Here is a 72089-nt window from a genome sequence, read left to right on the forward strand (position 1 = left end):
GGGATCCTGATGAGATGGAGCCCCAAAGATTGTGTGAGTAACATTCCCCCCTAAATAAAGGTAATCCCTAGCTAACCCTGCCAGTACATCTGTCCCTGTCTCACAGTCACATAGTTCACAGTCCCAAATTAGTCGAATGTTAAATCCACCATTCGTATAAATTGGAGGTCAACTAATTTAGCCAACCAATTCCTTTTTCCAATTTTTTTTCACTGCCTCCGTTGTCGTAGTTCCTGTCCCACCTCCCCTGCGCTGTTATTGGTGCAAAAAACGTGCCAGGGAAGGTGGGAGGAGATACGAATTTTTACTGTGTTTGCCTCGTGGTATTTGATTGTAATCGAATACTTCGAACGGCCTGATATTTGATTGAATATGTATTCGATCGAACGGTGTTCGCTCATCTCTAGTTTTCACCACTAGTGACATTCTACTAAGTCCTTTATCATTAGAGAAGATCAGATCCAGCAGAGCTCCCCCTCTAGTTGGATATTCTCCAACTGGACCATAAAATTGTCCTACAAGTTGAGGATTTTCTGTCAATATCCGTGTAGGTAAAATCTCCCATCAAGACCACCGTACATGCCTGTGCCGCCCACTCAGTTTCCTTAAACAACTGACCCTCTAACCCAGACCTGGGCAAAGCCCAGCCTCCGGGCCATATCCGGCCCTCTGACTGATTCAGTCCGGCCCGCACAGCTTGACTGGGGGGGGGAGCGTGTCTAGGGGGGGTGCCTTAGTGCCGGCAGGACAGTGCAGGAAGATGGAGACATGCGAGTGTGTGTCATAAGGTACTGACAGGGAGTGTGAGATGCAGGGGGGAGTGTGTGTGTGTGTCTGTATGTGTCTGTCTGTCTATATGTGTCTGTCTGTCTATATGTGTCTGTCTATATGTATTTGTCTGTCTGTCTGTCTGTCTGTGTCTATCTGTGTGTGTGTCTCAGTAACCTAGGGGCAGAGATGGAAGGGAAATGTTATACTAGATCAGAGATGGCAGATGGAGGAGGGACATGAAACTGGGGGAGAGATGGAGGGGGGGACATGAAATGGGGAAAATTAAGGGAGATATGAAACTGAGGGAGACATGGAGGGGGGAATATGAAACTGGGGGTAGATGAAGAGGGCACTTAAACTGGGGGGACATTACAATGGGTACAACTGGAGGGGGCATTAAACCATGGAGGTAGGTGGAGGGGGACCTGTCTGCCTCTAGTTTTAATGCCCCCCTCTAGTTGCCCCCAGCTTCATGTCCCGCTCCAGCTGTCAATTTATTGCCCCCCTCCAACTACCCCCACTGTTTAATGTCCCCCTCCAGCTGTCCCAGCTTCATGTCCCCACTAGTTTCCAACAGTTTAAACTGGGGCACCAGGAGAGGGGCTTAATACTGTGGGGCAGTTGGAAGGGAACATTACAATGTGGGGGCATATAATGTACGGGTGACTGTAGGAGGATTATACATTGTGGGGGCACATGGAAAGATGATTGGGAATGGGCGGAGTCAACGTAGAAGTGGGTGGAGATAAATTTGCCATAGCACGGCCTTCTAGCATAGTTTCAATTTTTTAATGCGGCCCCATGGGAAAATTAATTGCCCACCCCTGCTCTAACCCCTCGGTCATATTGGGGGTTCTACAGAATATACCAAAAAGTATTTTATCAGCGGTCACATCCTTCTACAGTTCCATCCACAAGGATTCCAATTCTCACAATCATCACCCAAATTTGCGTCTTTAACCCTCCCTTTCATACCACTTCTGACATACATTCAGACTCCACACTTCTTGCTTTTAGTTCCGTCTTTGAGAAAGAGCGTAAACCCCAGAATGTTTACGGCCAAGTCATGTGAGGAATCTAGTCACGCCTCAGCCACACCAACTATATCAATGTTTTAATTTTCTCATAATATTACCCTTGAGGGTTCAATAATACTTTGTTTCCTGGTTCCTTGGTTTGAAAGAAATGCCACTGAGATGATAATATCCCTAGTACTCTAGGGGTTTGATATTAACATCTATGATGGGCCAGTGGTCTGAAAATATCATCCCTGGTAGTCTAGTGGTTCGAATAATATCCTGGTTGATCTAATGGTCTCATAATAACTTGTTCGGTGGTCCTTTGGTTTGATATAATACACCTGGTGTTCTAGTGGGTTGACAGTAATATCCTTGGTTATCCAGTGCTCTAATAATACACAGTCCAGTCATATTAATGTGACCAGTGGCTACTTTTGACGTCAACGTTAAATAACCAGTTGCAGAAGGCACGTGTCATCAGCCATCTGGGTGCACTCATCATTGTGGAAGGCATGATGGATCAACACAAGTATGTATCTATCCTTGCAGACCATGTTCACCCCTACATGCAAATTGTTTTCCCTTAGGATGATGGCATATGACATATGACAATGCGATGTGTCATAAAGCTTGCAGTGTACGTGCGTGGTTCGAGGAGCACCAGGATGAGTTTACCGTACTCCCTTGGCCACCCATTGTGACATTTGGACTGTAGATCAGCCTGGAAGTGTGAAATGCTCTGCAGCAAAAAAGAATGTTATTTCTTTGTTTATTTTTTTTTAAATTGTGAAAAGTTTCTTCAGAGGGTCATTTATTATTCAACCCCTCAAACCACCAGAATTCTGTTTGGTTCCCCTAAAGTATTAAGAAGTAGTTCAGGCACAAAGAACAATGAGCTTCACATGTTTGGATTAATTATCTCTTTTTCCAGCCTTTTATGACTATTTAAGACCCTCCCCAAACTTGTGAACAGCACTCATACATGGACAACATGGGAAAGACAAAGGAGCATTCCAAGGCCATCAGAGACAAGATCGTGGAGGGTCACAAGGCTGACACGGGGTACAAAACCCTTTCCAAGGAGTTGGGCCTACCTGTCTCCACTGTTGGGAGCATCATCCGGAAGTGGAAGGCTTATGGAACTACTGTTAGCCTTCCATGGCCTGGACAGCCTTTGAAAGTTTCCTCCCGTGCCGAGGCCAAGCTTGTCCGAAGAGTCAAGGCTAACCCAAGGACAACAAGGAAGGAGCTCCAGGAAGATCTCATGGCAGTGGGGACATTGGTTTCAGTCAATACCATAAGTAACGTACTCCACCGCAATGGTCTCCGTTCCAGATGAGCCCGTAAGGTACCTTTACTTTCAAAGCGTCATGTCAAGGCTCGTTTACAGTTTGCTCATGATCACTTGGAGGACTGTGAGACAGACTGATTCAAGGTTCTCTGGTCTGATGAGACCAAGATCGAGATCTTTGGTGCCAACCACACACGTGACGTTTGGAGACTGGAAGGCACTGCATATGACCCCAAGAATACCATCCCTACAGTCAAGCATGGTGGTGGCAGCATCATGCTGTGGGGCTGCTTCTCAGCCAAGGGGCCTGGCCATCTGGTCCGCATCCATGGGAAGATGGATAGCACGGCCTACCTGGAGATTTTGGCCAAGAACCTCCGCTCCTCCATCAAGGATCTTAAGATGGGTCATCATTTCATCTTCCAACAAGACAACGACCCAAAGCACACAGCCAAGAAAACCAAGGCCTGGTTCAAGAGGGAAAAAATCAAGGTGTTGCAGTGGCCTAGTCATTCTCCTGACCTTAACCCAATTGAAAACTTGTGGAAGGAGCTCAAGATTAAAGTCCACATGAGACACCCAAAGAACCTAGATAACTTGGAGAAGATCTGCATGGAGGAGTGGGCCAAGATAACTCCAGAGACCTGTGCCGGCCTGATCAGGTCTTATAAAAGACGATTATTAGCTGTAATTGCAAACAAGGGTTATTCCACAAAATATTAAACCTAGGGGTTGAATAATAATTGACCCACACTTTTATGTTTAAAATTTATTAAAATTTAACTGAGCAACATAACTTTTTGGTTTGTAAGATTTATGCATCTGTTAATAAATCCTGCTCTTATTTGAAGTTTGAAGGCTCTAACTTATTTGCATCTTATCAAACCTGCTAAATCGGCAGGGGGTTGAATACTACTTGTAGGCACTGTATTGGGGCTACATACACCCTCAATTTTTGCTACTGGTATATAGTGCCATTTTCTGACTGGGAATTCAAAGAATATATTGGGGCTACATATACCCTCAATTCTTGCTACTGCCATATAGTGCCAGGGTCTGACTTGGAATTCAAAGAATATATTGGGGCTACATACATCCTCAATTCTTGCTACTGCCATGCAGTGCCAGTTTCTGAGTGGAAATTCAAAAAAGATATTGGGGCTTTCATACCACCCTCAATTCCTTCTATTGGAATATAGTGTCAGGGTCTGACTGGTAATAGAAAAAAGATATTGGGGCTTTCATACAACCCTCAATTGTTGCTATAGGCATATAGTGCCAGTTTTGGAGTGTGAATTCCCCTAATATATTGGGGGGCTGCATCCTCCCCTTAAGTTGTTTATATTCGCATAAACACCCAGGTTCTGAGTGTTAATCCCACAAAATAAATTGGGGCCTGCATACACCCTCAATTTATTGGTATTGGCATATACACTCAGGTTCTGAGTGTGTTTAAGTAAGGAAAGCATATTAAAATGCGCAAGGCTCCCGGAAAGGGACGTGGACGAGGCCGTGGGCGAGGTCGGGGGAATGGTTCTGGGGAGCAAGTTAGCAGTGAAGCCACAGGGCGTCCCGTGCCTACTCCTGTGGGGCAGCAAGCATTGCGCCACTCCACAATGCCAGGGTTGCTTGCCACATTAACTAAGCTACAGAGTACAAACCTTAGTAGGCCCGAGAACCAGGAACAGGTCTTGCAATGGCTGTCGGATAACGCTTACAGCACATTGTCCACCAGCCAGTCAGCCTCTGCCTCCTCTCCTCCTCTTACCCAACAGTCTTGTCCTCCTTCCTCCCAACATTCCCAATCTTCCCAGAACAATAACCCCAACTGTCCCTGCTCCCCAGAGCTGTTCTCCCTTCCTTTGACTGTACCGCAACCTGCTCCTCCATTTCGCGATTCCACGAACCTAACAGACGAGTATCTGTGTACAGATGCTCAAACACTGGAGTCTCCTCCATCTCCATTCGATTTGGTGGCGGATGACCAGCAACCCACCCTCATCGACGACGATGAGACGCAGTTGTCGTCAGGGCAGCCAGTTGACATGCGCATTGTGCAGGAGGAGGAGATGAGACAGGAGTTGGAAGAGGAGGTGGTGGACGACGAGGACACTGACCCCACCTGGACAAGGCGGATGTCAAGCGGGGAAAGTATTGTGGATGTTGAGACAGGTGCAGCACCAAAAAGGGTAGCTAGAGGCAGAGGCAGAGGTCAGCAGCTTAGGCGAAGCCAGGCCACACCCGGAATCTCCCAAGATGTTCCAGTTTGTACCCAGCCCTGTAAAACTCCCACCTCGAGGGCACGTTTCTCGAAGGTGTGGAGTTTTTTCAAGGAAAGCGCCGAGGAGAGATATAGTGTTGTCTGCACAATTTGCCTCTCGAAATTGAGTAGGGGCTCTGAGAAGAGCAACCTGTCCACCACTTCAATGTGCCATCATTTGGAATCCAAGCACTGGAATCAGTGGCAGGCAGCAACGGCAGGACAAACATCGCCCACCGTTCACGCCACTGCCTCTGCCTCTGCCACTGCTCACAGTGCTGGCGATGCACTCCAGAGGACGAGCCAGGACACCACTTCATCTGCCTCCGCCACTTTGTTGACTTCTCCCTCATCCCCCCCTGTTCCTGTCTTATCTCCTTCTCCTGCACCATCAAAGGCACCATCAGGCGCTTTTTTACAACAACCCACCATCTCTCAGACATTGGAGCGCCGGCAGAAATACAGCGCTAACCACCCAAACGTGCAAGCCTTGAACGCCAACATCGCTAAACTGCTGGCCCAGGAGATGTTGGCGTTCCGGCTTGTTGAAACTCCTGCCTTCCTGGACCTGATGGCAACTGCGGCACCTCGCCATGCCGTCTCTAGCTGTCACTACTTCTCTCGGTGTGCCGTCCCCGCCTTGCACCAGCATGTGTCACTCAACATCAGGCGGGCCCTTAGTTCCGCGCTTTGCACAAAGGTCCACTTGACCACCGACACGTGGACAAGTGCATGCGGACAGGGACACTACATTTCACTGACGGCACACTGGGTGAATGTAGTTGAGGCTGGGACTGCTTCCCAAACTGCCCCGGTGTACCTCGTCTCCCCGCCTAACATTCCTGGCAGGGACACGGGAAGAAAAACCCCCTCGTCGTCCTCCTCCACCGCCTCCTCCTCCGCCACCTCCTCCTCCTCCGCTACCGCCTCCTCCTCCGCTGTTAGATTGACCCCAGCTACGAGTTGGAAACGTTGCAGCACTGGCGTTGGTAGACGTCAGCACGCTGTGCTGAAGCTGATCAGCTTGGGGGACAGACAGCACACTGCCTCCGAGGTGAGGGATGCCCTCCTCGATGAGACGGCAATATGGTTTGAGCCGCTGCAACTGGGCCAAGGCATGGTCGTTTGTGATAACGGCCGGAACCTGGTAGCAGCTCTGGAGCTTGCCGGACTCCAACATGTTCCATGCCTGGCCCATGTCTTCAACCTAGTGGTGCAATGTTTCCTAAAGAGCTACCCAAATGTTCCGGAGCTACTGGTGAAAGTGCGGCGCATGTGCGCCCACTTTCGCAAGTCGACAGTAGCCCCTGCTAGCTTAAAATCACTCCAGCAACGCCTGCATGTGCCACAACACCGGCTTTTGTGCGACGCCCCACACGCTGGAACTCAACGTTTCAGATGCTGAGTAGAGTGGTTGAGCAGCAGAGACCTTTGATGGAATACCAGCTACAAAACCCTAGGGTGCCACAAAGTCAGCTGCCTCAGTTTCTCATCCATGAGTGGCCATGGATGAGAGACTTTTGTGACATCCTACGGGTGTTTGAGGAGTCCACAAGGAGGGTAAGCTCTAAAGATGCGATGGTGAGCCTTACAATCCCGCTCTTGTGTGTTCTGAGAGAATCCCTGATTGACATCAGGGATAACTCAGATCACACAGAGGAGTCAGGGATAGCATCCGATCCATCACAGCTGGAGAGTAGCTCCACACATCTGTCCGCTTCATCGTGTTTAATGGAGCAAGAGGAGGAGGAGGAGGAAGAGCTGTCCGATGATGTGATGGTGATACAGGAGGCTTCCGGGCAACTTTGAATCATCCCATTGTTGCAGCGCGGATGGGTAGAAAGGGAGGATGAGGAGGAAATGAAGATTGAACTTTCCGGTGGAGCCAGAGGAGTCATGCCAACTAACACTGTGGAAGACATGGCTGAGTTCATGTTGGGGTGCTTTACAACCGACAAGCGTATTGTCAAAATCATGGAGGACAACCAGTACTGGATCTTTGCTATCCTTGACCCCCGATATAAAAACAACATCTCCTCTTTTATTCCGGTAGAAGGGAGGGCCAATCGCATCAATGCTTGCCACAAGCAATTGGTGCAGAATATGATGGAGATGTTTCCAGCATGTGACATTGGCGGCAGGGAGGGCAGTTCCTCCACTAGGCGACCAAGTGCTCACCGGTCCACACAAACAAGGGGCACACTGTCTAAGGTCTGGGACACCTTGATGGTGCCCCCTCGCCAAAGTACCGCCACTGAGGGTCCTAGTGTCACCAGGCGTGAGAAGTATAGGCGCATGTTGTGGGAATACCTTTCCAACCACAGCCCTGTCCTCTCCGATCCCTCTGCGCCCTACACGTATTGGGTGTCGAAGTTGGACCTGTGGCTTGAACTTGCCCTATATGCCTTGGAGGTGCTGTCCTGTCCTGCCGTCAGCGTCCTATCTGAGAGGGTGTTCAGTGCAGCCGGTGGCATCATCACTGACAAGCGCACCCGCCTATCAGCTGAGAGTGCCGACCGGCTCACTTTGATAAAAATGAACCACCACTGGATAGAGCCTTCATTTTCGTGCCCACCTGTGTAAAGCACCCCAACATGAAACTCCATGTCTGTGCTCAACCTCTCCAATTCCTCCGCATCCTCATACTCATCCACCATAAGCGTTGCACAATTCTGCTCCTACTAGGCTCCCTCCACCCTGATTTCCCTACACTCTGCTGGTTAGAGGCTCCCTCCACCCTGATTTCCCTACACTCTGCTGGTTAGAGGCTCCCTCCACCCTGATTTCCCACAACTCTGCTGGTTAGAGGCTCCCTCCACCCTGATTTCCCACAACTCTGATGGTTAGAGGCTCCCTCCACCCTGATTTCTCACAACTCTGCTGGTTAGAGGCTCCCTCCACCATGAATTTCCCAAAACTTGGCTGGTTAAAGGCTCCCTCCACCCTGATTTCCCACAACTCTGCTGGTTAGAGGCTCCCTCCACCATGATTTCCCACAACTCTGATGGTTAGAGGCTCCCTCCACCATGAATTTCCCAAAACTTGGCTGGTTAGAGGCTTCCTCCACCCTGATTTCCCACAACTCGGCTGGTTAGAGGCTCCCTCCACCATGAATTTCCCCAAACTATGCTGGTTAGAGGCTCCCTCCACCATGAATTTCCCCAAACTGTGCTGGTTAGAGGCTCCCTCCACCATGCATTTCCCAAAACTTGGCTGGTTAGAGGCTCCCTCCACCCTGATTTCCCAAAACTGTGCTGGTTAGAGGCTCCCTCCACCATGAATTTCCCAAAACTGTGCTGGTTAAGGCTCCCTCCACCATGAATTACCCCAAACTGTGCTGATTAGAGGCTCCCTCCACCATGAATTTCCAAAAACTGTGCTGGTTAGAGGCTCCCTTCACCATGAATTTCCCCAAACTGTGCTGGTTAGAGGCTCCCTCCACCATGAATTTCCCAAAACTGTGCTGGTTAGAGGCTCCCTCCACCATGAATTTCCCCAAACTGTGCTGGTTAGAGGCTCCCTCCACCATGAATTTCCCAAAACTTGGCTGGTTAGAGGCTCCCTCCACCCTGATTTCCCACAACTCGGCTGGTTAGAGGCTCCCTCCACCCTGATTTCCCACAACTCGACTGGTTAGAGGCTCCCTCCACCATGAATTTCCCCAAACTGTGCTGTTTAGAGGCTCCTTCCACCATGAATTTCCCCAAACTGTGCTGGTTAGAGGCTCCCTCCACCATGAATTTCCCCAAACTGTGCTGGTTAGAGGCTCCCTCCACCATGAATTTCCCAAAACTGTGCTGGTTAGAGGCTCCCTCCACCATGAATTTCCCCAAACTGTGCTGGTTAGAGGCTCCCTCCACCATGAATTTCCCAAAACTATGCTGGTTAGAGGCTCCCTCCACCATGAATTTCCCCAAACTGTGCTGGTTAGAGGCTCCCCTCACCATGAATTTCCCAAAACTGTGTTGGTTAGAGGCTCCCCTCACCATGAATTTCCCCAAACTGTGCTGTTTAGAGGCTCCTTCCACCATGAATTTCCCCAAACTGGGCTGGTTAGAGGCTTCTTCCACCATGAATTTCCCAAAACTCTGCTGGTTAGAGGCTCAATCCACCCTGATTTTCAAAAACAATGTTGGTGCCAACCTCAACTCACTACAAGGGCCAAATTCACTGCTGGTGACAGGCTCTCCTCACTCCAAGGGCCAAATACACATGTTTCAAGGTATTTTTCCACTGTCTGAGAGGTGGTATTGAGTGTGTAAAATGTGTAGTTGTTAGGCTGTGATGTTGGGGTAATAGAGGGTCTTGGGTATGTTAGATGCCCCCAGACATGCTTCCCCTGCTGTCCCAGTGTCATTCCAGAGGTGTTGGCATCATTTCCTGTGGTGTCATAGTGGACTTGGTGACCCTCCAGACACGGATTTGGGTTTCCCCCTTAACGAGTATATGTTCCCCATAGACTATAATGGGGTTCGAAACCCGTTCGAACAGTCGAACAGTGAGCGGCTGTTCGAATCGGATTTCGAACCTCGAACATTTTAGTGTTCGCTCATCTCTATTCATAAATAATATATATGGTTCCATGAAGAAATTTTTGTATCATTATTCATAGCAAAGAGTATATTTTGAGTTGTGATATGTCTACTATGTTACAAAATTGCATTTACCGAGTTCCATAGCGTGAAATACTTGTCTTTTGATGTATCAGCAAGTTATGTTACTCCGGGCAGCTGGATCCTTTCCAAGTAGCATGGACATTATGTGACTTATAGAGGCACGCCTACGATATCAAGCATCCTGGCATCTCAAGTAATAAAAGTGTTTGAGATAGTAAGATGATATGAATTATGTTAAGAATGACAGTTTCCTTCAGGGTAAAAGACTGGTGATACCAATTCGATCTGCTGATCTTTGGTGGTCTTAGGGGTTGGGCTCCCACCAATTAGATGTTGATGACCAGGTCAAAGTTAGAATGTTGTGTTTTTCCCATTCCCATTGAATCCAGTCCTGGCTTCGAGTCAAAAACTGCCACCAAATTTGCTTGTGTGGTTCTCGCCTGAGACACCTGAAAGTATGAAGAAGATTAAAGAAGTTGTCCACCATATTTTTTTTTTAAATTAGGCCAGAGGAGGTGAAAAAAAAAACATAACAAAAAAAAAACATACTCACCTGTCCCTGGTGTTTACCAGTGTGGTCCGGTCCTGCTGCTCCGCTGTCTTCTTTTGCTGATAGTCGACTCCGGCTGTGACATCCCAGATCTCTTCCCTTAAGGTGTATCACAAACTTCTACCAGAAGAAGGAACACCAGAGCATGGGAGAAAAGTGAGTATGGTTTTTTTTTTAAGTTTTTTTTTCCACCTCCCCCAGCCTAATTTAAAAAAAATGTATCGTGGACAATCCATTTAGGGTCCATTCACATGGAGGAAGTTGGCGCTGATTCTGGCGCAAAACTCGCATCAGAATCAGCGCAGAAAAATAGGCCTCCCATTGACTTTAAAGGGTTTCGCAAGGTCAATGGGAAGCTTTTTTGCAGCGCTGATTCTGACGCGGATTTCGCGACAACTTCCTCTGTATGAATGGACCCTTAAGCTTATTTTTTCGGCAAGAAAGTTATCAACCCTTCCCCCAGAGATGAACTTATAGCAGCGATAATGAACCTTTTAGAGACCAAGTGCCCAAAATGCAACCCAAAACTCACAAAATTATTGCAACATTAAGTGCCAACACATCAATTTAACCTTAATACTGTGTGGAACCACAAGTGCGGACAATTACGGACCCGCAAAATACAGTCGTGTGAATGGGGCTTTACAGAGCTTTAATTTTAGAAACAATTTTGTACTGCCTTTGGTATAATTTTGAACAATTAATATTCACTATTTACATTGTACAGATCTGTTTTATAGTGACCGTGCAATGTTATTATGACCTATAATAATATCACATGTCTGCTATATCCGATACTGTGTGATATAAATAGTGAAGGGCCCCCACTCAGTCCAATCTGCCCCACAGTGACCCCCACACAGTACAATCTGCTTCACAGTGGACCACACACAGTCCAATCTGCCCCACAGTAGCCCCCACACAGTACATTTTGCTCCACAAACTAAAAATGCTACCACAACATACATTGCGTTAAATTATCATACTTCAGATCCCAGAGTATAATAGGTGGAATCCCAGGGTAGGTGAAAAAAAAATTAATACCTTTGCTAATCTCTTTTGGGCCATCTTTGTGGCATTTGGTGCTCTCTTGGTGACATCATGCAGCTGGGGTCACCTGTGAGGCCTGTGATTGGGCTACAGCAGTCACATGGGCATGCCAAGTGCCATGATGTCATGAAGCTTGGTTTGCCCATGTAACCATTGAGGTCCAATCACAGGCCTCAGCGGTGACCCCGTGCACATTGCGCACAGTGCACATTATTGAGGAGACCAAGAAAAAGCCCCGGGCACTATGCAAAGGCCCAAATAGGTAAGGGAAGGTGAGTATAAATGTCAATAAACCTGCAGAAACACTGGTATAAGAATAATATGGGCACAGAAAAAGTAATTGAAAACGCAATGGAAAATGCTGTGGAAAAAACGCAATGCGTTTCTGCTGCGTTTTGCTACGTGGGGCCTTAGCCTAAGATGGGACAAATCAAGCAATTAGAGAGACTTGGAATGAAGCCTGGTTATCAGATACAAGACTATCCAGGGGCTGCGCTGATGACGTCCAAAGAGACAGAAACGGTGCCGTCCGTAGCTGAGAAATTGATTTGGTTATAACCTCGCATCATGCAGCAAAGGCTTCTGGGAAGTCGGGCATGTTGTTCAGGGTGCTTGCTATAGAGGGCAGCATAACAGAGGCACTGTCTCCCTGTTTACATCTTGGGAGACAGATTTGCAAATTCTTCCCATGTTCCTTTGCAGTGGAGCAACTATGGCTATAAGTCTCCACACACCTGAGAAGGTGGTCTCTCTTGACTATGACTAAGAGCGCTATGCTCTTGAAACGCGTCAGTCAGACCTTTGCTTGAACTTTATTGGCGTTATACCATCTGTCACCATTTATTTCTGGATGTCCACTTTGGATTGCAATTTTTTAATTTTCTGTTCATAATAAAGAAGACAAGATTTTATCAAGCTTGCTGGATCTCCATTCGTCTGTTCATTTCCATGTGGAGCAACTATGGCTGTATAAGTCTCCACACACCTGAGAAGGTGGTCTTTCCCAAAGGAGTGACGTTATCCCCACAATCTGGTCTCTCAGCCTCTCACTTAAACCAAATCAGTTCTCTAGGCTGTGCTGATGACGTCCAAAGAGACAGAAACGGTGCGGTCCGTAGCGGAGAAATTGATTTGGTTATAACCTCGCATCATGCCGGAAAGGCTTCTGGGAAGTTGGGCATGTTGTTCAGGGTGCTTGCTATAGAGGGCAGCAAGCAGAGGCACTGTCTCCCTGTTTACATCTTGGGAGACAGATTTACATAGTCTTCCTACGAAAAACTCTGTGTGAACTTAATCTTATACTCTGGAGTATGTACTCCAGAGAACCTACAACAGTGATTTTACAATAAATTCAGCTTCTTACAAACTGATTTGACCACTACAGAACATTTACAACATCTCCATCTACAGATCTCTACATATCTAACATCTACATCTCTACAGACCTCTACAGATCATCAGTGTTAGCACCATTGTTGTCTAAGAGGAGCATAAAGACAAGACTTCAAGAGAAAAAGACCAATGAGCAGTGGAGGAACCAGGCCTGGTCAGATGGTCATCTCTGATGACCCTACTGATGGGACAGAATTTTGGTCAAGCCAAGCAGCATGAACCAATGAGAACCCTTCCTGTTCATGCTTGTGAACATGGATCAGGGGTGGGAAATGTTGTCTTGGCCCACCATTCATTACTCCTTTATACACCACCATGAATTGATTCATTTCTGAAGGTCAAAAGAGGTCCAAAGTGCTATTAGATGGGGGTCTATCATAAAACGGCCATTCAGTTTACATACTGTATGCATAAACATGTAGACATACACCGCATACCATAACGTATACATACATAGAACATGCACTGTTTACTACTTATGCATTAATTATCATTATTAGTATTTTTTAACCCGGTGTCCAAATCTTCCACCTGCGCCTCCTGCATTACTCACCTATACTAATGTCAAACCTAAAGTAATGTCAAAGAGCAACCTGGAAATTCCGAGGAATCCTCAGAATTTTTTTTGTTTTTTACCCCAGGAAGATCAGACACCATTGGCCTAATTATAATCAGCTCTGCAACTTTTTATTTTTTTTATCAGATTTTGTAATTATTATTATCCACTGTCGTAATACTTTTATTTATTAACATTTCCTCTATTTCTTCTGAGTAATTCCTTTCTGCACCCCACCCTCCCATGTGTACCGTTCACAGTGCGCTACTGTATAGTTGATGTGCCTGGTTCCACCTGTTCTTCAGGTATGCAGCTTCTTACCCATTGGCTTCTGCACTCACACTAGAGTATATAAACCACTGGACTTGTGTGTGTGACATATCCAGGGCAGCCTGCAGGTATGTTATTATGTTTACCCCGTATATGTATAAGGTGTACAGATGTAGCAGAGCTGATGAACGTAGCAAAATCTAAATATCCTTTAACATCTGCGTCCTGACGCTTTACATGGGACCGCACCAAATTACTAAAGAAGCAATTTGGTTGCACACTCAGCTCTGCTACATCTGCATGCACGATTCTGAATGTTTTTGTTTTCTGTTATCACCAACCTAAGGATTGTTTACATGGAACTTAAAGAAATGTACGGACACAGTAATGTTTGCAAATTTTTTTTTCTCAATTTTTGATCATTCAGTAGGTTTTAGTGCTTGTAAAATGCCATTCTGTTCATAAATTTTTTTTAATTTGTATTTTGTATGTTTTTGTTAATTTTTGAGTAAAATACCTTATTTTTTTTTTTTTTTTTACCAAGCCTAGACCATTCCATGTTTTCAAAAACTTCCACCGACCCATTGGCATACCATCAAAATGCCCCATTCTATACATTCTGTATGTAGTGGTTAAGGGTCTCATCGGTCGGGATCTAAATGTTTGGACCTCTGCCAATACTGAGAACAGGTTCTGCGACCCTTTGGCTGAATGAAGCTGAGATTGCCCAATAAAACTGGGAGTTGTTACCCAGCCATGTCCAGCAGTCCTATATGGAGCGCAATAGTCAAGCATGTCTGACACTAAGTTCATCCCGAAGATATAGGACTCCCTTTCTTGAGTTCGGTGGTGGTCTCACCGACCTCAAGAACCCCTGCTCCATATTCCTGTGAAGGTACACCCCTATCAGATATGTATCCCCCATCCTCTGGTTAGGTTATACGAGTCTTCAGTGGAAAAGCCCCATTTATGTAATTTTTGTTCCGCTTTTACCTGTAAAAAACGTGAATTTCAAGTTATTTCTAAAAACATTTTTGATTTGTCAAAAAATTCCATACATGGAACTGAGTTTCGAAAAACTAAAAAAACGCTAACCCCCCAAAAAATGCAAACAATGCCACCAAAATACCATAAAATTGTCTTGTTTCTAATGCATTTTCTATGTTACTTTTAAGAGGACCTTTCACCACCTCCATCAACTCCAACTTTTTGCATCCTTCAGTAGATGCTGCTCCACTGATTCTAGAGCAGTTGGAATTTTTTCTCTAGCCCCGACCATTCCTAAGCAATCATCTCTGTTATTCAGAACTGTTATGCTGTTTATATGCTCTCTACTGTGAGGTGGACAGTCCTAGGTGCAGTATGTATACAGGAAATGTCCACCTGACAATAGATGGTATAGTTGGTAAAAATAACAGAAATGATTGCTCAGGAATGGTGTGGGCTAGAGAAAAAAAATTACAACTGTGCTGGAATCAGTGGAGAGAAGTCTATTGAAGAGAGTTGGAGTTGGTAGAGATGGGGAAAGGTCATCTTTAAGAGGACATCTGGCTCTGACGTTGGAAAAGAACAAAAAATTGAAAAAAAAATTGAAAAACGATGGTCCTTGTTTACTGTGTAAACTTCGACAATCTGCAAAATGTGCCAGATTTATCACAGTGGCTGTTGGATGATAAATCTGGTATATCTGGTATATCTTTAACTTGTCTAACCTAAAGGTAGAATGCATCAAGTCCTGTGATCCAGAATTCTGGCACTAAAAGTTGCAAATTTTTCCAAAATGTTTCCATTGCTTAACTCACTTTTGACCAATGGTATCTTGCCTTTGCAACTTGTAAATCTCATTGATAATTTCACCCTAGTAAGGAGGTGGCAGAGAAAGAGGAGTAACATCTCGCACCACAAGAGTTACTAGACTTAACAATGTGCCAAATTGATCATAAATTTTGCAAATTTGACACAATTACTGGCAATGCAGAATCCAGAAAAAAATGGATTCAATAATATAATACTCCTCATGATAAAATCCCTGCTATTGTTTATACCACCTATTAGCTGACTTTGGAGCTGAATTTTTTTACCAAAATTTTATTGCAATTTGGTGAGTTCTGACACATTTAAGCCACGCATTTTTTTATGTGAAGCCACTCCCCAATTCTGAAAAGTCACACCCATTTGCCAAGAAATTCAAACGAATTTATTCTCAAACTTGATGTGCTAAAATACACAAAGACGCCCCCTTGTCTATGAAATTACCCCAAATCCATCTTCTCACATAAGTGCAGATTTACTATTGGGCTTATGACTGGCGTAAAATTTCCACATATTTCATCGCTTTTTGCTACTCGTAGTGTGTGATAAACTGTTTGTGGCTTTTTTAACAAATGGGCATGACTTAAATTTGTCAAAATGACCCAAACTTTTAGGCCAAATTTTGGCCTAAAATTCTAGGACAAAGTTACAAATTTTATTAGACAAACCGTACTTTTTTCCCTATAGAGAGTTCACCAAAAAATCAAAAAACTTCTGCAATTTGTACAAAAAATACCTAAAACTACCACTTTTTGAAAGCATTTACATTTTTGTTATAGTAAAGTTGAGGGTGTAACCGCACTGAGTGTTATAGGTCACTAAATGGCCTATAAATCTCTGTTGCTGTAAAGGTTTATAGTTCATAACCATGGGGCATAGTTCAGTCCAGGTGGTCACAACTTGCACCAAATTTATCACATTGGTGCTCCCTGTGTTAAAGATTCGTTGAATCTTGCATGAAGTTAGATTTTTTTACTTATTATGCCAAAAAAGAGGAAGCAGTGACTTCTAGTCTCATGGATCACTGTAATTCTAAGGCCGGGTTCACACAGAGTTTTTTTTGGTCAGGATTTTGAGGCCGCATCCGCCTCAAAATCCTGACCAAAAAGACGACTCCCTTTGATTTCAATGGGAGCCAGTCGTTTTTTGTTTTTTTTTCCGAGAGCCATTTGTTCCAGCTCCCGGAAAAAAGAATGGACATGCTCATTCTTCAGGCGGATTGTGCCTCACGAATCCGCCTGAAGACACTCCCGACTAGGCCTATTCATTTGGTCCTAATCCGGATCGCAGTGCCGTGACTGAATGCCGGTGCACCGCTCCGGCAACCAGTCGCGGCTGCCTCTTTTTCTGGACCGGAACCTGAGCTGGCCACTGCGTCAAATTCCAATCCAAAATACTCTGTATGAACTCAGCCTGAGACCAGTCTGGATCAAATTCATCCATGTGAAGCTGGCCTTAAAGGTGCAATGACGCATGTCATTATGATGTATCTTCAGGTCCAGCTGAATGTCATACTCTCTGACAATCTCCAGTAGTTCTATAGAGAATAGAACAGCAACACACATGTGCAATGTGGTGCTCCATTCAGAATGGGGACACAAGACCCTGTTCTCAGGATTAGTAGGGGTTCCAGTGGTTGGACACCAAAGATTAGTAAATTAGGACCTATGAGTAAATCATAACTAGCTTTGGTGGTGCAAGAACCCAGCATATCAATCCCACACAACAGATAGGTTAGGTACATCTGAAACAAACCATAATTTTCCCTTGGGAATTGGTGTATCCATTGCCAAGATATTACGATTTTTGTCAATGTGCAAATGACCTCACAGGAGCAACAAAGTCATTGCCATTGCTCCAAATAGCTAGTTTCCATATTGACAAAGGTTGACCTCAGCAACAATGAAGACACCAATTCACAAAGGTAAAACACGGATTTAGTTTACCCCAACTTATTTATCTGTTGGGATGGATTGGTATACCGGGCTCTGGTGACAGACTCCCTTTAAGGTGATCACATAGATTAGATCAATGTTGACCAAACTTTTCAAGTTTGGTGAGAATGATCTACAAATGGTGTAGAGCAGGGGTGATAAGTAGAGATGAGCGAACACTAAAATGTCCAAGGTTCGAAATCCGATTCGAACAGCCGCACACTGTTTGGCTATTTGAACGGATTTCGAACCCCATTAGGGGGTAGGCAAAATTCGATACAATTATACTTACCAAGTCCACGAGTGACGGTCGGGCTGGATTCCCCTTGAAGTCTTCTCCCGGCGCAGCGCCCCCGCAGCGTCTTCCGGCTGGAATTCACTCTACCTAGGCATCGGGGCCTAGGCAGAGCCGACTGCGCATGCGCGGTCGGCTCTGCCCGGCCCGAAGCCTGAGCAGAGCCGACTGCGCATGCGAGGGCATGCCCGTGCATGCGCAGTCGGCTCTGCCTAGGCCGGATGCCTAGGCAGAGTGAATTCCAGCCGGAAGACGCCGCGGGGACGCTGCATGGAGAAGACTTCTAAAGGTAAGAGAAGAACCAGCGTTGATTGGCAGAATGTATAGCATTCTGCCAATCAACGCTGGTTCTGCATCGAACCTTGAACTTCGAACAGCTAGTAGTGTTCGATCGAGTACGAGTATTTCGAATACCGTAGTATTCGATTGAACACCTACTTGATCGAACACTACTCGCTCATCTCTAGTGATAAGGATTGGGCATATGGTTTTAAGCATGCCCGATCAGGGACATTAAGCTAGTACCAGAGGTGTCTGACAGCAACTTTGTCCCCTCTCCCCATTTGGAAACTTTGCATAATTACTTGAAAGTGGTTCACCCTTCCTTGGTTACTTCTTTCTATACATAACTAGTTGTGTATCTGAGGTTTAGGGATTAGAATGAAGGCAACTCGTGTATCTAATTGCACGCCCTGCACTGCCATCACACACATTGCAGTCCAAGATCTCCATTAATCTTTCCAGATTGAGGGCAGATTATCCAGAGCTGGCGTGAATTATCCATTAATCCCCATATTAGTTTTTCTCAGGCCCTTCCTATCCTTTAAAGGGGAGATACAGCGAACAAAAAAGAGACTTAAAAGTTCGGTATAGTCAAATCAGCAAGTAGGTTCAGGTGCCCCGATCCCATTTCATTACTGAAAATCTCATCTATGGGGGATTTATGACAACAGAGCTTCCTATTCCACATCTTTTAGGATAATTGATATTAAAATCAATTGTCACTCCCAGCATAATAGACATTCTAAGTAATATAGAAGCATTGCTCTACTTCATCCACTAGGGGTGCTGTCTGTGATTCCGGTGAAGGGTCATGGGTTGGTTTTCCTCTGATCAATATTTTAATGACTTTTTAAGTGCTAGAAGATGAATGAGATTTATTGGCTTCCCTTTAAACATTAACTTGATGTTTGCCAAAGAAAGTTCTATGGATAAGTGAAGTTTTGTGAGAATTTCTGCACACTTATCATTAAAAAATGGACAAGACTTTTCATTCAGTTGTGAGAAAAAAGTTCAGTTCTGTTTTTTTCCAACTCGTGGACCACGGTACAAAGATATTATTCCTTATATTTATTTTTACTGAATCAGAGTTTTTTTTGAAAAATTTGTCGAAGCCAATTTGGCTAAAGTTTAGGGGCTGTCCAATTGGTCATTCGCCAAAAGTTCTCAAAACCAGATAATATCCCTGCTAACCTGCATACCCGGTGTAATATTTGTGTCATATACTCTAGGGATACATCAGAGCAGAGTCTGTCAATGACTTGCTACTATATCATTGCTCCACGCAAAGGAAACAACTCCATGGCCAATACAACTCTGTATATTATACCGTATTTTTCGGACTATAAGACGCACCTAGGTTTTAGAGGAGGAAAATAGTGAAAAAAAATTTTGAAGCAAAAAATGGTAAAATATTTAATATATGGGGGTTGTAGTTTTGCAACAGCTGCAAGGCCACATTGACAGGTGACCCTGCAGCTGTACGGGGATGTATAGAGCGTTTTTTTTTTTTGCGGGGCCAGATGTACTTTTTAGTTATACCATTTTGGGGAATGTCTATTGCTTAGATCACCTTGTATTGAAAAAAAAAACGGCGGTTTAGCACTTGTGATTTTTACGTTCACCGTACAGGAAAACTATGAGTAGACCGGGCATTTTCGGACAAAGGGATACCTAATGTGTATGTGTTTGACATATGATTTTCTACTTTTATATGTATTCTAGGGAAAGGAGGTGATTTAGAACTTTTATTTATTTCATTTTTTTATTATATATTTTTAAAGCTTTTTTTTTTTTTTTTTTTTTTTACTATTTTATTCCCCCCCAGGGGCTTGAACCTGCGGTCACTTGATTGCAAGTCCCATAGACGGCAATACAACTGCCGCTGCTGGCTTCATGCAGGGCAGAGGAGCGTAGCGATGTCTCAGGCCCCGGCGTCTATCCCTTGCCGGCATTCGCCTCTCTATTACAGCGGATGCCGGGCGGCCACATTCGGACTACAAGACGCACCCTTCTTTTCCCCCCAAATTTGGGGATAAAAAAGTGCGTCTTATAGTCCGAAAATAGTCCTATATGTTGTTTTATTTATGATGTACTGGCTTTGAGTTACATAGTGATTTCTTCTCCATTCACATCCAGAGCTGCATCTACAAGTACTATACTGACCAGTGTCCTCTCCTCCTCTCTCCACAGCCATGGGTAGGGTGACTGTCCTGCAGTTTTGGGCCTTCCTGGCCTTCCTTTGTGGTGAGTACACAAACTAATTGTTAATCAATATCTGTCGGCCAATAATAAATCTGTATGTCAAATATTAGTCTAGGTCTCGGACCTCCTTCTGTCCACACATACACCCCCCTCCCCCTTCATAAAGGAACAGTGGCCACTCTATTATATCTACAGATAAAGGCCGATCCCACATGCCAATAAACTATTAACATTATTCCATTCATATAACACCTATTAGACCATGGTACTGTCTATAACGCTGCCCGTACTATAGTGCAACCATTACATTACCAATAGTATACAATCTATATAACTACCTACAATGCATCATCTAACACCACCTACACAATATACCATTTATATCACTACCTATACAATAGCCAGCCAATCCAGATCCCAATCGCGATCGTGAAATTTGCTCGATTGCCGTTCAGAATCTGAACTTTTCCGATCCCGATTGCTCAAACCTAGTCAATGCTTCTCTATGGGAAAAGTCACTTTTAGGGTTGAGCCAATCTTGAGATAACCTCCGACCTCGATCCCGCTGGAAAAGATCGGGATCGGAATTCCAATCGTGATTGTGAAATTTGCTCGATCACCGATCAGAATCCAATCTTTTCCAATTCCGATCGCTCGACCCTACTACCTATACAATATACAATTTATATCACCACCTATACAATATAGCATCTATATTACCTCTTATGTAATATACCACCTACAATACACCGTTTAAATCTCTACCTATACGATATATCATCCACAATATTGCATGTACAATAGTGCCATCTTTAACACTGCCTGCACAATATACCCTCTATAACACTGCTGTACAATAGTACAATCTATAGCACTACCCATACAATATATATATATATATATATATATATATATATATATATATCTTCCTATACAATATACCCTCTATAAGGTCTTGTTCACATGAGCGTTCAGTCTGCATGAGGACTCCCCTGAACTGAATACCAAACACTACTGCAAGTGGTGTGCCAGTGAAAGCACACGGACCCCATAGACTATAATGGGGTCCGTGTGCTTGCCACCAGATCTCCGCAGGGAACATGCGGACAGTAAAGTAGTTCACAATCTACTTTCCTGTCCGCATGATTTGTGCGGGCAGTGTGCAGCAAGCACATGGACCCCATTATAGTCTAAGGGGTCCATGTGCTTTCACTGCACAGCGCTTGCAGTTGCAAGGGTATAATTACTTATACAATAGTGGTATCTATAATACTGCCTATACAATAGTACCATTCATTTCTCTACATATATAATAGTATTACCTTTAATACTGCAATACAGTAACACCATTCATATCTCTAGCATACAATATTAACACTACCGATACAACTGCACGATCCATATCCATGTAAATACACTAGCACCATCTATACTACCATCCTTACCACTACTTATAACTGCTTATACCACTATAACAATGACAATACTATACGACCGTCTATATGCCAGCCATGTCACTCCTCTTACTCCATCATGATGAAGTTCTCTGATCAGGTCTATGGCTCCGGGTCTATGTATACATTACTGTATTCAGTAGATTTATGTTTTGAGCTGAAGGGATTTCCAGGGAAAGGATCTGATAATCCTCTATGGTAAGGTATTGTCTTTGGCTACGGCTCATTGCGTTTAGTTAATGAAGCAGAACGCAACGTGAGACTCTTATCATCGGCTCCATTGAAGTTTTAAGTGAAAGTTTACTCAGCGAGTTACAGATAATTATTCCTTGTAGTTTATGCTTCAGATGTTCCTTTAACATGCGCAGACGTATTGTCTACATAGCTGAAATCTCTTGTCTTCTTCTGCTCTCTAGTCACTGAGTCATAATCGATGTCACCACCATTTGTCACTTAACTTTGTAGATAATTACATGGCAAGTCTTCCTCTAGACAGAAATACATCCCCTGAATTTATATTGTTGCATACTTTCCATTCTTACTAAGCAGGAGTAACCCTAAAAGCAGTGACGGGTAGGGCCACCCGAGTACCAGAGGATACTCCAGTGGACCCAGGTTGTAGCACAAAAATTGTCCAGCAGAAGACACCTACATGTGAAAGGTACTATGGTCTATTTCCTTGTTTGCGGGTGGCCCAAGGAACCTCAGTCCAACCTTGCGTAGTAGAGGTCCCATTGGAACTTTACAAATTGACCTAGGACACATGTATTGAGAACTTTATTTGTAAGTCATTTTTTTTTTTACTTAGAGTCTGCGTTGCCTCAATCTGTGCCAAATTTTTAAAATGATGCACAATCGGGAGAATTTGTTACGACTGGTGCTGTTCAAGTCCACAACTAGTGCAGGATGCGCCCAGTTCCACTTTGGTCTTCACCCTCTTTCATAAAGAGTGTCGAGCAGGTGCAGAAACTTTGGTGCCGTGCCACGAAGAGGCGCCATATTTACATCTATCTACGCCACAAAGCTGGCATAGATGGCTTAACAAATTTGATAGTTTGATAAATTTGGAGTACCAAATTTTGGAAAGTCACTTCACGTTTCTGGCCACCCCACTACAGAAGTAGGATTGGGACAATGTTTGCAACTTTAGAAAAAGTAGCATTTGGTAAATCTGGTGCACATCAGCTTTATCGTAACCTCAAATAATTTCCAAAAATGGTGTCAACAGAGGAGAAATGTAAATTTTTTGAAAAATTAAACCATTGCATACTCCTATGTTGCAACTTTTTAATATGCAGGGACAAATAAATGGCTTAGGATAAATGTCCCCCAATGTACGTAGATAAGCCATCTATTAATACAAAATCTATTATCGACCCTACAGAGCCATTATACTGTCACCGGTGCCCACTGTGATCCCTCATATAGACTCCAGGTCAGCTCAGAGGAGCTCGCGAGAACTGTAAGATTGACTACTCCAATCTCACCTTTCTGGGCACCTAGAAATGTATGACTCCTAGAGATGAGTGAATAGTATTCGAAACTAGAGTTTCGAGTACCTCGCTCCCATAGGAGTGCATGGGCGCGGCCGTTCAGCAAGGGGTTAAGCGCCGGCCGGCAGCGTTGTCCGCTTAACCCCTTGCCATACGGCCGCGCCCATGCATTCCTATGGGAGCGAGGTATTTGAAACTCTAGTTTCGAATACTATTCGCTCATCTCTAATGACTTGGACTGAGTTTTCTTGGTGATACAGAGGGTTAATAGGCTATTAGTAGAGTTAGGCTTTAAGAACTAACCCTATGTAAAGAGTAGATAACATAGTTGGCCAAATATTAGATTGGAGGCCAATGTTATCGTCGGTTACATTGTCGCATAACAAACATGTAGATAATGTAGGCAATTTATGTTTTACCTTAGGCAAAGAATGTTCAGGTTGGGTGCAATACAGGTTATTCTAATAGAGTAAATATACAACAACAACAAGGGTTAAGGAAGGACAAGGCTTCAAGCAAACATAAATATTTCTAAGTTGCGACTAATATAAGCTTGCCAAAAATAGCTAAAAATAGCCAAAATTTTCTAGAAGGAAAGTACGGATCTGGGTCCATTGGTGGAATTTCCTATCGATGGGCCATCATTAAGAAAGTCATCTTTTTTGCTGTTGACCTTTCTCTTGTAGTAAATACAAGGGTTGGAGAATGAAAATGTCTTCTTTCTCTCTAAATGAAGACTCCATTCATCTTCAAAATAGGCTAAGGCTGTCAAAAAAATCAATTCAATGCGTTCCAACCCCAATTCAAGGGCTTTGTTAGAATGTCTGAAGATCTTGGTCTTGTGTTGAGATTCTATGTATTAGTTGGACTTGTTGTAGTATCTATTATCTATTTAATATATCCTTGAGGTTGGTTTAACCCATCACAAAGCCTTCAGAGCAGCGCTCTACCGAAGGCAATACAGAATGCCCCAATGCAAAATATATAACAGGGCTCTCTACATACTGGTGGCCCATGTAGCAGAAGATCCTTGAAGAAGCCATAATGTCCCCACATACATACAGAAAACGCAAAGTCAACTATTTTATGGGTATGAAGTTGTCAGGGGAGGTTGGAGGAAAGAGGGATCAGACATCTTGAGCTGTAGCATTCTTGATCATTTGCTTTCGTGGGAGAGAAGCTACTACCAGAGGGGTTCGGCCATGGTTAACTCCTTTCCCTATTGAGAACTCCTACGCACTTGGGAAGAATTGTTATTAGTTGAACGACCAGCCGGTCAACAACTATGACTAGCCGTAGGCCTAGGTGTGACTATTCTACCCCTGTAGCTATGTATCTGTCATCAAGATGAGAAAATCTTGGTCATGCAGGCGATCTATCATACTTGGATTGCTCTTAGTAGGTGTCTAGCCTTAGTAGGTATGATCGGACCCTGAATTGTTTCGCAATACCAGTTTTGCAACATTGATGGTGGATAAACTATAAGACCTGCTATGTGCAGCTTTGTCAGTTCATTGTGTGAGTGATTGAAATCTCTAGTTATACATGATCTTGTATGATATATAGCTTTAAGTGACCAGGAATTTAACTTATCTCATGTTGTGTTAGTATAATCTGGACGCCCTTCATTCCTCTGTGTATATGAATACATTATTTTTAACTGCCCTTCTATATTCTTAGCCTGTGTACTCAGGGTTGTCCATCGACGTGAAATCCCTTTGGTAAACCAAACGGAACATTAAGCCCAAGCTTAAATTGTATTTACTATACCAGTTCCCTCCAAACATATTGCACTAATACCCCCCGCAGATTGTTGGCCATGTATTTGGTAATTACTAGAGATGAGCAAACAGCGTTCGATCGAGTACATGTTCGATCGGATATCAGGCTGTTCGAGATGTTCGATTCCAGTCGAACACCAGGTGGCAAACTGACTAAAAATTCGATTCCCCTCCCACCTTCCCATGCACTTTTTTTGCACCAATAACTGCGCAGGGGAGGTGGGACAGGATCTACGACAATGGAGGCATCGACAAAAAATCGGAAAAAGTAATTGGCTGGCTAATTCAGGTGACCTCCAATTTATACAAATAGTGGATTTAATATCCGGTTCATATGAGACTGTGAACTATGTGACTGTGAGACAGGGATAGATGTACAGGCAGGGTTAGCTAGGGATTACCTTTATTTAGGGGGGAATGTTACTCACCCAGCTCTTTGGGGCTCTATCTGGTCGGGATCCCTGTCAGCTTGCGATATGCTCGAGCTGACTTTTTCCCATAGGAATGCATTGATCAGTGTTGATTGGTTGAATGCCATACAGAGTACAGTATTCGGCCAATCAACGCTGGTTCTGCCGGAGGCTTGTCTGTGAGGAGGCGGAATCTAAGATTGGACCAGAATGGAGACTGCTGTGGACCGATCTTAGACTCCACCTCCTCCGGCAGAACCAGCGTTGATTGGCCGAATGCTGTACTCTGTATGGCATTCGACCAATCAACGTTGATCAATGCATTCCTATACTGAGATGTAGCAGTGCTGGCCATACGCTCACCCCGGCTACACTGGAGATGCAGCCGAGCTGAGTGCCCGGCCAGCACTGCTACACCGCTGAACCCTGTTGCACACTCAACTCTGCTGCATCAGAGATGTTCTGAACCCTGTTGCACACTCAACTCTGCTGCATCAGAGATGTTCTGAACCCTGCTGCACACTCAGCTCTGCTGCATCAGAGATGTAGCAGAGCTGAGTGTGCACTGAACCCTGCTAAACACTCAGCTCTGCTGCATCAGAGATGTGTCAAGAAGAAAAAAATGTGTTTTAATGGTAGAATCCCTTTAAATTACATATGGGTCAATACAATACATATGGAAGGGTCTAAAGGTTGGGGATCATCGAGCTACAGAAAATTCTCACAAATCACGCCCTTTTCTCCACGTCAGCTATGTTGATTAAGAATTTTTCTATAATTTGTATTTTCTGCTCTTTTCATAGGAACGTGTTCAGCTGGTCCAGTAGGCAAGGAGTTTGTTACTGCCTTTATGCAGAACTATCAGATAAGTTACAGCGCTGCTCAATTCCAGGTCTTCATCACTGGGTACAATCCTTCCACCACTGTTACAATATGGATGAACAAGTCCAGCTTTAAACAGGTCTTGACGGTGAATGAGAGACAATCACTTTCTGTCTCGATTCCAGCAAATGCAGAGTTACCTGGTACAACTAAATCGTGCAATGTGATTGGCATCAAAGCTGATAAACCCGTCTCGGTTCTTTCCCTCAATTACAAGTCCCAAAGTGCTGATACTAGCATTGTGTATCCCATTGAAGACCTTGGTAAGGACTACTATGTGGTGACACCTTTAAATGGTCCTTCTGATGCGTTTAAAGAGATCTCTGTGATCAGTTATGAAGAACCTACCAATGTTGACATCCTCTTGACTGGAGAAGTTTCTTATCAAGAGAAGACCTATGCAGCTGGTAGTAAGCTCACTGTCCTGCTTGAACCATACAATGCCCTTCAGCTCCTCAGTAAAGATGACTTATCTGGCTCACATATAATGTCTCAGAAAGCAGTGGCGGTATTATGTGGTCACTCATGTACATGGAAGAACACCAAGTGCAACCACGTGTATGAGCAGCTATTACCTGTTTCCAGCTGGGGAACCAGTTTCATCATTCCTCCAATATCAGTGCAGCTTAAACCTGATATTGTATATGTTGTGGCTGCCGAGAACACAAAAATTGAATATCAAATTAGTGCCAAGAAGTCAAGCCAGACCTTAAATGCAGGTCAAGTAGTTCAGTTGGAAATCCCTGTCAGTACCCCCATCTATCTCACTGCCAGTGCTGGAATCCAAGTAATCTACTACTGTACTGGTTGGCAGGACAGGTCTTTAACACAATTTGATCCTATTCTTATGACGATCCCTCCAGTGAGCAGCTTCTGTTCCTCTTACTACATATATGGTCAGCAAGAATTTGAAAACTATGGCGCCATAGTCGCCAAGAAGACAGACATCTCAAAAGTCACCCAGAATAAAGTTCCAATTGCAGACCTGACATGGAATGACATTCCCGGGACAGATTATTCCTGGGCAACTCAGAAATTAGGAAAAGGATTCAGTTTCCAACTTGTAGAGAATCCATCTTCACCTTTCATGTTGTTGTCCTATGGGTTTGTGAAACTGAACAGCTACGGATCCCCCGCCATATGTATTAATGGTGAGTTTCTCAATTCTTTTGATGGGGAGGGGCTGCTTTCATTATCTGTTTTTTTCTAGATTAATCAATTGTTCTGTTCTTCAGTCAACTCAGGTCCATCTTGTAGCACGGTAAAATGCAGAGCTAAAGAGAAATGCCAGATGTCTAATGGGAAGCCAATATGCGTGCCAGACTCTGAAGCCTACTGCCATGCAGTTGGTGATCCTCACTACCGTACCTTTGATGGACGCTTTTATGACTTCCAAGGAACTTGCACATACACCGTTGCCAAGTCCTGTGGCAGTGACAGCAGCCTCCCAGCTTTTAACATTGAAGCTAAGAATGAAAATCGGGGAAGTACTCGTGTGGCTTATGTCAGTTATGTCAATGTACAAGTCTATGAGTATTCCATATCCCTAGTGAGATATGAGTATGGATCTGTGAGGGTAAGTTCTTCTATGTGTAATTCTAATGCTATTTATTTCATGGCTGAAAGACATAAAATTAAAGACATTCATTTTACAACTCTTTAGGTCAACAACCAACGTCAACGTCTCCCTATGAACCTGAATGATGGTCAAGTCCGCTTGTATCAATCTGGTGGCTCTGTCGTAATTGAAACCGACTTTACCTTAAAGGTTTACTATGACTGGAACTCCATCCTAAAAACATCCATCTCCAGTAGCTACTTCAACAGTGTTTGTGGTTTATGTGGAAACTACAATGGAAACCCTTCAGATGACCTCATGACTCCAGCTGGTACTCAAGCTCCTAACTTACCTGACTTTGGCAAAAGTTGGAAGGTTGAAGATGGTGACAGGTTCTGCTGGCACAACTGTAATGGGGAATGCAAGACATGTCCTCTTGAAACTCAACGAGCCTACTCGAGTGAACAAAGCTGTGGCTTGATCTCAAAGCTAGATGGTCCATTCAGTCAGTGCCACTCCACCATAGATCCCAAAACATACGTCGATAACTGTGTATACGATCTGTGCATGAATGGTGGCTCCAAGCAGATCCTGTGCCAGAGCTTGAAAACCTATGCTGATGCCTGCCAAAGAAACAAGGCCACACTTTTAGAATGGCGTCAGCTTTCTGGTTGTCGTAAGTAACTAAATTTATTCTTCTGCCTATACATGTGTGCAATTAATGAAGCTAAGAGAATTGTATGAGATTTTGTTTAAAGACCACTACCACTGTCCATGGCCATTGCCTGGCAGTGTGATTTCAGAAAGAGAGTCATCCTTGTCCAATGGCTGTTTCCGTCGTTGATAGACAAGAAGTAGCACTACCTTTGTCCATGGGCTGTTGACATTTTAGAAAAGAGTGCCACCCTTGCCAATAGGCCGTGTCTACAATTGATATTCCAGAAGGAATGCCAGACATGTTCATGAGCTACATTAGATGTTGAAAGAAGAACATCCTTTTTTGTGGATTGCATCTAGTGCTGATAATCCAGATACTCAAATCCAGATAATCTAGATAATCAAGTAGAAACAACCTTATCCATGGACTATTCATTATAGAAAGAGCACCATCCTTGCCCATTGGCTGTTTCTATTAGTGATAGACCAGAAATAGCAACATTCTAGATAGAAGAGCTGTTGATACTATATTCCAGAAGAAGCATTACTCCCCTCCATGGGCTAATTTAGAAAGAGTGCTACCTTTGTCCATGGACTCTCACTTACATCTAGAAGATCAAAGTAGAACTTTCATCAAATCTAATCTAATAATTTCTTCTTAACTAGAATTCCAACAATAACTAAAATAATACACTGAAAATTGTACAATATATTTGTATTAATTTGGAAATGTTATTTCCTCAGCAATGCAGTGTCCTGCGAACAGCGAGTACAAGCTATGTGCCCAAGCATGCCCAGCCACCTGCAATGATGATGCAACACCTTCCATATGTTCTCAATCCTGTGTGGAGTCATGTCAATGTCAAACTGGCTATGTCCTTGATGAAAGCAAATGCATACCCAAGTCTGGCTGTGGATGTATCTACCAAGGCAAATTATACTCTCCCAATGAAAAGTTCTGGGGTGACAATAAATGTGAGAAGCAATGTGTCTGCAACCCTTCCACCAAGAAAGTTGAGTGCAAAGCCACCAAGTGTAAGTCTTCCGAGCAATGTGCCGTTGTAAATGGGATCCAGAATTGTTACCCTCTATCTTATAGCACCTGCTCAGCATCAGGAGATCCCCACTACATCACCTTTGATGGTGTTAGATATGATTTCCAGGGCACCTGTATCTACCAGTTTGCAGGACTTTGCAAAAAGTCAGAGGACTTGGTGGACTTCCAGGTCAACGTGCAAAATGACAATAGAGGAAGCAAAGTTGTGTCCTATGTCTCAGCAGTCCAAGTCAAGGTCTGTGATTTTGACATAGTCATAAACAGGAAATATAAGGACAAGATTTTGGTGAGTTTCATTGTCATAAGTTTCCAAAGTAGACACTGTTGTTCATGTTTTATATATTATGATTGAGTTTTTTCTAATATTATGATATGGTTTTCTCTTTCCAGCTTAATGGAGTCCTAACTAACCTCCCTTTCATTGTTGAACATGGCAAACTCTCAATCTACAAACAAGGTTATTCTGCCATTGTGCAGACAAGCTTTGGTCTACGTGTTACTTATGACTGGGAAAGTCGGGTTGCCGTCACCCTTCCTAGTACCTATGCTGGAGCGGTCTGTGGTCTTTGTGGTAACTATGATAATAACAAGAATAATGATTTTCTCATGAAAAATAACCAGTTGACCACCAAGCCAACCCTCTTCGGAAACAGCTGGAAGGTGCAACATGTACCTGGTTGTTATGAAGACGACAAGGGAGATTGCTCAAGGTTAGCAGAACTTGAACTCCGCCACCTAAACAACAAAGAAGGATGCGGAATCATTAAAGATAAGAGTGGACCCTTCCGTGAGTGCCATGCCAAGATAGATCCAGAGGGGCACTTCAAGAGCTGTGTATATGATGCTTGCTTCTATGAAGGTAGACAAGATATACTTTGCAAGATTATAGCCAGCTATGCCACCTTATGTCAGGAGGCTGGAGTTACCATATACCCATGGAGAACCTCAAAGTTCTGCAGTAAGTAAAACTAAGACTATGTATATCACATTAACTTTCTATTTTATAAGTGTTTATGGAATATTTTCGTAGAATTTTAACCTTCATGATCTTTTCCACTATAGGTCCAGTTTGTCCAAAGAACAGCCACTATGAAGTATGTGCCTCAGGCTGCGCTCCAACATGTCTTTCACTCTCTCCTCCATTGGGATGTAAACCCGGGTGCTCTGAGGGATGCGATTGTGATGATGGATTCATCCTGAGTGGTGGAGATTGCGTTCCCATCGCCCAATGTGGCTGCAGATACAACGATAAATATTACAAGAGTGGTGAAGTATTTTACCCCAGTGGCTTATGCAACCAGCAGTGTGTATGTACAGCCAGTGGGGTTGTCGAATGTAAATCATTCAGCTGTGGACCCAATGAAGAGTGCAAAGTAATCGATGGAGTCCAGAAATGCCAACCAGTTGGTTCTGCAGATTGCTCTGCTGCAGGTGATCCTCACTACTCATCATTCGATGGTTTGACCTTTGACTTCCAAGGCACCTGCACCTATACTCTCGCTAAAACCATCACAAAGAAGGACAATTTGGTACCCTTTGCCATCAATGTTAAAAACGAGAAGTGGGGCGATGGAACAGTTGCAGTCACAAAACTGGTCTCCTTTGAAGTTTATGGATACAACCTCATTCTTGAGTATGAAGTTCGAGGCAAAGTTTTGGTAAGTGATGTGTCATGTCTGCAAGGCAAATGATTATTGCAGCTCCATTTAATGTTAATGGGACTTATGAAAACAGTTGAGTCAGGTACTCAACTATCTCCATCAGTCCCATTGACTTTAAATGACGTTGCACGATACATACTCTACCACCACAGTATTCCAAGTTCTCCTCATTACAGTTGTGCTGTGCTAAGGGACAGGGGGCCAAAAATACCCATTCAAGTGATCAGTGGGGTTCCAAGCTGTGGAGCCCTCAGGGACCAGACGTTTCTAACCTGTGGTCAGATAATAAATGTCCATTGTGGGAAAACACCTTTAAAGTAAAAGATTCTACCAGAAGCTTCTCTGGTGTTAATAAAGACTTGTCAAAGACGATTCACTTATATATATGTTCAATTTCCCCACACAGGTTAATGGAGTTTACTTTAACCTTCCCGTAAACTTGGAAGATGGAAAGATCCGCATTTACCAGCACGGAATTAGAGTCATTATCGATACAGACTTTGGTGTTCGGGTCAATTACGATCTTGTCTACCATGTCATAGTCACAGTTCCTGGTAACTATAAGGAGCAGTTGGGCGGCCTGTGTGGTAACTACAACGGTGATAGAAAAGATGACTTCCAGCTACCTGACAGGTCAGTGACCACAGATGCCGTTAAATTTGGAGGCTCTTGGAAAGTCCAGATTCCCGGTGTCGTTTGTGATGATGGTTGTGGTGGCAGTGGAAATGCTTGTCCAGTATGTGATCAAAAGAAGCAAGACATCTTCAGGACCGATAACTATTGTGGATTCTTGAAGAAGACTGGTGGTCCACTCAGTGCCTGCTATGCAACAATTAACCCTGATACCTACTTCAACAACTGCATCTATGACTTGTGTGCCGGTGCCGGTGATGGAAGCATTCTGTGCCATAGTATTCATAGCTACGTGGCCGCTTGCCAAGCAGCTGGGGTGACTGTCCAACCATGGAGGACTGATGCCTTCTGCCGTAAGTCTATTCATTTGTAGAATTATTGAAACTCTTTAGCACAAAATTAGGTCAATTAATAAAGTTTAAATATTGGAAATGGGTTTCCAAAAATGTGGGTTTCTTTCGACAATAGAATTGTATACTGACACAGTATTGTCCCAGAACTTTTATGTACCTGTGCACTATCTCACCCTAGTCTTCACAATATTTCCCTTTAATCAGCAATTTGAGCTTTTTTTTATTTCTAGTTGTACTTATTATAATTATATACTAATTATACTATACTAATTATAATTTTACTAACGTTTTACCTGCAGCATTGAAGTGTCCACCTAACAGCCAATACAAAGCGTGTGCCGATGTCTGCTCTGTGACATGCGCTGGTGTCACCGATCCTGCTAAGTGTCCTGAAACTTGTTCTGAGGGCTGTGAGTGCAACGATGGCTTCTTCTTTGATGGAACTGGCTGTGTGTCCATGGATCAGTGCGGCTGCTTTGAAGATGGAAGATACTACCCGGTGAGTAGGACAATTTTGGCACCAGCACTCAAAGGTTTTACCCCAATCGATAGCCGAAGAGTAAATTTATCTCATCTATGGTGCACTTATGGAAAAAGTATGTATATCAGCTTTGTGTCCAATCGCCAAAATTTAAACATTACCATTTGACGACCAATTATTGCCAAAATTGAACAAGATGCAACTTGAAACTCTAGGTCACCAATATCCAATCTATATACAACACCCCCCACCACCACCATACACAACTACCATGCGCCATGTATACTAATTGTGTTGTCTTATGTGCCAAGTGGACTTTTGAATATCCTAAGTACCGTAGCCCATTTGTAAAAGTTTTACCTAACCCCATATAGAAACCCATCAGACATTTCTGACAAACATTTTGGATTAAAAAAAAATTACAAACTTTGATCCTCCATATAATTTTCACCTTTGGAATGCTCTACATATACAATGCCATTCATATGTTCACTCGATGTTCTGTTCTGTTTCAACAGCCCAATGTAAAAGTGTTATCCAATGACTGTAAACAAGCGTGTACCTGTAGCCCAATGGGTGGTCTTATCTGTGAGGACACCGGGTGTGCGGCCGATGAGATTTGCCAGGTTAAAAATGGTGTTGTGGCTTGTATTAACAAAGGTAAATTTTTATGAATTTTTATTAATTTTTATTAATTTTTCTGTCATCAGCTTGGACCCCTACAGTTACTGTACCAGGTGTTCATAGTGCTTTATGTTACGTGCCCCAAATTTTTTGGAAGTGTTAGAGATTTTTTTGTGTTTAGAAATTGTCTGATAGTTCCAGTGATTATATATCCTATGTTTATCTAGTGATGTTGCATATAAATCTCTCCTATAACCTTTCCTTAACCAATTACAGATCCATGCAAGTCTGTGAAATGTAGGGACAAAGAAACTTGTAAGATACAAAATGGAAACCCAGTCTGCATCCCAGATTTCTCAGGCACCTGCTGGGGATGGGGTGACCCCCATTATCACACTTTCGATGGATTCAACTATGACTTCCAAGGAACCTGCACATATATCCTGACTAAATATGGAGGTGGAGATGACGGACTGGTACCATTTACAATTGAAGAGAAGAATGATAATCGAGGAACCCAGGCCGTAGCGTACGTCAGAACAGTCACCATCTATGTATATGGATACAAGATTGCCATAATGAAGGGTGAATTTGGCAAAGTTAGGGTAAGTTTGGAGGATTTCTTAAGTAAGATATATAAAGGGTTATTTAATCTCTGAATACTGATCCTGAGTTACATCCTGTATTATACTCCAGAGCTGCGCTCACTATTCTGCTGGTGCAGTCACTGTGTACATACATTACATTACTTATCCTGTACTGATCCTGAGTTATATCCTGTATTATACTCCAGAGCTGTGCTCACTATTCTGCTGGTACAGTCACTGTGTACATACATTACATTACTTATTCTGTACTGATCCTGAGTTACATCCTGTATTATACTCCAGAGCTGCACTCACTATTCTGCTGGTGCAGTCACTGTGTACATACATTACATTACTTATCCTGTACTGATCCTGAGTTACATCCTGTATTATACTCCAGAGCTGCACTCACTATTCTGCTGGTGCAGTCACTGTGTACATACATTACATTACTTATCCTGTACTGATCCTGAGTTACATCCTGTATTATACTCCAGCACTGCACTCACTATTCTGCTGGTACAGTCACTGTGTACATACATTACATTACTGCATTATACTTCATACTCTATGGAGTAATGGTGCACATAATTTTTCCAGCACCATATTAGTGTACAGAAAAAGCATGGACTGATATGGGTTACAGCTCTAAAGTCTGTAGAACAGTGAATGCATTTTTTGAGTGTAATACAGCCTCTAACTGCAAGTTATATTTTCACATGATATTGTATTATAAACTTGATTTTTTAATTCACACCCAACCAGGTCAATGATGTCATTACCAATCTACCAGTTACATTATTAAATGGGAAGATTTCAGCCAGGATCAGTGGTGCTAATGCTCTGGTACAGACAGACTTTGGCCTTCAGGTGACCTATGAATATAACTGGTATGTGGTGGTCACACTCCCCAGCAGCTACTATGGCCTTACACAAGGTCTTTGTGGAAACTTCAACCAAAATATCAATGATGAGCGGATCACTGCAGACAACAAAGCAGTCACCTCCATCATAGACTGGGCCAAGAGTTGGAAAGTCAACGATAGAGATCCCTTCTGCTTTGACTACTGTCCTGGTCTCAACTGTCCAACTTGTGATGATGCTAAGAAGAGCCTGTATGGAGATGACAAGAGATGTGGTCTTATTAGCAAAGTTGCAGATGGGCCATTCAGAGAGTGTCATGCCAAAGTCAACCCAGACAATTTCTTCGATAGTTGCCTGTACGATGTCTGCATTAATGGTGGTGCTAACCAATTCCTGTGCCAAGCCCTGAATGTCTATGCCAGCACCTGCAGGAAACAAGGAGTCAAAATATATGATTGGAGAACACCAACAGGATGTGGTAAGTGTAGAACTTAAAGGTATTTAAGACTACGTAATGTAAACTAGTGATGGAACAGGTATGGATGGCTCAGTGGTTAACACTGTCGCCTTGTTTCACTGGGGTCTTGGGTTCGTATTTGACCAAGGGCAACATCTTCATGGAATTTGCATGTTCTTCACATGTTTTGTGGGTTTCTTCCCACATACCAAAAATATATTGATAGGTAATTTTGGCTCCACATACAAAAAGCCTAACCCTCGGGGTGTAAGGGGGTCAGTGCCTGTGTGGTAGCTGCTAACTCCATCATAATACTCAATGCCTTGAGTCCCCATGAAAAAAGAACATTACAAATATTTGTCCTTAATTTGTGATATGGTCAAGAGAAACTTATGGAATAAGCATTTTTCCTAAAATGTAATGGAATTGCTATTTGAGCAATTTCTGAATTTGCAGCAGATAACTGAAAGGACCACCAAACACCAAGTAAACAAGCTAACAATAATCCTACATCTGTGAAGTCTAAGACAACCCCTATTTATTTATCAGAGTCCACTGCAAGGTCCACTTGCAACCCTAGTATAAAATGCCAGAAAACAAGTGCACACGCAGGTTAAAACAGACCAGAAACACTATTGTGCACAAGAGAGTAATAGCTAGGGAATAGCCAAAGTGGGAGCAGAGGAATATCAAAAGTTCAGGTCACACTAAAGTCCATGAGGTCACAAATAAAGCCAAATGAGATCAATGGAAAACAGGACTGCAAGTAAGACCTGAGAACAGAGAGCCTACAATACTAATGCAATCACAGGCGCCTGATCGAGGAGAATACCCCGCTTCAGCCTTGGATTGGATGCTGAAGTTTGGCTCTTTATCTCAAATCCTGAAAGGCTGAACTGACCAAGCCAAAGTTTGAATGGTAGGAGTAGCAACTTTAAAGCAATAGCCATGTGGCAAATGCAGATGTCGTAGAGAATGATGGTTGCTGGATGGAGGGGTAGTAGAATATATATGTGGACTCCTAACAGGGGCACAACTGTAGTGTATCTCTTTGTGCGTGTCTATGAGACTACATGGTGGGAGAGAGGAGCAGAGGGGAATGCAGCTGTTAAAGGAGTTATCCTAATTCTAACTTGGGGCTCCTGTATATCACCTGTACCAAGACAGCACTGCTGTACCTACACTCTCCACTACAGCTTCTAAGATGAATGTACAGTGTAGCCCATGGTGTGTAAATATTACCAAGAGATGGACTGCCTTCATACAGGTGATCTACTGGGGTCCCTTGTGTCAGAGGTGTCGGCTTTTGCTCACTTTCTAGACCTCCCTCTTCTAGAGAGTAAATCTGGACCAATGTCTGTGCAATTGTGGTCAACCAAATAGAAAAGTACAAAAACTGATATGGGTGTTAATTCTCTTTATTAACTTGAAATGTGTCTCAATGTTACTTTACAGTCTTGCCATGTCCAGCAAATAGTCATTATGAGTTCTGTGGAAACGCCTGCCCGGCTACCTGTACTGATCGCACTGCACCATCAAAGTGCATTGACGCTTGTGTGGAGACCTGCCAGTGTAATGATGGCTTTGTCCTCAGTGGTGACAAATGCGTTCCCGTATCAGGTTGTGGCTGCACTTACAATGGTGCCTACTACCAACCTAACCAAGAATTCTGGGAAGATGACAACTGCCGTAGACTTTGCAAATGTGATCCAAGTGTTGGCATGGTGGTCTGCAAGGATACTAAATGTAAAGACAGTGAAAGATGCTTGATATCTAATGGAGTGAGAAGTTGTCAACCCATCAGCTTCGTCACATGTACAGGCTCTGGAGATCCCCACTACACAACTTTTGATGGCAAAAGATTTGACTTCATGGGTACCTGCATATACCAACTTGTTGGTGTGACTTCGAACGACCCATCAATACCTCGTTTTAAGGTCAACGTCCAGAATAACAACCGTGGTGGCAACAAAGCCGTGTCTTACACCAAAGTGGTTACCATGGAGGTCTACGATATGGTTTTGACTCTTAGCATGGACTACACGCGTCGTATTTTGGTAAGTATGGGGTCAGTTAAAATCAATTGTATGTGGGCTGACCATATAGGAAACACATGGAATAGTCCAGATGCTTAGAACTAAAGTTTGGCTTCGTGTTTATTTTTTAGGTCGATGGAGTGGTTACTTCTCTTCCATTCTACTACCAATCTAACAAAGTTGCAGCTTACATCAGTGGCAGCCAAGGTATCATTCAGACAGATTTTGATGTCACCGTGACATATGACTGGAACAGCTATGTATCAGTTAAAATGCCCAGCACCTATATGAATTCTGTGGGTGGTTTGTGTGGCAATTATAACAAAAATCCCAATGATGACTTTAATATGAAGGATGGCAAACCAGCTGCAAATGCTGTTCAGTTTGGTAACAGCTGGAAAGTGGGTGATGTTCCTGGCTGTTCTCCAGAGTGTACTGGAAGTTGCCCTGTATGTTCTGAAGCCCAAAAACAACAGTACAAGACTGAGAAATTCTGCGGGCTGATCAACAAACCCAGTGGGCCATTCAGTCAGTGTTACTCAGTTGTGGACCCAATTCCATACCTTAACGATTGTGTTTTTGATGCCTGTCAATACAAAGGACACCCATCATCCTTCTGTAACGCCATTGGTCTCTATGTGGCAGCTTGCCAGGCAGCTGGTGTCAAATTACAGGAATGGAGATCCCCATCATTCTGTAGTAAGTTCTTTGTTTATATCATTACATTTTTTTGTCTTTTGTACATAGAAAATATATATTTTTGACACACTGCTCTTGGTAGTGATAATGACCTCCATTGACTTTCCTTCTAGGTCCATCATGCCCACCAAACAGTCACTATGAATTGTGTGGAAACTCCTGTCCTGTCACTTGTCATGGGTTGTCTTCACCAACTGGTTGCAACTCTCCCTGTAAGGAAGCTTGCTACTGTGACAATGGATATATCATGAGTGGTCACAAATGTGTTCCTATTGCCAAGTGTGGTTGTGTATATCAAGATAAATATTATCAGGCAAATGAAATCTTCTATCCTAAGGGTCAATGCAATGAGAAGTGCCAGTGTGGTACTGATGGCATTGTCAGGTGTAAATCAGAAGCCTGTGGACCTGAAGAGGAATGCAAATTGGTCAATGGAGTTTGGGGATGTCAAGCCAAGGAATGTGGAAGATGTGAGGCTTCTGGAGATCCACACTACATCTCTTTTGATGGTCTCAGATTTGACTTCCAAGGTACTTGCACATACATTTTGTCAAAGGTTGTCGATGATGATTCTCGTCTGGTGAAGTTCTCTATCGCTGTTGAGAATGAAAGTTACGGAAACGGTAAAGTTGCTGTGACGAGGCTCGTGGTGGTGACTGTCTACGGTTACACAATAGCTATTGAAAGAAACATGAGATCAAAGGTCAAGGTCAGTATCATTGTTTACAAACAAGTACCTTGACACATTCATGGTTTCATTCTGGAACAATGTCTTCAATCTGGTTTTCTTTATGTTAGGTGGATGGAGAACTGATCAATCTTCCACTGGTGATAGATGATGACAATATCATGGTGAACCAAGAAGGAGGCAATGTGGTCTTGCAGACAGACTTTGGTCTGAAGGTTCTTTATGATACCATTTACCATGTCGTCGTTAGTGTTCCAAGCAATTACCGTGGCAAGTTAGGTGGCCTCTGTGGCAACTTCAATGGTAACAAAAATGATGAATTCCAGCTTCCCAGCTCACAGGTTGTCAAGAATGTAAATGAGTTTGGGTTGTCCTGGAAGGTTAACATTGCCGGAGCTAAGTGCAGTGATGGTTGTAGTGAGGGAGAATGTCCAGTATGTTCAGATGCCAAGCTTCAGCCATTCAAAGCCACATCCTCTTGTGGTATGATCACAAACCCATCTGGGCCATTTAAAGCATGTCATTCCAAGATCAGCCCAGATGAATATTTCAACTTCTGCATCTACGACTCCTGTGCTACTGATGGAAAGGACGACATTGTATGCAAGAGTCTTCAGGCCTATGCAGCCGCTTGTCACGCTCTTGGGGTTACTATTGCTACTTGGAGAACCCCAGCATTCTGTCGTAAGTATAAAGTTGACCTTTATCCTGTTTTGGGGTCTATTGTTTCTAAGTGGCTCCTTCTATCATGCTTAATGGTCTAAATTATGTTATTGTTTCTTGTAGCCATGTCCTGTCCAACCAACAGTCACTATGAACTTTGTACCAGAACTTGCGAACAAACTTGCTCTGGACTCACAGCACCAATGAAGTGTACAGACAAATGCTTTGAAGGCTGTGAATGTAACGCTGGATTTGTGCTGGATGGAGAGCAATGTGTCACAGCAGACAAATGTGGATGTGCATTCAATGGAAAATACCTGAGCGTGAGTGTTACCATTCTATAAAATAATTTAGAGTTAGATTAATTTTATATTATCGTAACTACATAATCGTAACTATGTTAACTACAGATGCTAGAAGGTTAAAGGGGCCCTTTTTTTCCTTATAAAGATCTATGGATGCTTGAGCTAAAAAAAATGCAGTTGCTCTCTTAAAGGGATTGTCTCAAAATGACCTATTTGGGTAAAAGGATATAATAAAGAGTGGTCACTACTTAATAAATTCACTTGTAGAGATGCCCTGTAAGAGTAATGTCTATTCTGGGAGACCAGTAATATCCATGTATTAGATGGACAGTGATTAAGGGTGGGTTAACACCTGCGCTCGGTCTCCACTTTCAGGTTTCCGTCTTCTGCCAAGAAAAACTGGACAGGAGACAGAAACCCGGTATTCAGTTTTCAAACCCATTCACTTGACTTAACTTTTCCAGTTGTAGGTTGTCATTCCACCAATAATTAACAAAAATTTCTTCTTCTGTTCCATAAACAATGAATTGACCATTGTTTATGCTGCTCCACCACTAGAACCCTCTTTCTCATCATTGGTGGGAGTCCTAGCAGTGAGACTCCCAATGATATAGCATTTTTTTGGATACCATCTTAATTGCCAAAGAGTTTTCGACTAGTGTTGATTCGAATACCTCACTCCCATAGGAATGAATGGGAGCGGGCGAACTGCAAGGGGTTAAGCACCGGCCACTCCCATTCATTCCTATGGAGCGAGGTATTTGAAACTATAGTTTCAAATACTATTTTCTCATCTCTATTTGTGACTGTACTACTACTATTGTCATGCAACATGATAATATTTTCTTTTATTATTTAGGATGGCGAGTCCTTTATCACAGCAGACTGTACAAGACAATGTAAGTGCCAGGCTGGAGGTGTTACCTGTACTGCAGTAAAATGTAGTGACAAGGAAAAATGTGGTCTAGTCAATGGAGTCCGTGGTTGCTACAAGGTGGAAGGAGAATGCTCAGTGAGCCCTCAAAAGATGGTAACTTTTGATGGCCTCACAGGAGGACCTATTGGAAATGGCCCTGTAGAAGTGGCATCTCTGTGTGATGAAAAGGCCACCTCATGGTTCCGAGTTATTGCGGATATCCAGAGTTGTGGAAAGACTGCAGCATCAGTGGCCAGACTTCATGTATTCCTTGGCAGTTCCCTGGTGACCATCTCGAAAGATAAGGAAGTATGGGTAAGTAATATGTGTGAAGGTAGTACTGGATCTATATTTACACAAAAATATTGTAAATCATGTAAAAACTTATGATGTCATTTGTGTAGGTAAATGGGCGCTTGGACAATCTTCCTGTGGCCTCTGGCATTCTGTCAGCTAATGCTGGAGACAACACAGTTTTTATCCAGATTTCCACTGACTTGAAGATTGAGTTGACCACCAGTGGTAACCTTGTTCTCCGTGTCTCTGAAAAATTATCTGAGGTTATTTGTGGAGCTTGTGGAAACTTTAATGGAAACACTGCTGATGACCTCAAGTCTCCAGGAGGAAAACTGGCCTCTGATTTTCTACAGCTCATAGCATCCTGGAGAGCTCGGGATTTAAGTTGGTGAGTGAATTTAATGTACATATTCAAGTCAAGCCTTTACTCGTAGAGCATGCACTGGGCTATATTTTTAGACAACGTTCATGGGAAGTGTTGCCACTGTTGGACAACCCCTATGTAGGGCATATGGTCATCACAAAAAGAGTCTTCCCAGAGACTACAAAGATCAGCTTTCGCACTCATCACAACCATGTAGTAAGTTGTATATAACACTGCAGTTCCCCTTGTGGCTTCCAATAGCACAGCTGTTCACTAGAGGTTGTAGCCAATGAACTAATGGAGACCAACTAAGCTATTGGGTATGATGTATATGAGAAGGCTGTTCCGGTTGGGGCGACATTTTATCAAATTTTGAAAATTCCTGAGCTACCCTACCAGAATGTAATACGATCAAATACGGTAATTGTTAGTGCCAGGCGAACTGGGGTAGAAGACTGATGGCGCACGTGCCCAGTACTAGTAAGACCACTACTTGCAGCCTTTTGGTTCCTAATAAAACTTGTACCATGTATAAGTCCTCAGAAGAAAGAAATTATCAAACCATAAAGGACAAAAAATATTCTAAACCATTATTTAGCAATTTACTAGTTATTAGAGATGAGCGAACACTAAAATGTCCGAGGTTCGAACTGTTCGAATGGATTTCGAACCCCATTATAGTCTATGGGGTAAAATGCTCGTTTCAGGGGTACGCAAAATTCGATAAAATTATACTTACCAAGTCCACAAGTGACGGTCGGGCTGGATTCTCCTTGAAGTCTTCTGCCAGCGCAGCGCCCCCACGGCATGTTCCGGCTGGAATTCACTCTGCCTAGGCATCGGGGCCTAGGCAGAGCTGACTGCACATGCGCGGTCGGCTCTGCCCGGCCCAAAGCCTGAGCAGAGCCGACTGCGCATGCTCTGTTGGCTCTGCCTAGGCCGGATGCCTAGGCAGAGTGAATTCCAGCCGGAAGACGCCGCGGGGACGATGCACAGAGAAGACTTCTAAAGGTAAGAGAAGAACCAGCGTTAATTGGCAGAATGTATAGCATTCTGCCAATCAACGCTGGTTCTGCATCGAACCTTAAACTTCGAACAGCTAGTAGTGTTCGATCGAGTTTGAGTATTTCGAATCGAACACCTACTCGATCGAACACTACTCGCTCATCTCTACTAGTTATGTCTATTTCTGGGAACAATAAATGACAACCAGTATGGCTGCCATTATAGAGGTCGGCAGCCAGCAAATCCAGTCCTGGTTCTGTAATATACATTTTGCACATTTTGCTCATTCAATTATTCATGTTATGTATTTTTTTCTATTTTAGTAATGCATAAAAGCAATGGAGAATCCCAGAAAGTTCTGGAAACAGATGCAGATTTGATGAAGGATCATGATGCACATCATAATGTTGACAATTGCTAATTTTCAATACATGGAATACAGAACTGCCAAACTACTATATATACATTGTTACTGAAGACTGTTAAACTGGAATAATTGGACTATTTGCAAAACAAGGGCAACAAGGGAAAAATGTTGTCAACATATCAATACCCTAAGATACATATGTATATATTGGAAAAGTTTTGGATGAGTAAAGGTCCATGCCTTATAAAGTGTCTATCTTAAAAGTAATTCCAATGTTTTATAAAGGTCAATAAAGTTTTAGCTTTCAATTTATACTGTTGTATCAATTCTATACTTGTCATTGTGATTCACAAGTCCAAGCAAAAACTGGATTAGTACATAGCAACCCGTCTGGATCCATAGGTCATAGTTTTGACAGATAGTTAATAGGTTAAAAGTTGGTGAGCAAAGAAGTTGGAGGGTGGGCCCTCAGAATTATTTTATCAGGTGGTCCCTAGAAACCTTAGACTGACCTGATCATTTTAATGAACGAATGAAAGCCAAATACAGAAGTAAAACATTTACTTAAAAAAAAAAAATCCCTTTATGGGAACAGATGCCACAGCATCATTGCATTGAAGTAAGTACAGAATTTCAAGAAAAACAAATAAGGGTCAGCCTCATCCCTGGCTGGATTTGGCTCCCCACCAAATCCAAAGGAAAGTCTTCCTTCCTTCTTCCACCTCCTACAGTCCTTTACCATGGTAGCCCAGACCTATTCTTCACCCTCCTCCAGTTCCTCTTATACCACCCCAGGGAAGCATTGACAGTGACCAATAAGTTCTTTTTTTCCCATCCCTTGTTGCATTAATGAAAGTGTTTCCTGTAAAATAAATACACTGTTTACCAATAAGTATTAGGACACCTGTGATAGAATAGAATAACAACATTTCTTCATATTCAATAGTTGGTAGACCCCAGCAGATGCTTCCTTATGGATGGTATTGAGCCACACATTACTCCCGCATGACTGGTGTATGTGAGCCGTCGGTTGGGTGAGGTTTCTCTGGCCAGCACTCGTCGTTCTCTATCTCCCAGTTTTGGGGGTCTGCCAACTCGGGGCACATTCAGACAATCACCGTTCAACTTCCACTTCATAATCACATAGACCACTGTCGATTTTGGGTAATTCAGTTCGCTTGCTATGTCCCTTAAGGAACGACCATTTCTGTGGTACCCTACACTTACTCCTTTCTCAAAATTGGACAACGCTGCAATTCATGGCATCTTGCATGAGACTAATGCCAATGCTGTTTCCTATTTAACGGCGGAAGGTGTGACGTACATCACGACCGCAGATATCTTCATTTGCACGGGTGTCCAAATACTTATTGGCAGAAAGTATATTAAAGGGATTACATCACTGATACTGCAGTTTTCCCTGCTGGAAAACTTGGTGGTCTCTTCAAAGGGTTTTAGAAGGTGGCACACTTCTCTCATTGTCCTAGTGGTTTACTACATGCAGTAATCATTCACTACTTTCTGCTGCTCACATAGATACTCCAGCCTGTGCAACTCTATGTATGCTTCACCCTACACCAATGTGAAATCGGGGGTGGGTGTTGAGTGAAGATGTGGAAGCAACAGCTTGCCCTGGCGAAGTTGGGGTTGGGAAGTGGTTCAGTGATTGTCCTAACCCGCTTTAGAACTAGGCTTAAAAGAAGTATTCTCAGTACTGGCCATGTTTTGTCTGTGGACTGTGGCTGCTGCTGCTCAAAACAATGACAAAAACTGCTTCAAGTGTCAAAGGTAACATGTACCTTACCCCAAACTGACATTTCCAAGGAGAGAACCACATTCTTTGACATATGGCAACATAAAGCAAGGGCAGTTTTCCTAGAGAAATAATTGCAGCTAGGTATACTATATCACGACTGAGCGAATGCCATCAGATGGCGAAATGAAGTGGAGTCTACTAAGGGTGAGTTCAGATGGGGTTTTTTGGTCAGGATTTTGACGCGGAATCGGCATCAAAATCCTGACCAAAAAAAGTCTCCCATTGAAATCAACGGGAGCTGGTCATTTCTTTTTTGTGCGAGCGGTTTGTTCCCACTCGCTGAAAAAAGAAGCGACATGCTCTTTCTTCAGGCGGATTCAGCTGCGGACGTCCGCCTGAAGACATTCCCTCCTGACTAGGCCCATTTATTTGCACTGTACCGGCATCCAGTCGTGACTACCCATTTTTTGGTCTGGAATCTGAAACGGCCTCCGCGCCAACTTCCGGACCGAAAACCCCTGTCTGAACTCAGCCTTAGTGATACAACAGTAACTGTACTGCCAATTTAATGTGAGTATTGAGATACATGATTCCGACATTTGTTCCTGCACTGGATCTTACACGTTGCCATGGATTTGGTATCATACAAAAAGATTCCCACACAGAAGAAGACTACACATAGCTATTACACCAACACCTGGTAAATGGCTGCCAGTGCCATCAGTGCCACCATCACAACTACCAACTGAGATAGCCTTAAACCTGCCCTGGGTGGTTGTGTACATTGGGTGGAATCAATATCACCCTCTTCCTCTGATGTCATCCTATCACCTTCACCCAGTTGCAATATCCTACCTGCAACAGAATCATCACTGAATACAGTAATGTCAATATCTTCCACACTTTTTTCTGACTCATCATGGGATCCTTGCACACATCGATAATCACCACCTGAAGATTATATTCTAGTGCTCTATCAGAATGACTACCAACAATATGTCACCCCATGCTACTACTTCCTCTGCCACCCCCAACAACAGTCATGTATTCCACCTCTGCTCCATCCACATCCCAAAAAAGGCTGATAGTGGTTTGTTCTGAACAGGTTCACAAGGATTAATTTTTTTATTTTATTTTTTTTTATTTTGTGGTTTTTTTGAGCCAAAGCCAAGAATGGCCACAGAGAGATTGGGAAATATATAGTAAGTTCTTATAGTTCTCCCTTCTGCTCGATCCCCTACTGACTTTGACAAAAAAAAAAAACTGCAAAACCCCCCAAAAAACTGTGTTTCCGCAATGTGTGGGCCTTAGTTCACACAGAGTTTTTTGGTCTGGATTTTGACATGGAATCCGCCTCAGAATCCGGGTCCAAAAAACGTCTCCCATTGACTTCTATGAGAGCCGTTCACTACTTTTTTCCTCTTGCGTTTTTTTCCTGTTCACGGAAAAAAAGAAGCGAGCTACCCTAACTTGCTACAGATTCCACGGCTGAATACGTAGTGGCGTCCGTGGCGTGACACTCCCTCCCGACTAGGCCCATTCATTTGGAATGCTACAACTGGATGCTGGTGCACTGCAGTCGTGGCTAGCCGCGGGAGGCTTTTTTGGAGCCAGATTCTGATCTGATCCAAAAAACTCTGTGTGAACTCAGCTTAAACTCTGTTTCTTCTGTGCAATTCCATTATGCCCTCCACCCCTCCCATGTGTAGCGTTCTCAGTGCTGTCTGACTACACCTATCCTTCAGGTGTGCAGCTTCTTAGCCATTGGTTTCTGCCCTCACAGTAGAGTATATCAGTTCCTGAGCTCATGTGTTTGTTATATCCAGGGCAGTTTGCAGGTTTGTTGTTGTGGGTGCTCTGGGGGTTATGTGTGGGGTGTACAGATGTAGCAACATCAAAACCTGATTATCCTTTAGTGCAAGCTGTAGTGCTAAGATCTATGTCATTTAGCATTAGATGAGACTGTACTGTGTTCTGTCTTGCACAAAATAAACTATTCACTTACACTGGGCTCAATCTGTATGTGTGATCACCGCTAGAGACTAGTCTAAGGACTGATCAGTACAACCTCCTATAAATGGAAGGATACTGTATATGATGTATTGATCATTTTTAGAAAATTTTAGGAGCTAGTGTTTGTAAATGCCAAGCGTGTGTTTTTTTTTTTTTTTTTTTTTTTGGGGGGGGGGTGGGGTTAAACATTCAATTTATGAGCGAGCTGCTGGGGTATGTTTACATGGTGAAAAAATGGAGAGGAGTTTAAGGTGAACTCTTGTCTCCGATTCCTATCCATTTTCTTGTGACTCAACCCTGATGCTAAACTTTGGTGCTTTTCAGTGCACCTAATATGAGAATTTTTCAGATTACTTGCTAGTTGAGCATGGCTTCAGGGGAAGGGGGTGTTCTAGGTTAATGATGGATCTGGAAACAGTTGGATATAACTTGCACTTCACCTACAGCGGAGTTACCCAAAACATTTTTGTCCTCTCTCCGCAGCCATGGGTAGGGAGACTGTCCTACAACTGTGGGCCCTGATGGCTTTCCTTTATGGTGAGTACACAACAAAATTCTATATCTGCGTGTCAATAAGTCACCCAGTGTCTATCAACTTGGTCTCTCATACTGTCTTCTGTCCATACGTATACCTCTCCTTTTAGGAACACTGCCTGTTCTGATGCCTACAGATAAGGGCCATAAAAGTTATCCCTCAGGGGGCCACACGGTGTCTCAGTGGTTAGCACTGCAGCCTTGCAGCGCTGGAGTCCTGGTGTTCAAATCCTGCCATGGGCAAAAAAACATCTGCAAGGAGTTTGTATGTTCTCCCCGTGTTTGCATGGATTTCCATCCCATATTCCAAAAAAAGACATACTGATAGGGAAAAATGTACATTGTGAGCTCTATGTGGGGCTCACAATCTACATTTAAAAAACAAAACAAAAAACAAACTATCCCTCAATGTCACACTTACTAGATAACCGTACAATCCATGGCATTGTCTATGCAGTAGTGTAGTCCAGAACATGGCTGTTTTGACACGCTAATTTTGGTTTTCTGCTTCTGTCTTTTGATCTTAGTCAGATGTTTCTATGGTTACTGTAGTATAATTATAAGAATTTCATAAATTAAGTTTGTCAAACGCATCCAGTTTATGTAAAGGCTCTCAATATTTGCATTGTTGATTCTTTTTCCAAGACTCTTGTCACTACTTTGGCATGCTGGACATCAGCTTCTAGGTCATAGTCTGGCTGATGAACCATCCTTGCCTATTCAGTGTCTGGAGCTTATTACAATTCTTGTGCATCGTTCAAATTTGTGAATTGACCAAAGGTTCTCAATGGGATTTAGCTTTGTGGAGTTTCCTGGACTTTGACCTAAATTTTCAATGTTTTGTTCAGAGCCACTATACTATCTTCCTTCACTTGTGACATGGTGCACCATCATTTTGAAAGAAACATTGTTCATTGTCCAAATTGCTACTGGATGGTTGGGAAAAGTTGTTCTTCAAGGATGTCTAGAACCAAGATTGTAAACTGAGGGGATGCAGCCACTCCGGGGTCCAAAAACACTGGCATCAGTATAGTCTGCAGCTTCCATTGTGTCCATAAACCAAGGAGATCCACAGATTACCCTAATCACACGAAGAATGACTAAACTCCTTTGCACCCGTAACTATCACTATCATGAATTCATTGGAGGGATAAAGTAGGGGGCTCTGGACAAAAAATTGCACCCGAACCCACGAGACTTTAGTTACACCACTATCTAGAACCATTCTTTATTCTTGGTAGTGTTCTTGGGGAAGCATTGTAAGTAAGCCCACTCCCCTGGCCAGAAAGCCGCCCAATACATCTTGGGATGTTTTAGTGGTAGCATGGCAAATGACTCATGGTAGCATGTACCTTTGTTTTACCAAGACTAAGAACATATGTGCTTGATAAAATACAGGTTATTCCAATAGTGTAAATATGCAATGTCAGTCAGAAATTAATGATTTGAAGTTGCGTCCAGTATTTGCCACTCTGCACAAGACTGTCCACGACTCTAACACATGTAAATCTTAAAGATCTGAAACACATATTCTAGATGGAACCCATTAAGGTCAAATATTTGGATGAGTCTTACAAAATGTGAATGGTTCAGCTGACTTTCATAGAATTTGTCTGCCCAGGTTAAATGGCCATACCGTTCAGCTAGAATTCCTTTTCCCAACACCATATTTTTGGAATCTACTAAATCTTTGCACTAGTACAAATTCCCAGAGAGAATAGGAACAGGTCCTTTCTACAAGTAAACATTGTAAGGAGCTACATTGGGTTATACCTTCCTTAATGGTTTTTGCTCTTTTTATAGGAACATGTTCTGCTGGTCCAATGGGCAAGGCGTTTGTCACTGTCTTTATGCAGAATTATCACTTAAGCTACAGCAATGAATCCCGGCTCTTCATCACTGGGTACAATCCTTCCACCACTGTTACAATATGGATGAACAAGTCCAACTTCAGACAGGTCTTGATGGTGAATGAAAAGTCAATGCTTAATGTTCAGGTTCCTGTATATGTAGAGTTACCTGGTTCTGATGAGTCGTACAATGTTTTTGTCATTGAAGCTGATAAGCCCATCTCTGTTCTTTCACTAAACTACAAGTCACTTAGTGCTGATACTAGCATTGTGTATCCCGTTGAAGACCTTGGTACAGACTACTATGTGGTGACTCCTTCAGATGGCCCTGATGATGCATTTAAAGAGTTTGCTGTGGTCAGTTCTAAAGAGCCTACCAATGTTGACATCTTCTTGACTGGACAAGTTTCCTATCAAAATAAGACCTATACAGCTGGTAGCAAACTCTCTGTCCTCCTTGAACCATACAGTGCTCTTCAACTCCTCAGTAGACAGAACTTGACTGGTACTCGTGTAGTATCTCAGAAACCAGTGGCAGTATTGAGTGGTCACACATGTACATGGAAGAACACCAGGTGCAACCACGTGTATGAGCAGCTATTACCTGTCCCCAGCTGGGGAACCAGTTTCATCATTCCTCCAATACCATTGCAGCGTAAATCTGATATTGTATTTGTTGTGGCTGCCGAGAACGCAAAAATTGACTATCAAATTGATGCCAAGACGTCAAGCCAGAACTTAAATGCAGGTCAAGCAGTTCAGCTGGAAGTTCCTGTTAGAACTCCCCTCTATCTCAATGCCAGTGCTGGAATCCAAGTAATCTACTACTGTACTGGTTGGCAAGACAACAGGACTTTTACAAATTTTGATCCTACTCTCATGACTATTCCTCCGGTGAGCAGCTACTGTTCCTCTTACTACATCATAGGCCAACAAGGATTTGAAAACTATGGCACCATAGTAGCCAAGAAGACAGACAACTCAAGAGTTACCCAGAATAAAAATCCAATTGCAGACCTGACATGGAATGACATTCCAGGAACAAATTATTCCTGGGCAATGCAGAGATTGGGAGAAGGATTCAGTTTCCAACTGTTAGAGAATCCATCTTCACCCTTCATGTTGTTGTCCTATGGGTTTGTGAAATTGAACAGCTACGGATCCCCAGCCATATGTATTAACGGTGAGATTTTAGTTTTAATGGGGGAACGGGTTCTCTTGACTATCTTTTTTTCTTAACTGCTCATTTTGTTCTGTTCTTCAGTCTCGAGTCCATCCTGTACCACAGTAAACTGCAGAGCTAGAGAGAAATGCCAGATGTCTAACGGGAAGCCAATATGCGTTCCAGTCTCTCTAGCTTACTGCCATGCAGTTGGTGATCCTCACTACCGTACCTTTGACGGCCGCTTTTATGACTTCCAAGGAACTTGCACATACACAGTTGCTAAGACCTGCGGTAATGATGGTAGTCTTCCAGTTTTCAACATTGAAGCGAAGAATGAAAATCGGGGAAGTACTCGTGTGTCTTATGCCAGTTACATCACTGTACAAATCTATGAACACTCTATATCTCTAGTGAGAAATGAGTATGGATTTGTTAGGGTAAGTTATGTAGCAGTATAGATGTTTTCATTGAACAGACAGTATATAAAATAACAAACCTTCCTTTATCAACTCTATAGGTCAACAACCAACGTCAACGTCTCCCAATGAGTCTGAATGACGGTCAAGTCTGCTTGTATCAATCTGGTGGCTCTGTTATAATTGAAACTGACTTTACCCTAAAGGTTTACTATGACTGGAGCTCCATCCTAAAAGTATCCATCTCCAGTAGCTACTTCAACAGTGTTTGTGGTTTGTGTGGAAACTATAATGGAAACCCTTCAGATGACCTCATGACTCCAGCTGGAACCCAAGCTCCTAACTTACCTGACTTTGGCAAAAGTTGGAAGGTTGAAGATGGAGACAGGTTCTGCTGGCACAACTGTAATGGGGAATGCAAGACATGTCCTCTTGACACTCAACGAATCTACTCAAGTGAACAAAGCTGTGGCTTGATCTCAAAGCTCCTGGATGGTCCATTCAGTCAGTGTCACACTGTCATAGATCCCAAACCATACCTGGATAACTGTGTATATGATCTGTGCATGAATGGTGGTTCCAAGCAGATTCTGTGCCAGAGCTTAAAAACCTATGCTGATGCCTGCCAAAGAAGCAACGCCACAATTTCAGAATGGCGACAACTTTCTGGGTGTCGTAAGTAGAAGACTTAAATTTTTATTTTTTATATTTTTTTAAGGTTTGTATGAGATTATAAAATAAATGGGTTTGTAATTTTGATGAAAGGCCCTTCATGGGTTGTATCTAGTATTGATTAGAGATGAGCGAACACTAAAATGTTCGAGGTTCGAAATTCGATTCGAACAGCCGCTCACTGTTCGAGTGTTCGAATGGGTTTCGAACCCCATTATAGTCTATGGGGAACATAAACTCGTTAAGGGGGAAACCCAAATTCGTGTCTGGAGGGTCACCAAGTCCACTATGACACTCCAGGAAATGATACCAACACCCTGGAATGACACTGGGACAGCAGGGGAAGCATGTCTGGGGGCATAAAAGTCACTTTATTTCATGGAAATCCCTGTCAGTTTGCGATTTTCGCAAGCTAACTTTTCCCCATAGAAATGCATTGGCCAGTGCTGATTGGCCAGAGTACGGAACTCGACCAATCAGCGCTGGCTCTGCTGGAGGAGGCGGAGTCTAAGATAGCTCCACACCAGTCTCCATTCAGGTCCGACCTTAGACTCCGCCTCCTCCGGCAGAGCCAGCGCTGATTGGCCGAAGGCTGGCCAATGCATTCCTATGCGAATGCAGACTTAGCAGTGCTGAGTCAGTTTTGCTCAACTACACATCTGATGCACACTCGGCACTGCTACATCAGATGTAGCAATCTGATGTAGCAGAGCCGAGGGTGCACTAGAACCCCTGTGCAAACTCAGTTCACGCTAATAGAATGCATTGGCCAGCGCTGATTGGCCAATGCATTCTATTAGCCCGATGAAGTAGAGCTGAATGTGTGTGCTAAGCACACACATTCAGCACTGCTTCATCAAGCCAATACAATGCATTAGCCAGTGCTGATTGGCCAGAGTACGGAATTCGGCCAATCAGCGCTGGCTCTGCTGGAGGAGGCGGAGTCTAAGGTCGGACCTGAATGGAGACTGGTGTGGAGCGATCTTAGACTCCGCCTCCTCCAGCAGAGCCAGCGCTGATTGGTCGAGTTCCGTACTCTGGCCAATCAGCGCTGGCCAATGCATTCTATTAGCCCGATGAAGTAGAGCTGAATGTGTGTGCTTAGCACACACATTCAGCTCTACTTCATCAGGCTAATAGAATACATTGGCCAATCAGCGCTGGCCAATGCATTCTATTAGCTTGATGAAGCAGAGTGTGCACAAGGGTTCAAGCGCACCCTCGGCTCTGATGTAGCAGAGCTGAGGGTGCACAAGGGTTCAAGTGCACCCTCGGCTCTCCTACATCAGAGCCGAGGGTGCGCTTGAACCCTTGTGCAGCCTCGGCTCTGCTACATCAGAGCCGAGGGTGCGCTTGAACCCTTGTGCACACTCTGCTTCATCAAGCTAATAGAATGCATTGGCCAGCACTGATTGGCCAGAGTACGGAATTCGGCCAATCAGCGCTGGCCAATGCATCCCTATGGGAAAAAGTTTATCTCACAAAAATCACAATTACACACCCGATAGAGCCCCAAAAAGTTATTTTTAATAACATTCCCCCCTAAATAAAGGTTATCCCTAGCTATCCCTGCCTGTACAGCTATCCCTGTCTCATAGTCACAAAGTTCACATTCTCATATGACCCGGATTTGAAATCCACTATTCGTCTAAAATGGAGGTCACCTGATTTCGGCAGCCAATGACTTTTTCCAATTTTTTTCAATGCCCCCAGTGTCGTAGTTCCTGTCCCACCTCCCCTGCGCTGTTATTGGTGCAAAAAAGGCGCCAGGGAAGGTGGGAGGGGAATCGAATTTTGGCGCACTTTACCACGTGGTGTTCGATTCGATTCGAACATGGCGAACACCCTGATATCCGATCGAACATGTGTTCGATAGAACACTGTTCGCTCATCTCTAGTATTGATATTCCAGAAATAACAGCATACCTGTATATGGGCTGTGGCTTGTATTCACACTTCGGAATCGGTGCCACCTTTTGTCCATGGACTGGATATAGCTAAAATGCAAAACTTTATCTCTTGTTGCTAATCTATTATAACTTGCATGATGTACAGTAATTTCTTCACTATAATGCCTAGAATCACTAAAAGCATAGAATTTTAGGTTTATAGCTTGTATTAACTTGGAAATCCTATTTCCTCAGCTCTACAGTGTCCTACGAACAGCAAGTACAAGCTATGTGCCCCAGCATGCCCAGCCACCTGCAATGATGGTGCAATACCTTCCATATGCTCCCAATCCTGTGTGGAGTCTTGTCAATGTCAGGTTGGATATGTCCTTGATGAAGGAAAATGCATCCCCAAGTCTGGCTGTGGCTGTGTCTACCAAGGCAAATTATATTCTCCCAATGAAACTTTCTGGGGTGATGATAAATGTGGGAAGCAATGTATCTGCAATCCTTTCACCAAGAAAGTGGAGTGCAAAGTCTCCAAATGTAAATCTTCTGAGCAATGTTCTGTTGTAAATGGGATCCAGAATTGTTACCCCTTATCATATAACACCTGTTCGGCATCAGGAGATCCCCACTACATCACCTTTGATGGTTTGAAATATGACTTCCAGGGCACCTGTATCTACCAGTTTGTAGGACTTTGTAAAAAGACTGACTTGGTGGATTTCCAGGTCAATGTGCAAAATGAAAATAGAGGAAGTAAAGTTGTGTCCTATGTCTCAGCAGTCCAAGTCAAGCTCTGTAACATTGATATAGTCATCGATGGGAAGTACAAGGACAGGATTTTGGTGAGTCTTCACAAGCTTCTAAAGTGGACACCCTTCAGGGTTTTTCTTTTCTTGCCTCTAATGTGTAATCTTCTCTTTCCAGCTTAATGGAATCCTAACAAACCTTCCTTTTATCGTTGATAATGGCAAACTCTCAATCTACAAGCAAGGTTATTTTGCTGTGGTCCAGACAAGCTTTGGTCTTCGTGTTGCCTACAACTGGGACAGTCGTATTGCCATCACCCTTCCAAGCAGCTATGCTGGAGCGGTCTGTGGTCTTTGTGGTAACTTTGATAACAACAAGAGTAATGACTTCCTCATGAGAAATAACCAGTTGGCAGCAAAACCAAGTTTATTTGGAAACAGCTGGAAGATTCGAAATATACCTGGTTGTTATGAAGATACTGACAAGGGAGTCTGCTCGAAGTTGCCAGAGCTGGAACTCCGCCATATAAATGACACAGAAGGATGTGGAATTATTAGAGATAGGAATGGACCTTTCCGTGAGTGCCATGCCAAGATAGATCCAGATGGGCACTTCAAGAGCTGTGTATATGATGCTTGCTTCTATGAAGGTAGACAGGATGTAGTGTGCAAGATGATAGCCAGCTATGCCACCTTATGCCAGGAGGCTGGAGTTACCATATACCCATGGAGAACCTCAAAATTTTGCAGTAAGTTTAATGTGAGACTAGTTATGGAAATAATCGTGTGTGTGTGTGTGTGTTTTTATTTCTGGCAGAATTTTAACCTACGTGATATATAATTTTATTTTTTCTCAACTACAGTTCCAATTTGTCCAAATAACAGCCACTATGAAGTATGTGCCTCAGGCTGTGCTCCGACATGCCCTTCACTCTCCCCTCCATTAGGATGCAAAGCTGTATGCTCCGAGGGATGCGACTGTGATGACGGCTTCATCTTGAGCGGTGGAGATTGTGTTGCCATCTCTCAATGTGGCTGCAAATATATTGATAGATATTACAAGAGCGGTGAAGCATTTTTCCCCAATGGGTTTTGCAACCAGCAGTGTATATGTACAGCCAGTGGAGTTGTCAAATGTGAAGATTTCAGCTGTGGATCCAATGAAGAATGCATATTCATAGATGGAGTCCAGAAATGCCAACCAGTTGGCTCTGCAAATTGCTCTGCGGCAGGTGATCCTCACTACATGACATTCGATGGTGTGGCCTTTGACTTCCAAGGCACCTGCACCTATACCCTCACTAAAACAATCACCAAGAAGGACAACTTGGTACCCTTTGCTATCAATGTTACCAATGAGAAGTGGGGCAATGGAAGGGTTTCAGTCACAAAACTGGTCTCCTTTGACGTTTATGGATATAATCTTGTTCTCGCACATAAAGCTCAAGGTAAAATCTTGGTAAGTGTTAATTTTGCTCTTAAGATAACAACTCGTGCATAGATGGTTACGCTCTTGAAACGTTGCAAAAAATTATTTAAATTTGAATTTACTGTTAAGAAAAAGCTAGAGGAAATTCTCCACTGAGGTTTGTCCTAATCGAAGGTCAAAAAGTACTCTTAGATTCTTCCACGTGCTATTCTGGTATGACTAAAGACTTAACAAAGTCAATAATGTTCTAATTCCCCACACAGGTTAATGGAGTGTACTTTAACCTTCCCCTAAACCTGGATGATGGAAGGATCCGTATTTATCAGCATGGAATTAGAGTCCTTATCGATACAGACTTCGGTGTTCGGGTCAATTATGATCTTGTCTACCATGTCATAGTCACAGTTCCTGGTAACTATAAGGAGCAGTTGGGCGGCCTGTGTGGTAACTACAACAGTGATAGAAGAGATGACTTCCAACTACCTGACAGGACAGTGACCACAGATGTCACTAGGTTTGGAGCCTCCTGGAAGGTCCAGCTTCCCGATGTCACTTGTGATGATGGTTGTGGTGGCAGTGGAAATGCTTGTCCAACATGTGCTCAAAAGAAGCAAGAAATCTTCAGGACCAATGACTATTGTGGATTCTTGAGGAAGCCTGGTGGTCCACTCAGTGCCTGCTATGCAACAATTAACCCTGATGCCTACTTCAACAACTGCATCTATGACTTGTGTGCTGGTGCCGGTGATGGAGGCATTCTGTGCCAAAACATTCACAGCTATGTGGCCGCTTGCCAAGCAGCTGGGGTGACTGTTAAACCATGGAGGACTGATGCCTTCTGCTGTAAGTCTATAAACTGGCTGAAATATTAAGTATATGCTACATATCCTTTTACAGCACATAATTGAATACACATTTCACACAATCAGAACAGATGTTCAAACAGTTACATAAGGACCAAATGGTTTCCTTAAGCTGTAGAATGGTTTGCCCTAAACTCAGTGATATTTCCTTTAGAGTAGAAGTTTGTGCTTCAAAGCTGCTGTTACATCTAACTTGCAATTGAACTGTTTGTGTTTTTTTTTTTTTTTTTTTTGGTTTTGTTTTTGGCCTCTTATATCAACTTTTTTTTTTTCTTTAATTTTACTTAATAGCTTTGAAGTGTCCAGCCAACAGTAAATACAAAGTGTGTGCTGAAGTCTGTTCTATAACATGCGCTGGTGTCACCGATCTTGCCAAGTGTCCTGACACTTGTTCCGAGGGCTGTGAGTGTGACGATGGCTTCTTCTTTGATGGAACTGGCTGTGTGTCCATTAGTCAGTGTGGATGCTTAAAAGAGGGAAGATACTACCAGGTAGGTGTGACAATTTGGGTACCACATCCTAACTGTGTCAAGTAGTATTATGGCATCCTCTTCAGACCTTTTCTTAGGATTTAGTTGTGAAGGCCTGAAGACTTGGAATCACCAAAGAGCGGTGAGGGGACTGAATTTTATTTCCCGCCCACCGGGCTTCCAGTTTTACTAAAGACCTGAGGATCTTAGCGTATAATGGTTTCACAGGTTTGAACAAACCTGAGACTAGGAAATTATGGATCAAATTGGTTTCCCCTTCTTGAACTATAAGTCCCCACCACCTACCATGGGATTTGCATGTGACAAATGGACCTTTGTCTCCTCCTAGGCAATAGAATCCAGTTGTCACAGCTTCATTTACACCAATATTGCAACCCTGTGAACATCTGACTTTTTTTTTTTTTTTTTTTTAAATTTTGATCTTCATTCACTTTGTTCTGTTCCTACAGCTCAATGAAAAAGTTCTATCCAGGGACTGTAAAGAAGCTTGTATCTGTAGCCCAATGGGTGATTTTGTCTGTGAAGCCCTCAGATGTGAAACTGATGAGACTTGCCGGATTAAAGACGGTGTGGTGATGTGTGAGAACAATGGTAATATAACATACCTTGCTATTGAACCCATCCAGAAATATCTTCTGATTAGCCAGGACCCCTACAGTTGCTGTGTGTGTATATATATATATATATATATATATATATATATATATATATATATAGTGTAGGTAAGATATCCTAGCAGTATGAACTTGGATTCCTGCATTGCCAAACCTTTGCATAAACGATAAACATCAAAAGCATGTATTTTATAGTTCTTCTTTTAGAACATCCATACACAATAATGAACTCCCCAAGGAGAATGATTTAATCTTTTGGTATGCTTTGTCTTGTAAAGCACTTGGCATCAGTTGCGGGGCATACCTCTACTTGATAACAATCTCAAAATTTGCAATGGCTTTTGTTTTGGCAATGTAATCAATCACACAGGTTCAAGAAATCGGACTTGGTTAAGGGTTGCTTTAAAACAGTTAAAGTAACCCATCTGTTGGATATTTGGAGCGGCAAGTTTTAAGTTGTTCAAATCTACTGGCATCTCCATGGCCAAGTTTGTAAGTGGCCTGGCTTTATTCTATTTTTGGATTTGCTTATTTGTCTTCGTTACACCTTTATTTAGTAAGCTCTATGCTTTTTTTTTTTTTTTTTTTTTTTTTTTTCCCTCTATATTAAATCTTTACATTAAAAAAATATCCTTGGCTTTAAATGGTCCCCACAACTCAGAAAAAAATGTAAATACAACGTTCGTTACCCTTTTTGCGTCAGTATGTGGTGGAGGGTCCCAGATGTGAGTGTTCTGGGTATATCTGTCTTGTTTTACTGTAAGTGGATCTGCAGATATTGGGATCACTTGACGCTTTTGCTCCATGCGGTACGTGAGTGTGGAAGTGAATTCCCCTCTTGTCTCCTTTTTATGTTCTCATGGTGGTAAGGGTATATGGAACCCGCACAATCTAAATTTTCCATTGCTATAGTTATAAAGCTCTAACCTTCCCTTATCCAATTACAGATCCATGCAAGTCTGTGAAATGTAGGATCAAAGAGACTTGCAAGTTAAAAGATGGAAATCCAGTCTGTGTTGCAAACTTCACACGCAGCTGCTGGGGTTGGGGTGACCCCCATTATCACACTTTTGATGGATACAACTATGACTTCCAAGGAACCTGCACATATATCATGTCTAAATATGGAGGTGGAGATGACGGGCTGGTACCATTTACAATTGAGGAGAAGAATGATAATCGAGGAACCCAGGCCGTATCGTACGTCAGAACGGTCACCATCTACGTGTATGGATACAAGATTGCCATAATGAAGGGTGAATTTGGCAAAATTAGGGTGAGTTTGATCCTTTCTGATATATAATGTGGAGTTTCAGGTCTATGCTGATTTTGAGTTGACTGCTGTATTATACACCAAAGCTGCAGAATTAGTTTTTCTTTAACTTGGTATACAGAAGTTGAGCTTTTGACCACTCTGAACGATGACTGGTTACAGCTCTGAAGTATGCAGGAGTGAATGCAGCTTTTAAGTATAATAGACTGTATATGTAACTTTTCCCAACTCACCCAAACAGGTCAATGATGTCACTACCTATCTGCCAGTGACCTTGTTATATGGGAAGATCGTCGCCAGTATCAGTGGAGCTTATGCTGTGATACAGACAGACTTTGGCCTTCAGGTGACCTATGAATATAAGTGGAACATGGTGATCACACTCTCCAGCAGCTACTATGGCCTTACACAAGGTCTCTGTGGAAACTTCAACCAAAATATCAATGATGAGCGGATCACTGCCAACAACACGTCAGTCCCCTCCATTATAGAATGGGCCAAGAGTTGGAAAGTCAAGGATGGAGATCCCTTCTGCTTTGACTACTGTCCTGGACGGAAATGTCCAACCTGTGATGATGCTAAGAAGAACCTGTATGGAGATGACAAGACATGTGGTCTTATTAGAAAAGTTGTAGATGGGCCATTCCAAGAGTGTCATCCTATAGTTAACCCAGACAATTTCTTTGATAGCTGTTTGTATGATGTCTGTATTAATGGTGGTGCTAAACAATTCCTATGCCAAGCTCTTAATGCCTATGCCAACACCTGCAGGAAACAAGGAGCTCAAATATATGATTGGAGAACGCCGTCAGGATGTGGTAAGTGAGCATGGTCTATAAAAGCATTTACATTGCTCTGTGGCATTATGAATAGGGAGAAAGTGTAGAGGGATAAGGTTAGTGAGGTTGTAGATTCTCGTGTCCATAAGACTCATTGGCGGAAGTGACACTAGTTTTTACGAATACATGTAGAGGAGATGCGGAGTGCAACTGAGTTCTCTATGAAGTCTATAGGAGTCTTAGAATGGGCAACAGAGAAAGTAGCTCATTGTGGGGAAATTCCTTGTCTTTTGTGGTGTGACTAATGCCAATCTAGACCGCAGAACTGTCTTAGAATTTCACCTAGGTGTAAGGATACTGAGGCTTAATCTGTCGTCTTGAGGTGCAGCCTCAGCATAAATTGACTGTATCCTCTGGTGTACAATATTTATCTGCACAGTAGAGAAACTGAGTCGAGCAATATTTTTCTTTACTAACTTTCTCAATGTTTTCTCTAGTCTTGCCATGTCCAGCAAATAGTCATTATAAGTTCTGTGGAAACGCCTGTCCAGCTACCTGTACTGATCGCTCTGCCCCATCACGTTGCACTGACTCTTGTGTGGAGACCTGCCAGTGTAATGATGGATTTTTACTCAGTGGTGACAAATGTGTTCCTGTATCAAGTTGTGGCTGCACTTACAATGGTGCCTACTACCAACCTAACCAAGAATTCTGGGAAGATGACGACTGCCGTAGACTCTGTAAATGTGATCCAAGCGTTGACATGGTGGTCTGCAAGAATAGTAAATGTAAAGACCGTGAAAGGTGCCTTCTAGATAATGGCGTGAGAAATTGTCAATCCATCAGCTTCGTCACATGCACAAGCTCTGGAGATCCTCACTACACAACTTTTGATGGCAAAAGATATGATTTTATGGGTACTTGCATATACCAACTTGTTGGTGTGACCTCCACCAACCCATCGATTCCTCGTTTTAAGGTGACCGTCCAGAATAACAACCGTGGTGGCAACAAAGTCGTATCTTACTCCAAAGTGGTTACCCTGGAAGCTTATGGTTTGGTTTTGACTCTTACCATGGGTTACACTCGCCGTATATTGGTACGTACAAAGGCAATGTGCTCGTTCACTGCATTTGGAATAGGTCACATGAAGTCTGACTGTGGGTTGGGTTTGTAAAAGGCTAGTCATAGTAGACATCAGTTAGACCTACTAGTATACATATAGTCCAGACAAACAGGTCTAAAGTTTGACTCTGGTTTTCTTTTGTAGGTCAATGGAGTGGTGACTTCTCTTCCATTTTACTACCAAATGAATAAAGTTGTAGCTTACATCAGTGGCGGCCAAGGTATCATAAAGACAGATTTTGATGTCACCGTGACATATGACTGGTACAGCTACGTGGCAGTAACCATATCCAGCACCTATGTGAATTCTGTTGGTGGCTTGTGTGGCAACTATAACAAGAATCCCAATGATGACTTTAATATGAAGGATGGCAACCCAGCTACAAATGCTGTTCAGTTTGGTAACAGCTGGAAAGTCAGTGACATTCCTGGCTGTTCTCCAGAGTGTACTGGAAGCTGTCCTATATGTTCTGAAGACCAAAGACAACACTACGAGACTGAGAAATACTGTGGACTGATAAATAAAACCAATGGCTCATTCAGTCAGTGTCACTCAGTTGTGGACCCAACCCCATTCTTTATGGACTGTATTTTTGATGCCTGTCAATACAAAGGACACCCATCCTCTTTCTGTAATGCCATTGGTCTCTATGTGGCAGCTTGCCAAGCAGCTGGTGTCCATTTGCAAGAATGGAGATCCCCATTATTCTGTAGTAAGTAATCTTCACATTGTTTCCTTTGTGCCACACGCTTAATCTGTCTTTAACATATTGTCCTCCAATGACTCTCCCTAGGTCTATCATGCCCACTAAACAGTCACTATGAATTGTGCGGGAACTCCTGTCCTGTCACTTGCTATGACTTGTCCTCTCCTGATGGCTGTGACTCTCCCTGTAAGGAAGCTTGCTACTGTGATGATGGATACATTTTGAGCGGTCACAAATGTGTTCCCATTGCCAACTGTGGCTGTGTGTATCAAGAACAATACTATCACAAGAATGAAACTTTCTATCCTAAGGGTGAGTGCAGTGAGAAATGCCAGTGTGGTGCTGATGGCATCGTCGGGTGTAAATCAATAGCCTGTAGGCCTGAAGAAGAATGCAAATTGGTCAATGGAGTCTGGGGATGTCAACCAAAAGTATATGGTAGCTGTGTAACTTCTGGAGACCCGCACTATATCTCTTTTGATGGTGTCAGATTTGACTTCCAAGGGAACTGCACGTACACTTTGTCCAAGGTTGTTGACGATGATGATTCTAGTCTGGTGAAGTTCTCAATCACTGTTGAGAATGAGAGCTATGGAAGTGGTAAAGTTGCTGTGACAAGGCTCGTGGTGGTGTCTGTATATGGTTACACAATAGCCATTCAAAGAGACTTGAGATCGAAGGTCAAGGTCAGTATCATCTCTTACAGTAAAGTATCATGATACCTTGAAGTTCTTGATCATCGTCTTCATTACTTTTTAGGTTGATGGAGAACTGATCAGTCTTCCACTGATAATAGATGACCATATCATGGTAAATCAAGAAGGAAGAAATGTGGTCTTGCAGACAAACTTTGGTTTAAAGATTCTTTATGATACCATGTACCATGTGGTCCTTAGTGTTCCAAGTACTTACCATGGCAAGTTGGGTGGCCTCTGTGGCAACTTTAATGGAGACAAAAATGATGATTTCCAGCTTCCCAACAAACAAGTTGTCCAAAATATAAATGAGTTTGGGTTGTCCTGGAAGGTTAATGTTTCCAGAGCTAAATGCAGTGATGGATGTAATGAGGGAGAATGTCCAGTATGTACAGAAGCCAAGCTTGAGTCTTTCAAAGTTGCATCCTCTTGTGGTATGATCACAAACCCTTCTGGGCCGTTTGGAGCATGTCATTCACAGATCAGTCCAGATGAATATTTTAACTTCTGCGTATACGATTCTTGTGCTGCTGAAGGAAAGGATAATGATATCCTCTGCAAGAGTCTTCAGGCCTATGCAGCCATCTGTCACACTGTCGGGGTTACTATTGATACTTGGAGAAACTCCACATTCTGTCGTAAGTATAAAGTTACATTTTGTCCTGTTTTGGGGTCCCAGTGTTTAGTGGCCTAAACTTTATCTTGTCTTTTAGCTATGCCCTGCCCAGCCAACAGTCACTATGAACTTTGCACCAGATCTTGTGAACAAAGTTGCTCTGGACTCATGGCACCAATGACATGTACAGACCGATGCTTTGAAGGCTGTGAATGTAACACTGGATATTTGCTGGATGGAGATCAATGTATTACAGCAGACAAATGTGGATGTGTATTCAATGGAAGATACATGAGGGTGAGTGCTATAAAGTAATTGTTGGTATCCTAACTTAAAATGATTTGAAAGTTAAACCTTTCCACCCTTTGCTTTGAAAAATGAGCTTTGAAATCTAAACTTATGGCTGCAACACATTTCAAAGTTGGGACAGCCATGTCTGCCATTGTGTAGCATCCCCTCTTACTACAATCTGTAAATCTTTGTGAAATGAGGAGACAAATTGCGAGAGTTCTTAGGTAGCCGTGTTACCTCATTCTTGCCTGTTAGGATTTTAGCTGTTCAAATATCATTGGTGGACTTTGCCTTTTTTTATTTTATTTTTTTGTAATTGTTTTCACCTAGTTATGTTGGATGCTGGAATGGTTTAGCATTCTTTCTGCAATAAGCATGGCTTTCCCTGAAGGACTGAGTGGCAGCATATGTTCTAAAACAGCTCCGCGTTGATAGTTACAAGATTCTTCCCATTCCAACATGTGGTGATCTGGGAGGCGGGAGGTCCACTTCCTCTTGTCTGTGGGACATGGTATCTGTGGCTTTCACAAACAATTTCACATTCTGATTAATTTGACCATAGGAGTTCCATTTTTTTTGACTGTCCATCGTTTTCATCCAGTGAAGCAGATTCTGGATTATTTTGGCTTCTTTGCATGATGCAGCTTTGACTTGCACTTGTGGATTGCCTGGTGTTATAGACAATATCTTCTTGAAGTATTCCTGAGCCCATGTGGAAGCCCCTTTACCCCATGATGGTAGATGGTGTGAGAATTAAGTTCTGCAATTGCAAAATCTGCAATTTTTTACATTGAGGAAGATTTGCTGACACGGTTACACCTTTTTAGATATGGCTTTTGAGCTCGGTGAACATCTGACCTATGCCTCTCTAACATGAGATATATAGACTTCCAAATCCTCCATCTATTCTTGTCCTTATATTTTTAATGTTAAAAACAGTTTTTGGAATTGGGGTTGTATTAGAGTAACTTGTTAACTTCTCATACTTGCTTATGATGCCACTATTTGAGAAACCCTACTCCTCTAGCAGTGGATTGGTTGTACATGTGTGTAACTGTACTAGTATTAATAGCCTTTTTCTATGCTTAGGAGGACGAGTCCTTTGTTGCAACAGACTGTTCCATACAATGTAAGTGCCAGGCTGGAGGTGTTACCTGTACTGCAGTTAAATGTGGTAACAAGGAAAAATGCAGTCTAGTCAATGGAGTCCGTGGCTGCTACAAGGTGGAAGGAGAATGCTCTGTGAATTCTCTCAAGCTGGTTACTTTTGATGGCCTCACAGGAGGACCTATTAGAAATGGAGCTGTAGAGGTGGCATCTCTGTGTGATGAAAAGTCCACCTCATGGTTCCGAGTTATTGCTGATCTCCAGAATTGTGGAAACACAGAACAGTCAGTGACTAAACTTCACATCTTCCTTGCTGGTTCCCTGGTGACCTTCTCTAAAGATAAAGTATGGGTATGTAATGAGCATAAATGTAGTACTGGATCTATATATATATATATATATATATATATATATATATATATATATATATATATATTTTTTTTTATTTTATTTTTTTTTAAAACCAGTCTTAAATTGTATACTAATCATGTACTACTTGTAGGTAAATGGGCGCTTGGCTCATCTCCCTGTTGCGTCTGGTATTCTGTCGGCCAATGTTGGGGAGGACTCTGTTTTAATCCAGATGACCGCTGACTTGAATATTGAATTGACAACCAGTGGTAACCTTGTTCTTCGTGTCTCTGAAAATTTGTCTGCGCTGATTTGTGGGGCTTGTGGAAACTTTAACGGCAACACTTCTGATGATCTTAAGTCTCCAGAAGGTGATCTTGTCGGTGATATTTTACAGCTCATAGCATCCTGGACAGCTTGGGATTTAACCAGTTGGTGAGTAAATTTAATGTGCATATATGCTGGATTGTTTCTGGATCTTCATGGGAAATGCTGCCATTACTTTATACCCCCACTAGTCTATGGTCAACTAGGGTATATGGTAATCATAAAAAGGACCTCAAACATGACATGGTTCCACCACACAACAAAATAATGTAATACTTACAACTCCCATACCAATGCTAATCACTACAGTTTGTAGCAGATGAACCAAAAACCGATAGATAGGTAGGTGTGTGCCTCTCATGTATGACTAGAAATTGCTAAACAGGTGTGTGATTAGGGAGAAAAATATGGTTGTGAATGAGCTCTTAATTTAATGGGAGTCTACATGGTGAGCAATATGGCTGCCATTATAGGTCTCACAGGGGTTGACGCTTCACTCAAGTAAGTAAGTTATTTATTTATTTATTTATTTTTTTTCTAGTAATATACCAATGGAAAATTCCCAAAGCAGATGAAGGTATTTTTGAAGGAGGATGACTCGCATCTTGACAATTACTACTTGGGATACAGAACTGCAAAACTACTAAAATGTCTCTAAGGATTGTTAAACTGGAATGTGCAAAAAACCTGAAGTGTTAAAAAATATAAAATAAATAAAATTGGCAATATCTAGACTGAATTTTTTTTCCCCCCTTCCCAAGACATTTTCTATATTCATCAGTTTTCTAGATATCTGCTTTTTACTTCAAATAGATAGAAAAAAATTTTTTTTTTTGATCCATGATCATGTGGTGGTTACATGGGTGTAAGGTTCACTTTAGTCTCAGCATACTGTTATTTTATTAGTGTTTTTTTAAAATATTTTAGTGTGTGTGGTCTCCCCCCGCCCCCCCCCCTTCCAAAGGTAGGTTAGTAGAGATGAGCGAACACTATTTGAAACAGCCGTTTCGATTAGCACGTCTTAGCAAAGTCTGCGTGCCGGCCACTTCCATTCATTTCTATGGGACTGTGCTATTCGAAACGGCTGTTTCAAATCTTGTTCGCTCATCTCTATAGGTTAGAGCCTTTGGGGACACAAGGTATCCTTAACCACTGCAAGACCACTCGTTGACTATATACATTTGGGTGATCCACTAAGGCCGAGGCTCCATGTTGCAGATTTTGATAGGTTTTTGTGCCAGTTGAGAGTGGCTACAAAAAAAATGGGAAATGTATGGAAAGTTTTTACACTCGTATAATTCCTTCCTGCCTTTGGCTCAAAATCTGCAAGAAAAGCCTCAAACTTAATTCCTCAAGGACCTGTCTTTCCACTTCCAGCCATTGGTAGCTCCATGAGCTGCTGGGTACAGAGGACTCGGATAATCTCTGATACAGCATAGGAGGCTGCATTTCTTCTAGAACAGTATCTAATAAATCTGCCCAGTTACAGCAGACATCAGCAAGGTTTTTAACATCTCTAAGTAAAACATGGGTAAAAAAAAAAAATTGAATAACCCGAAACTTATAGGGCTCAAAACAGTGTACAACAAACCAAACGTCTCCCAAAAAAATACTATATATATATATATATATATATATATATATATATATTGCGCTTATGCTAGGTGAAATGGAAATCTGTGGACCCCAGACTATAATGGATCTGCTGCTTTTATACTGAAACCGACCAAGAATCTCTCCTCAGATTTTTGGCACATTCTGTATTTGTCTCCTATACAAACCAGTGCCAGTGTGAATCCAGCTTTACATTACTGTGAGGAGGGAGAAGTTTAGGAATAGATGTCACTTCCTGTCTCCTCATCCTTGGCACCAAGCACTGGAGGAAACATGTCTGCAGGCTCAGGTATAATACAGTAGTATATCACCTCACTGCTGTGACCACATTCACATTACACAGCTCTACTAGTTTATCAGCACTCCACCTATATAATTACCTCAGGATATATAGTCACCTAATGTATTTACCTCACTGCAAACATGGCTGATATATATTTATATATATATATATATATATATATATATATTTTTGCAGTATTACAGGATATATACACAGTCACTGAGTCCCCTCATGTATTTACCTCACACATGGCTGATATACCATACACTCACCGGCCACTTTATTAGGTACACCTGTCCAACTGCTCGTTAACACTTAATTTCTAATCAGCCAATCACATGGCGGCAACTCAGTGCATTTAGGCATGTAGACATGGTCAAGACAATCTCCTGCAGTTCAAACCGAGCATCAGTATGGGGAAGAAAGGTGATTTGAGTGCCTTTGAACGTGGCATGGTTGTTGGTGCCAGAAGGGCTGGTCTGAGTATTTCAGAAACTGCTGATCTACTGGGATTTTCACGCACAACCATCTCTAGGGTTTACAGAGAATGGTCCGAAAAAGAAAAAACATCCAGTGAGCGGCAGTTCTGTGGGCGGAAATGCGTTGTTGATGCCAGAGGTCAGAGGAGAATGGCCAGACTGGTTCGAGCTGATAGAAAGGCAACAGTGACTCAAATAGCCAACCAAGGTAGCCAGAAGAGCATCTCTGAACGCCGCACAGTACGTCGAACTTTGAGGCTACAGATGGGCTACAGCAGCAGAAGACCACACCGGGTGCCACTCCTTTCAGCTAAGAACAGGAAACTGAGGCTACAATTTGCACAAGCTCATCGAAATTGGACAATTGAAGATTGGAAAAACGTTGCCTGGTCTGATGAGTCTCGATTTCTGCTGCGACATTCGGATGGTAGGGTCAGAATTTGGCGTCAACAACATGAAAGCATGGATCCATCCTGCCTTGTATCGGTAACGGTTCAGGCTGGTGGTGGTGGTGTCATGGTGTGGGGAATATTTTCTTGGCACTCTTTGGGCCCCTTGGTACCAATTGAGCATCGTTGCAACGCCAAAGCCTACCTGAGTATTGTTGCTGACCATGTCCATCCCTTTATGACCACAATGTACCCAACATCTGATGGCTACTTTCAGCAGGATAATGCAATGCCATGTCATAAAGCTGGAATCATCTCAGACTGGTTTCTTGAACATGACAATGAGTTCACTGTACTCCAATGGCCTCCACAGTCACCAGATCTCAATCCAATAGAGGAGCATCTTTGGGATGTGGTGGAACGGGAGATTCGCATCATGGATGTGCAGCCGACAAATCTGCGACTGCAACTGTGTGATGTCATCATGTCAATATGGACCAAAATCTCTGAGGAATGCTTCCAGCACCTTGTTGTATCTATGCCACGAAGAATTGAGGCAGTTCTGAAGGCAAAAGGGGGTCCAACCCGTTACTAGCATGGTGTACCTAATAAAGTGGCCGGTGAGTGTATATACTGCAGTATTACCTCAGGATATATACAGGCACATAGTCCCCTCATGTACTTACCTCACACATGGCTGATGTATCATATATACTGCAGTATTACCTCAGGATTTATACAGTCACAGTATCCCCTCGTGTACTTACCTCACACACTGACATGGCTGATATATTAGATGACGGCTGTCTAATGCAGGTTGTTCCTGAGGACTGAGGGTCTCCATGGTGGAGCTGGGAGGTGACATGTAATGGAGACCCTGTAGTGAGAGGAGCAGCCTGGACTGGAGATCAGATATACAGTGAGGTGCTGTTACTGGTGATACAGTATGGCAGCCGCCCTTATAATCCCTGTATATGCCTCCATCACTGTGCTAATACTGAACAGGCTTGGGATATTTTATTTCTAATTTTTGTGACTTCTCAGGGCTGTATACATGTCATACTGTATATACAGGCCATACTGTGTATAGGTTATTAATGATCCCTCCTTGTATATGGAGTCCAGTGATCTGTATACTGCCTCCGTCCTAGTTTCATGTATTGGACATGCTGTGTATATTGATCCTGCTGTATACAGGCCTCTTACTGTATATGGAGTCCATTGGTCTCTTAGTGCTGGTGTTAAATACTCTCCCTATATATGGCATCTAGTGAACTATACATGACTTCCATATCAGAGCTGTATACTGTGTGGATATATGGCAGCTTTCAGTCACTTTATATATCCTGCTGCCTATAAAATGTCCGCCCTCACCTCATGTCGCGATTTCATCTTCCATCTGTTACCTAAAATGGTGGACGGTATAAGACTGTTTGGATTACATGGAGCCTTATCCAGATGTATTTCTACAGTCTAGAAGAATCTATTAATCTAGTTATATCTTGGTGTGTACAGGCGGGCTCAGCACATGGCGGGGATGTGGGTGACCCAGGTGCACCTCGCTCTATAGGATACACAGATTTATATAGTTTTATATCCCGTGTGTATGGTGATATACCGACCGCCATGTTGTAGTCTGACATGAGTATTCACCACATGTACAGTGCTTTGCAAAAGTATTCCTACCCCTTGGACCTTTTCACATTTTGTCAGCTTAAATGTATTTTATTGAGATTTTTAGTGATGACCATCACAAAATAGCAGATAATTGTGAAGTAGAAGGAAAATTATACATGGGTTTCGAAAATTTTAATCAATCTGAAAAAAGTGACGTGCAAAAGTCTTCAGCACCCTTATAGCAATACTTTGTAGAGACACTTTTCACTGCAATTACAGCTGCAATACTTTTGGGCTCTGTCTCTACCAGCATAGTACAGCTAGAGATTGAGATTTTTGCCCATTCTTTGCAAAATTGCTCAAACTCAGCCAGATTGGATGGAGACGTCTGTGAAGAGAAATTTTCATGTCTTGTCCCAGATGCTCATTGGGATTTAGGTCTGGACTGTGACTGGGCCATTCTAACACAGGAATATTCTGTGATATAAACCATTCTCTGGAGCTCTGACTGAAGGTTTAGGGTTGTTGTCTTTTCATCTCCTTCCCAGTCTCAAGTCTTCCCTCCAACAGGTTTTCTTTCAGGATTGCCCTGTATTTAGCTCCATTCATCTTCTGATCAACTCTGACCGGTCCCTGCTAAAGAAAAGCCTCTTCCCAGCATGATGCTGCCGCCTATGTGTTACAGTGGGGATGGTGCGTCCAGGGCGATGAGCAGGGTTTTCTAGCACACACAGCGCTTTACATTTAGGCCAGAATGTTTCCCTTTGGTGTCCCTTTATGGCTTATGGCAAACGGCACTTATGGCTTTCTTTCCACAATGATTTTCTTTTTGCCACTCTTCCATAAAGGCCAGATTTGTGGAGTGCATGACTTATAGTTGTCGCTGTACCTGAGCTGTGTATTTCTGTAGCCCCTCCAGTGACCAGGGGCCTCTTTCAAATTAACTTGCTTAGGCACGAAAGGGTTAAGCTGTGAAACTGTCCATGTGTCAGCCGGATTGATTGAGACTGGCGTGTGAATTTAGGCTTAGCGTACCAGAGAATCCAGGCTCTGGCACAATTATAATATTTGAGAAAACAACCACATTTGTTGGTAGCCTTCCTCCAAGACCTACTTATTAGGGGATGATATATCCTGGGTGTTCACTGATCGAAATGAAGATTTCGCACAAAAGCAGACCACGTATTTTGTAGAGAGGACAGACCTCACAATCACCTTCTCTGGTGGCCTTATAGAGGACCTTTCACCACCTATGGCTCTGGGTGTGGATTTTAACCTTTTTTGAAGATTTTTTTCCTTTTTGGGACTGACAACTAACATCAGCCTATAGTAGCCTTGAGTGATCGGTAGGTACAGTTTAGACTGGCGATTCACAACCTTGTCTATTTTTTTTTTTTTTTCAAGCCCCCAGAGGTCTTGAACACAGTCATTAAGGTCTGAGACCTTATACTATATGGGACCTGGGGACATTATATTTTGTAGAGGCCATAAGAGGGTATTATACCGTGGGAGGAAACCCACACCACAACCGAATATACCCCAGAACTAACCCCCCCCCCCTTTCCTAAAAACCCTGGCATAAAATATCTAGCATTGTAACCTTAGCATAAAGTCTAATGTGGGTCATGGGATAGTTATGGGACAATTTATCTGACTCTTACATTAGAATTGATGACCTGTGATCCTTAGGTCCCTTGCAGACTGTGGTGTGGGTCAGTGTGCTATCCGTGTATTTCATGAATAGCGCACTGACCCATTCTTTTCTATGCGCCCGTACACATGAGCGTGATACTCGCGGAAATGCTGCCGTGCGGACAGAAATCACAGCGTTTTACAGAACAAGCAAAATGGATGGGATTCTAGGGAATCCCAAGCCCACTTTCCGTTAAAGGACTGTACACGCCTCGATGTTTAAAGTGCTGTGGGAAGAACCGCAAATTTTCCAGCAACACTTTATTGCTGCGTATCGTCCCGTGGGGCCTTAGCCTTAGACATATGTGTGAATCTGTAATACAGACCTTCAGAAATATGGAGTGTTTCTAGAAGCTCCAATATTCGGAGTCACCATGAGACAAATATTTGGTGCAAAACGTGGACAAAAACGTGAAGGCTGTAAGGAACAAGTATTTGGCGCAGGCATCAAAAACCGTACAGTTTTTGGCACAGCATGAGCAGACATGAATCAACTCTTAAAAAAAAAAACAAAAAAAAAACTTTCAAAATATGGCAATGTAGAAAATATTCTATGAAAAGAGTCTGTGAATGTGAGTAACACCCCTTTGATAACATTGTCACCCAGATAGTGAAAGTTGTAGCAATATATCTTCTACATAGGCGCCACCTAGAGGCTGAAGACTATAATTACTTGTGAATGCTGCGGAGAAGGGTTTTGGATACATTATAGGAAATTAAATGGCAAATAGGCGAATGTACCAGTGTGGGGCAATTTGTACAGCTGCACAGGGGCCCAGTAAGTCATTGTACCCTATTACCATACCTGCACCTTCCTTCTGTCTGTAACACTACTGTTAAAAGCAATGGATTGCAATGAAGTTCACTAATGAACTTATGAATAAGTAATATATGTACACAGTGACTGCACCAGCAGAATAGTGAGTTCAGCTCTGGAGTATAATACAGGATATAACTCAGGATCAGTACAGGATAAGAAATGTATGTACACAATGACTATACCAGCAGAATAGTGAGTGCAGCTCTGGAGTATAATACAGGATGTAACTCAGGATCAGTACAGGATAAGTAATGTAATGTATGTACACAGTGACTGTACCAGCAGAATAGTGAGTTCAGCTCTGGAGTATAATACAGGATGTAACTCAGGATCCGTACAGGATAAGTAATGTAATGTATGTACACAGTGACTGTACCAGCAGAATAGTGAGTTCAGCTCTGGAGTATAATACAGGATATAACTCAGGATCAGTACAGGATAAGTAATGTAATGTATGTACACAATGACTGTACCAGCAGAATAGTGAGCGCAGCTCTGGAGTATAATACAGGATGTAACTCGGTATCAGTACAGGATATGTAATGTATGTACACAGTGACTGTACCAGCAGAATAGTGAGCGCAGCTCTGGAGTATAATACAGGATGTAACTCAGGATCAGTACAGGATAAGTAATGTAATGTATGTACACAGTGACTGTACCAGCAGAGTAGTGAGCACAGCTCTGGAGTATAATACAGGATGTAACTCAGGATCAGTACAGGATAAGTAATGTAATGTATGTACACAGTGACTGTACCAGCAGAATAGTGAGCGCAGCTCTGGAGTATAATACAGGATAAGTAATGTAATGTATGTACACAGTGACTGTACCAGCAGAATAGTGAGTGCAGCTGTGGAGTATAATACAGGATGTAACTCAGGA

The 72089-nt window shown here is 42.8% G+C and overlaps 1 protein-coding gene across 1 annotated transcript; it reads left to right on the forward strand.

Moving 5' to 3' along the window:
- The first annotated feature begins 20290 nt into the window (after positions 1-20290).
- Positions 20291-42646, forward strand: LOC142210123 (IgGFc-binding protein-like). The gene is made up of 20 exons (XM_075279150.1): positions 20291-20342; positions 26242-27471; positions 27556-27896; positions 27984-28554; positions 29280-29878; positions 29983-30550; positions 30655-31250; positions 31660-32239; positions 32539-32738; positions 33239-33380; positions 33621-33949; positions 34697-35273; positions 36708-37309; positions 37420-37987; positions 38101-38696; positions 38786-39359; positions 39462-39661; positions 40503-40874; positions 40964-41240; positions 42549-42646. Exons 1-20 carry the CDS (start codon positions 20291-20293, stop codon positions 42644-42646), a joined length of 9072 nt encoding a protein of 3023 aa, XP_075135251.1.
- The last annotated feature ends 29443 nt before the right edge of the window (positions 42647-72089 follow it).

This window comes from Leptodactylus fuscus, chromosome 6 (assembly GCF_031893055.1).
Source record: "Leptodactylus fuscus isolate aLepFus1 chromosome 6, aLepFus1.hap2, whole genome shotgun sequence".
Lineage (NCBI taxonomy): Eukaryota > Metazoa > Chordata > Amphibia > Anura > Leptodactylidae > Leptodactylus > Leptodactylus fuscus.

Excerpts from the sequence above, each read along its gene's own strand:
- LOC142210123 (XM_075279150.1), top strand. The coding sequence starts at position 20,291 with ATGGGTAGGGTGACTGTCCTGCAGTTTTGGGCCTTCCTGGCCTTCCTT. Across the intron at positions 32,739-33,238 it reads AAGATGGAAGATACTACCCG|CCCAATGTAAAAGTGTTATC; the intron begins GTGAGTAGGACA and ends CTGTTTCAACAG. Across the intron at positions 41,241-42,548 it reads CTGGAGAGCTCGGGATTTAA|TAATGCATAAAAGCAATGGA; the intron begins GTTGGTGAGTGA and ends TTTCTATTTTAG.